Source organism: Bombina bombina, chromosome 1 (genome assembly GCF_027579735.1).
Source record: "Bombina bombina isolate aBomBom1 chromosome 1, aBomBom1.pri, whole genome shotgun sequence".
NCBI lineage: Eukaryota > Metazoa > Chordata > Amphibia > Anura > Bombinatoridae > Bombina > Bombina bombina.
This window is the reverse complement of record NC_069499.1, coordinates 993126390-993198478: the sequence shown is the minus strand read 5'-3', so window position 1 is coordinate 993198478 and position 72089 is coordinate 993126390. Positions and strand designations below refer to the sequence as shown.

The 72089-nt window shown below is 38.3% G+C and overlaps 1 protein-coding gene across 3 annotated transcripts; it reads left to right on the top strand.

The window, feature by feature from the left end:
- The first annotated feature begins 22048 nt into the window (after window positions 1-22048).
- Window positions 22049-49526, top strand: TPD52L2 (TPD52 like 2). Of its 3 annotated transcripts, none has more exons than XM_053711744.1 (8): window positions 22049-22145; window positions 25915-26069; window positions 27674-27822; window positions 30799-30858; window positions 32556-32657; window positions 46560-46601; window positions 46729-46777; window positions 46917-49526. In XM_053711744.1, exons 1-8 carry the CDS (start codon window positions 22127-22129, stop codon window positions 46992-46994), a joined length of 654 nt encoding a protein of 217 aa, XP_053567719.1. In that variant the 5' UTR covers window positions 22049-22126; the 3' UTR covers window positions 46995-49526. The 3 variants fall into 3 exon arrangements, with proteins under 3 accessions (XP_053567719.1, XP_053567776.1, XP_053567820.1); XM_053711801.1 differs by having other exon boundaries at window positions 22056-22145; window positions 25942-26069; XM_053711845.1 differs by lacking the exon at window positions 46560-46601 and having other exon boundaries at window positions 22112-22145.
- The last annotated feature ends 22563 nt before the right edge of the window (window positions 49527-72089 follow it).

Sequence of the window (72089 nt, the reverse complement as noted above, 5' to 3'; positions counted from 1 at the left end):
TCACTGACACTTGTATTGAACAAAGCTTCGCAAAGGTGAGGGAGGCTACACTATCAAATGAAATAAGAGAATCCCATATTAAATTGCTCCACAATGCATATATAACGCCAAAACTATTCCACAAGTGGCAACAAAACACATCAGGTCTATGCCCAAAGTGTTCAAATGCCAACCCAGACATAACACACATGATATGGCAATGCCCAAAACTTGCAAAATTCTGGGGTATGACACAAAGATGGCTGGAGATGAGTACGGGAGAAAAAGTCAGTTTAGCACCTGAAATGGTGATATTCTTACACACACAGGCAAAGATTAGAAAGCACAGAAACTACATACATAATGTAATCCTACACGCTAGGAAACTGATTCTCAAACAATGGTTAGCACTGACACCACCAAGCTTAGCTCAACTCAAGGAAGGATTGAGGAAACAGATGATATGTGAACAAGTAGATACTCAGGGAGACATCACAAAGAGAACAAAAAAGTTTATGAACAAATGGGAACCACTTATCAACACATTAGATATCATACATCAGAGACAGGTCATTTATCCCTTTAAAGATACAGAATACATATTAAATGCACAATTGAGGGGACAATGGAATATTTTCACTTAAGACACAATTAGACAAATGATGCGAGGATCTGCATGGGGGGAGGGAGAGGGGAAGATGCTGAGGGCGGTGACTGGAGGAGAGGCGGCCAAGGCGGCCAAGGAGGTGAGGGCGTGAGAAAGGCGATGGCGAGACTCTGTGGTTAAGGAGAATGGAGGAAAAGAGGGGGGGGGGGAAATAAAGAAAAAGCCCAATGCGACTGAGGTGATGAATCATATGGATATACTGTATTCTACTGAAAATGCATGTAACTGCTTCAATTGATTTTGTATTTATGGTTGAATTTTCACTGTAAGTTGCAATGGAATAAATAAAGTATTGAAAAAAAAAAAAAAAAGACATTCTGCTGGGATTTGCTTTGCTTCAAACTATATAAAGGATGTCGGCATGAGCTATTGACAAGCATGTGAAATAAACGGTTGAAAAGCCCCTACCCTATCATCTACACAGAGGGACTTATGTTTCGCTGCTGAATTGACTAGATGTGTGGGGGAGCCCTGGTAGCTCTTTGTTTGTTTTTTTCTTCCCCATATCATAGGATTGATATTTAATTTTTTTACACCAACAGCTTTCCCTATTCATCTTTGCCTATGGGCCCTTGTATTGTTTAACAGTCTAGTTATTCTTAAAATATATTCAAAATGTTATATTTTAGGCTGTAGAGAAGTGGCATTTGGGGTCATTATATTGTTAAATTGTGATAAGTCATTTTAGAATTTCTACACTGTATTTAATTATAGGTCTAGGTAGACTACGCAGCTCTAGATAAAGTTAAGGCCTGTGATGGTTTCTTTTTGATTGGGGCTAAAATTTGTTATGCTATTTATATGAGAATGATCTACAATCCAACTGTGTGGCATAAACTTATACATTGAAGGGTTTACTATTATTATTATCTCTATATGTCTCCAGATTGATAGTTTAATATATAAGTGTGTGGGTTCTAATTTACCTTTGCTAATTTAATTAAATGGATCATAACAAGCTTAGTATTTAGTGATATATATATATATATATATATATATATATATATATATATATATATATATATATATATATATATATATATATATATATATATATATACACCAGAGGTTAAATATTACTGTGTACTTTTTACGGAGATCGATACTTATATATATAATAAGCATAGAGTAACATTATTAGTCAGGAACCCTATAATTTAGGAAAAAGGGAACGTTTATTTTTCATGTAGTTTTTTTCAAAACCATTGCTAGGCAGTTCTGTTTCCTTCTTAGAGTTATATGATGTATGAACCATACATGACGAGTTAGTTATATTGTTTAAATAATCTTTGTATATAGTCTTATAGGCTCTTTTTTCCTCCCTTTTTTTCACACAGGTTTTTCACATTCACTTATATGAACCACATTTTATTTTTTTCATTTATCTTTAGATATCAACTTAAATTTTTTTTTTCTCTTTCTTTTTTTTTTTACTGTTTGTTTTCGTATCTGGCCACGTATCATTTTTAGTGCACTAGATTGTATGGATAAATTCCTCACACAGGCGAAGCCACATTCGCCCACAATGCCTGCTAAATTGAAAGATAAAAAGCTGAAAGCTAATGACACAAATATTGATACTAGCTTAGACTATTCATCTTCCAGAATGGATATGCAGTCATTGGTTTTGCAAATATCTGAAGTATTTACTCCTTAATTTGATTGTATTAAGAAAGACTTATCTAGTATTTCTACAGATCTAGTTACTCTAACATCTGAGGTTAGACAATTTTCTACAAGAATTGCTGAAGTGTAAAATAGAGTATCCGATCTGGAGGATCTAGCTAATTCTCAAGAAACTCTAAGTCAGAGACAAGAAATAAAAATCAATAATTTACAGTTACGCTTAGATGATATGGAAGACCGAGCAAGACATAATAATATAAGAATAATAGGGCTTCCGGAAAGCCCTGAATTTGAGGACTTATAGAAAATTACTTCTGTGCTACTTCCTCAATCATTAGGGTTCCCTACACAACAGCTTCCTTTAGAGGTCGAAAGAGCTCATAGAGTAGACCCTAAAAGAACATTTACTGGTGGAACAGTGAGAAATAGGATGTGTCTTGTAAAATATCTTAAATTTCAGGATAAAATGGAACTATTAAGGCTCTTTTTTAAAAATGCAACATTTACCCTGGGAAAATATAAGATATTACTCTTTCAAGATTTTTCTAGCGAGACATCCTCCAAGAGAAAGTTAATGGCTCTTTATTGTACGCAATTTATAAATATGGGTCTAAAGCTGCGACTGGTTTATCCAGCTAAAATCTAATTAGAAGATAATGGTAATAAATTTACATTTAATAATGGTAAGGAGGCAAAAGATTATATTGCCACAAAAGGAACTTTGCAGGTTTAATTTTCCTAGCGGAGATTGTATAACCTGTCTAGTTTTATGTACTGTATGATATATTATCTGGGCTGTTCATTGGAAGGGTATACTTTAAATAGATATATGACAGGTTCTGTCAAGGTACGAGATACCTGCCTCGCAGTTATTTTAAATGTGTGGTTAGATTTTTTCTAAAGCTTTTAAAACTTTTTCTAGAATTGGTTTATTTTTAATCTCCAAATCTTTATCAATTCAAAAAATAAGTACAGCTATTAGTGACATTTCAATCTCAGACCATGCTGTTATTTCTCTCGGACTTATGTTTGCTAATAGAGATGAGAATAAAACTGCAAGATTTCCCCCCCCCCCCACGATTTTTGCTTAATAATGTTAAATTTTCTCTTTGGTTAAAACAAAGGTGGAGAGATTTCTGTGGTTTTAATATTAATTATTTCAATAAAATTGAAATTTTCAGGGAGACTGCTAAAGCGGTACTGCATGGTGAAATTAAAGCATATCTGATTACTTTAAATAAGAAAAAACGCGCAGCAGAAATTCAACATATTAACCAGGTTAAAAATGCATATAGAAAATACTTGAATCAGCAATCGGCTAGAAATTGGAAAAGTTACTCTGAAGCTAGAAAGGCACATGATATATTCTTTAAACAAAAGTTTTTAGAACAAGAGTTAAAAACTAATTTACATTTTAGGGGATTTCACGGCTGTTCTGTGAAACATCTTGCTCGTCTTACAAAAAATAGAAAGAAAAGGAATTATATACCTGCTATACAAATAGGCAACTCCAGATTCTTTGAAACAGAGGAGATTAGTAGGGGCTTTTTTGATTTCTATCAATTACTTTATTCTGATACAGTCAGTGAACCTGATAGGATAACTTTTGGCGGCATCTACAGATCCCTAAGATTGCTGAGGAGGACTTTTTCCGCAGCTAATATATTGTTAATTCTTAAGAAAGGAAAAAATCCAGAAGATCCTGCGTCATATAGACCAATCTCTGTGTTAAATACAGATTATAAGCTTCTATCTTCAATAATTGCTAAAAGGCTTGCTTTGTCGCTTGAGAAACGTATTCACTCGGATCAGGTAGGCTTTATGCTATCTAGAAATTCTACTAGACATATTCGAAGTGTGGCGACATTGATTTCTAGACTATTGTTGGAATCTGCATAGAATGGATAAGGTTAAAAATAAACTTACACAGGATATAGAAATTCTCACTCTTGATGCCGAAAAGGCTTTCGACTCTATATCGTGGGATCACCTATTCAATGCGCTTGCTAAATTTGGTTTTAAAAATCAATTTATACATTTTATCCAGAAACTTTATAGCTCTCCAATATCTTTCTTACTGATCAATAATGCTCTATCAGATAAGATTATTTTGAAACGAGGTACGCAACAAGGATGCCCTTTGTCGCCCCTATTATTTAACATTGCACTAGAACCACTAGCTATCAAATTAAGGGATAAGATGAAAGGTATAGTTGTGGGCACACAGACACTCAAATTATTACTCTATGCTGATGATCTACTGCTGTTTCTTAATGATACTAGACAGTCTATTCCCCTGATATTGAGGTGTCTTGAAGAGTTTAGCTTATTTTCAGGATATAGGGTAAATTTCCAAAAAAGTGAACTTCTTTGGATTAAAAAATCCGCTACTAGTCTCCAAGAAATCCCTTTTAGATCTGTGGATTCTATTAAATATTTGGGTATTTTATTCCATATAAACCCTAAAAAGTGGTATAGTTTGAATTTTACACAACTATTCCATCAAATTAAATGAGATCAAGAACTCTGGACGTCTTTTCCACTATCTTTGAAGGCGCGGGTTAACTTAATAAAAACAATTATCTTTCCTAGACTTCTTTATCCTCTGCAAAATTTGCCTGTTTTTATCCTTAATAAAGAGTTGAAGAAATTATACTCTTGTATGTCCAGATTTATTTGGTGTAATAAAAAGACGTGGATAGCCTTATGTTAAAGAAGGAAATGGCAGGATTATCTTTTCCCAATATCAAATGTTATAATTGGGCAGCAATGATCAAGATAGCTATAGATTGGATTACAGAGCCTAGTGTATTTTCTTCTTTTGATATTGAAAGCTTCTATTGTACCCCGTTCTCATTAAAGGCAATTTTACATTGTCCCCCTAAAATATTACCTATTAATATCCACAGTCTCATTTCATTCAAAAATATAGTATTGGCTTGGAAGAAATGTTGTTCTCTCTTTGAGATAGACCCAAATTTCACCCTATTATAGGGAATCCACAATTAACACCAGGAATTTATAACAAGGCCTTCCAAATTTGGAGAGATAAGAATATTAATTTTCTAGCACAGATTTTGTCAGAAAATGGACAGATTGTATCTTTTCGAGATTTAGTTTGTCAATATGGCATTCCTAATAAGACCTTTTATGCTTACTTACAAATACGACATTTTGTGAACACACTGGGTTGTGCTTTCCCCTTGTCATCAGCATGGTCTGAGTTTGAGTTATGCTGCTCAAAATTCAGCTTGGGTGATGCTTCTATTTCTTTCATTTATGACATTATGTTGGCTAAACAAGGTGCTCTTTCTACTGGAAAAATAATTAATAGACGGATATAAAATATTATAAAGAGTGGATTTCAATCTAACCCCTTGTCCAATAATGGATAGACTTTCGGGCAAGAATCTAAAAAGCTATAATAGAAGTGCAAGGCTCTTTTAAAAAATGTGTTACAAACTTAAAAAATAAAAAAATTATTAATAGATGGATATATATTTTTTCGGACATGGATGAAAATCAAATTAGTAGTAGCTTTCTAGCTCTCAACCCTTGTCTTATTCCTATGTCATGGAAAGAGTCCCATTTGAAGATGTTTAATAATTATTATATATCTCCTTATAGAATGTATAAAATGTTTCCTACTACAACTCCAAAATGCCCACGCTGTAGATTTCTGCCATATGGTTTGGTATTGTCCAAAGATTTATCAACTCTGGCAAAAAATAGGGTTCTGGGTCTCTAATCTTTATAATTTTCCGATTCGATTTACTTTAGACAGTATTTTTTTTTTATATAGCCAATTCGAGAACTCTAGTGTATGTCATAATGTTGTCAATACTATTATATTGATAATAAGACATTTGATATTTAAGAACTGGAAAGCACACCTAGCGCCAAAATTTTCTGTTGTGCTTAAGGAAATTCAGTCACAGATTATTTTTGAATCCTTTCAATTACAAACAGTCTCGGAAAAAAAATAAAACTTTTTTTGAATGGCTGGCTACCAATAATTAAGTCTTACCCAATTAATATTCTAAGACAGATATTGTCCCCTTTCTTGAACTCAGATTCTTTTGCTGAGCTAGCTTTGTTAAACTTTTTTTCCATCTGACTGGATATCTCTCTACAGAGAGGTATAAGATATACGCGATGGTGGGGGGGGGAGGTAAACCTTCCTGACTAAAGATAACTAATGGATATAATTAGGAGAATCTAAGATAAGGAAGGGTGTTGTATGCCCCAATGGAGAATTATATCCTATTGGGGATCTACAAACGGAAAAGGATAGGGGACTATCTAACCTAGGTTTATTTGGGGAAACCCTTATTAAGTATAGAATAAGATCAATTATTATTTTAAATTTATTTTTGGAATTAAAAGAGAAGTTATTTTACTGGCAAGATAAAGATTAAGCTTTGTTTGTGAACTAGGACAAGGATTTTATAGAAGAATTGCTATTTGTATTTGTGGTAGTAAAGATGGAGCTGTGTCTCCATATGTAAGTAATAGATTGACTAGAAGCTGTGTCTCCATAATATTTATTTCTATATATGTTTAAAATATATGGGGTTTTTTTTGTTTCTCTCTGGTGTGTTTGTTGGTTTAGTTTAGTTAAAATACTTCAACAGTGAAGCTTGGTTTAAGGAGTAAAGGCTTTAATTATACATATAATTTAAAGTGACCATATTTCTTCTGTTTATCTCAACCAAGAGAGTATTGGCTTGATTGATATTGTAATAGAAAAGAAGGATATGGAATGCGCTAGCAAATCTAATGGGTTAAGCCAACAGAAAAAATGGGCTACTCTCCACACCCAATGTCAGGGACACTGTACCTTTAAGCAGTAACGTTCCTTTCTCTCCACCTATTGGTTGCTTTCCTGTTAAAATCCTGCAACTTCCTGGCAATCACTGCTTAGTAATTTTCGCTTGACCTACAAACTCTTGAAGACCTGAGCTAAACTTGAAATACACCTGAGAAGGGATAAATCCACTGTTTAACTATTTTCAAGTCTCACAAGGACAAATTCAATTTCATCGTCTGTGGCTGAATACACCAATCAATCTGCAACTCAATTCATCAAATCCTCAGAAGAGTTATACTAAATTACATCGAAGTGATAAGGATATCACAACTCTCACCACTGCAGTCTCTGCCTTGTAAATCAGTCAGTTTGTTTCGTTACCGTATCGGCATCTGTACTACAGCCATATACTGAAGCTGAACCCTCCCCCAACACAGGCTTCCGCCATTACACGCTGCAGGGAAACTCCGGGGACAGAACCTGAGCAACCGTTTGCAGTGTAAGTCAGCCTCATTCAGCAAGGAACAAATAAGGTAACATTACCATCGCTTATTTAATAAAAACGCATTGCTGAACTGTTTTGATACCAAGTAATTATTAATCCAGAGAAAAGTAATATCCAACTATATATCCTGCATGATTCAAGGTATTCATTTATACAGCCTTTGATATTCATCACATAACTACAAAAGCCTGAACTTCAGTAAAGGAAACTCTGGGATTAATTTATCTGTGCAACTTCATACTTGTTACAGACTTTATATAATAATACTTGCTTGCTTGCAATAATAATTAAACTAACTGCTACAAAGATACCCTTCATATATATAAGGGGATTCTAAAACCTCAGTGACACAAACAACAACCAGGTTTATTATTTCTGTTTTATAAATAAACTCTGTATTACGTACTGTAACCACTAACTCATAGCAAAAGAAGTAATCTGCAGCTGAGCTTCTTAAAGGGATATTAACCTCCTTACATAATTACTAAGCCAACAATATGGAGCCAGCAGAGCTTCCTCAAGTTGTGTATAATCTCACACAGAAGGTAGATCAATTAGCACAAGCAGTGCATGACTTACAAATTGAAAATCAATCCCTCAGGAACATTATTAGGGATTCCATTTCGACTAGACCCTCACATCATGATTTAACCCCAGAACCACAGATTGCTCTTCCAGAGCCATTCTCTGGGAATCGTAAACTTTACAGACAGTTTAAGAACTCCTGTCAATTGCTATTCAACTTAAAGCCTAGAACATACCCTACTGAGAGGGTTAAAGTTTTGAGTACAATTTCTTTCCTCAGGGGTGAGCCTCGCACCTGGGCAGACAACCTCTGTGAAACAGATGACCCATTATTGGGAAGCTTAGAGGATTTCTTTACTTCCTTGGATGAATTATACCAAGACACTGACGTTCAACTCACAGCAGAATCCTCTATGAGAAATCTAAAACAAGGTAAGAGACCAGTGGAGGACTACATAACTGATTTTAAATTGTATGCTACAGATTCACAATGGAACCAAGTGGCTCTCAGGAATCAATTTAGGCTTGGTCTGGCTGATAATTTAAAGGATGAACTAGCTCGGATTGAACTACCCAAATCTCTGGAAGCACTCATGCGTACAGCCATCTTAATGGACCGCAGGTTACGTGAAAGACGCGCTGAGCGTTATGCAATAGATGCTCGTCCTAGACCTTCTACTTTTCTACCACCTAGGGAGGCTCCCTCTACAACTAAACAGTTAGACCAACCCATGGAAATTGGAATAATAAGAGGCCCTTTAACTCCTGAGGAACGACTCAGAAGAAGGGTTAAATCTCTATGTATGTACTGTGCCAACCCTGCACATACAGTACAAGATTGCCCTACACTACAAAAAAATAAACGAAGTAAGTTAAACCCTATCTATACATCAGTCATTAACGCTAACAAATCTGCTTACTGCATTTTATCTCTTTCCCTACAGTGGGACCAAAGCCAGTTGACACTTGATGGAATTATTGATTCTGGAGCCTATGGAAGTATAATTGATGCAGAAACTGTAAAATCAAATAAAATTCCAATCATTCAAAAAGCAAACCCTATCTGTGTCCGTGTCATTGATGGTTCTACAATTACTACTGGTCCAATAACTCACCACACCGTACCCATAAAGGTTTCTGTTGCTGGTCATAGTGAATTACTTTCTTTTGATGTATTACCTTCTCCTCATTTCCCTGTTGTTCTAGGCATTAAATGGTTGCAGCACCATAACCCCCAAATAACATGGACTCCCCAACAAGTGTCATTCAACTCGCAATATTGTTTACATCATTGCAATCAAGATAAAATCCTGTTAAAAACTGATACCAATACTCCGGCTTTGCCTGTTGAATATTCTGACTACTCCGATGTTTTCAGTAAAACTGAGTCAGAAACTTTACCACCACATCGTCCGTATGATTGCCCGATAGAACTTCAACCTGGAGCAACTATACCCTACGGACACCTATATCCTCTCAGTCAACCTGAGTTGGATCATTTAAAGACCTACTTGGAAGAAAATCTCAGGAAGGGGTTTATCAGGGCTTCAACCTCACCAGCTGGTGCGGGAATCTTCTTTGTCCGAAATAAAGATTCAAGTCTCAGGCCTATCATCGATTACCGGCAACTGAACAAAGTTACGATAAAAAACCGTTATCCACTCCCTCTAATACCTGAGTTAATTGAGCGTCTCTCGGAAGCCACAATATACTCTAAACTTGATTTAAGAGGAGCGTACAACCTGATAAGAATTAAAGAAGGTCATGAATGGCTTACTGCGTTCAGAACCAGGTATGGGTTGTACGAATATTTGGTCATGCCTTTTGGTTTATGTAATGCTCCCGCCACATTCCAGCATTACATAAATGACGTTTTCCGTGACCTTCTCGACATTTGTGTAGTCGTATACTTAGACGACATTTTAATTTATTCTAAATCTTATACAGATCATGTCGCACATGTGAGGAGTGTCCTCTCCAGGTTACGACAACATAAGCTTTACGCAAAACTAGAAAAATGCATGTTCCACACCGACAGAGTGTCATTCCTCGGCTATAACATTTCACCTTATGGCATAGAAATGCAGAAAGAAAAGGTGGATGCTGTGAAGAATTGGCCTACACCAAAGACCAAAAAAGATCTCCAGAGATTTCTTGGGTTTTCCAACTATTACAGGAAATTTATAAAAAACTTCTCAAAACTTGCAAAACCACTTTCCAGACTTACTAGTTCGTCTGTTGTATTCCATTGGACTCCAGATGCTAACTCAGCTTTCCAAACCTTGAAGAACTGTTTCATTTCTGCTCCTATTTTGAGGTTTCCTGACCCAACCTTGTATTATGTTCTAGAAGTAGACTCCTCCGATTACGCCATAGGAGCAATACTATCACAACAGAAGTCACCGGATTGTCCCATTCACCCAATATCTTATTTTTCCAAAGTCATGTCTTCAGCTGAGAGGAACTATCCGATTGGGGACAAAGAGCTGTTAGCAATAAAACTCTCCCTAGAACATTGGAGACACTTACTAGAGGGTACAAAATACCCCATTAAGATTTTTACTGACCACAAAAACCTGCAATACTTACAAAGTAACAAGACTCTTTCTGCGAGACAAGTCAGATGGAGCTTGTACTTCTCTAGATTCTCTTTCAACATCATTTACAGACCAGCTAATAAAAATGGGAAAGCTGATGCTTTGTCACGATTACCAGTAAAACCAGAAAATGAGTACATCAACACTGATGTAATACCAAAAGAAAGATTTATTGGATTAACGTCATCCCTTATGTCACAAATCAAAGAACACACAATCAAAGACAGAAAAGATGTCACATCCGAGCATTCCACTCTTACAACTAAATCCGGGGTTCTATATCATGGTGATAAAATTTATGTACCCCAAGGCATGAGATCGACTATACTGAAGACTTTACATGACTCACCACTCTCTGGTCATCCAGGCTTCCGAAGAACATCAGAACTTATTAAGAGAACTTTCTGGTGGCCCAAGATGGATAAAACTATACACCAGTATGTTAAAACCTGTTTAATTTGCGCTACTTCCAAATCTGAAAGAAAACCTCCATATGGATTGCTCATGTCTCTTCCAGTTCCTACAAAACCATGGCAACATTTATCCATGGATTTTATTGTGGACTTACCAATATCTAAAAGTCAAACTACAATTTTTGTTGTTGTGGATATTTTCACCAAGATGGCACATTTCCTGCCATACCATAAACTCCCAACCTCATCAGAGACAGCTCAACTCTTTTTGCACCATATAGTCAGATTACATGGAATACCACCAACTCTCACAACTGACAGAGGTTCCCAGTTTACCTCTCGTTTTTGGACCAACCTCTGCAAATTAACACACATGGATCACAGGTTTTCTACATCCTTTCATCCGCAGACAAATGGCCAAGCAGAGAGAATTAACCAGTGGTTGGAACAGTACCTAAGATGTTTTTGTGCTTATCATCAAAACGACTGGATGGATTACCTCTCAATGGCAGAGTTTGCTTATAATAATTCTGTCAACTCCTCTACGAAACTTACTCCCTTCTACGCGAACTATGGGTACCATCCAACTTTTACATTATCTACACAAGAATCCATTGATTCACCTTTAGTGGACGATTTGCATAACTCCCTTGTGGATAACTTTAACTATATACATCAAAATATCAAAGATGCTCAGGATGTCCAAAAGAAGTATTATGATCTTCGTAGAAGGGTACCCCCAGCATATTCCATTGGAGACAAAGTTTGGTTGTCCACAAAGAATCTTAGACTACAGATTCCCAGTAAGAAGATGGCAAGTCTTTACATTGGACCATATTCAATAAAACGAATAGTAAATCAAAATGCAGTTACTTTAGAACTTCCTGATAATTTAAAGATCCATCCCACCATACATGTATCTTTATTAAAGCCTTATGGAGATTTACGTGACACCAGCACTTTACTTCCTCCACCTCCAACTGTTCTGGACCCTAATGAGTATGAGGTTCATTCCATATTGGACTCTCGTATGCGCTCTGGCAAATTACAGTATTTGATACGCTGGAAAAACTTCTCATCAGATGAAGACTCTTGGGAACCTGCTTACAACCTCAAAGCTCCCAGATTGATTTCTGCTTTCCATCGGAGACACCCAGATCGTCCTCATCCGGTAGCTGTGGAACAGCTCCCTTAGGGGGGGGATCATGTCAGGGACACTGTACCTTTAAGCAGTAACGTTCCTTTCTCTCCACCTATTGGTTGCTTTCCTGTTAAAATCCTGCAACTTCCTGGCAATCACTGCTTAGTAATTTTCGTTTGACCTACAAACTCTTGAAGACCTGAGCTAAACTTGAAATACACCTGAGAAGGGATAAATCCACTGTTTAACTATTTTCAAGTCTCACAAGGACAAATTCAATTTCATCGTCTGTGGCTGAATACACCAATCAATCTGCAACTCAATTCATCAAATCCTCAGAAGAGTTATACTAAATTACATCGAAGTGATAAGGATATCACAACTCTCACCACTGCAGTCTCTGCCTTGTAAATCAGTCAGTTTGTTTCGTTACCGTATCGGCATCTGTACTACAGCCATATACTGAAGCTGAACCCTCCCCCAACACAGGCTTCCGCCATTACACGCTGCAGGGAAACTCCGGGGACAGAACCTGAGCAACCGTTTGCAGTGTAAGTCAGCCTCATTCAGCAAGGAACAAATAAGGTAACATTACCATCGCTTATTTAATAAAAACGCATTGCTGAACTGTTTTGATACCAAGTAATTATTAATCCAGAGAAAAGTAATATCCAACTATATATCCTGCATGATTCAAGGTATTCATTTATACAGCCTTTGATATTCATCACATAACTACAAAAGCCTGAACTTCAGTAAAGGAAACTCTGGGATTAATTTATCTGTGCAACTTCATACTTGTTACAGACTTTATATAATAATACTTGCTTGCTTGCAATAATAATTAAACTCACTGCTACAAAGATACCCTTCATATATATAAGGGGATTCTAAAACCTCAGTGACACAAACAACAACCAGGTTTATTATTTCTGTTTTATAAATAAACTCTGTATTACGTACTGTAACCACTAACTCATAGCAAAAGAAGTAATCTGCAGCTGAGCTTCTTAAAGGGATATTAACCTCCTTACACCCAAAACAGAAATAACATTGTAAGATAGCCCTGATTCCTAAAAAAGAGAACCTGAACTATCAAGTGTCTGTGGTGCTAGAAAAGCTAAAAACCCAAAATAATATGGCTTATTAAAATCAATTATATAGCTTCAAAATGTAAAATAAATAATGATATAGCAAATATATAATATAGTACAGGCAGGTTTTATTATATTAAAAAAATATAGATGATTTAATCATCAGTTTAAAAAAAGTACTGCAATAAAACACATTCATTCAAACATTAATGCATATAAAAACAGAAGTTCATTCATATAAAAACATAAATAAGAACAGAGATGCAGTAATCACAGTAGTATCAGTGAATACAAAATGCCAAGGAGGAAAATGGAGCTTCAGGGAATGCGTAGTAAATGAATATCTTGAGATGTCGCTCCTTAAAGCAAATCACTCATATAACATTTAAAGGCACATAAGGTTTTCCACAATTAAACAAACAGGATGGATTTCCTAGGGAAAGACAAGAAGAGAACAACTTGTCACCAGCGGAATACAGTCACAACAAAAAGGCGTCCAATTTTACTTACACCGGAGGGTGTGTGTGTTTAGTCCTCAACGGTTGGTTAGGAGCATCACAAGCCCATACGCTCAGCGGATACTTTCTCCTCTCAGTTTTTCGGCAATCGGCGGTTGTGGAAATACAGGTTAGTGTAGCAGCTGTAGTCCACGCTCTAACTACGGATCGCTAGAGCGGTCAGATTCAGGAGCAACGTGTTTCGGCTGTTCAACAGCCTTTTTCAAGCTCTAACTTGCTAGTGATTGTAAGCTCTTAATATAGGGGTTACCAGGGGCAATTCTTAAAGTGATAGTACTTAGCGTAATTGAGTAATATGTAATTTTCACAAAAAACTATTTCAACTTGTACAGAATTTGATATATATTTGCGGATGAAATAAATATATATTAGAAAAGGATTATAAAATGAACCCCATATGAATAGCTTACAGTGAAAGCGCACAATCTTGTAAATTTAATTGATATCTAATAAATAGAAAATAATATATGAATACAGACATATTTCAGTAGATATATACTCCACATAAAAAAGGGGGGATTATATACTCCATATAAAAAAATGGGATAAGAGATATGGAAAAGATTGGGAAAAAATTATTTTTATTTCATGTGGGCATATAAAATCTAAAACATGTAAACTTAAAATATGTAAACTTATCAATTTAAATGCATATAACACAAGCACAATACATTACAAAAATATTAAAAAATGTTAAAAAAGTTAAAAATATTTAATATATATTTCACCTAAAAAACGTAATAATTGGACTATATAAATTTATATATATATAAATTTATATAGTCCAATTACTACGTTTTTTAGGTGAAATATATATAAAAATGCCTCTGTTTCAAGATACAATTACTGCAGTGATGAAATCTAACAGGCATCTTCATCTGATGCACATGCTTAGAATGTTGCCAGCAATGTGTCATATGACATCATAATCATTCAGAGCAAGTGATGGCTGATAAATGCAGTTGCATTCAACCTTCAGCTACAATGACAGTGATAACGTTTATAAACATATGGTCACTGTAGTTTACTGCACAGATACATTTAAGTTATTAGTCCAGAGATTTTTTCGTACTAATCCACTTAGTGTTAAAGATGGGCAAAAATCAAATTACTAATCTGATTTAGTTCCAAAGTATGCTCAGTACCGATATAACAGCAGAAGTTAGTGGGAGTTGAAGTCACAGATTTAGCCAGAATGGAGTTGTAGTCTGGAGGGCGATAAGTATGTCTAGCAGAATCCTATAGCTAGCAACCAAACCATACAAACACATATATGCATTGTTTACACTAATAAATCTTGTATTTCAATAATTAAAGGGAGGGTGTGGGTAAAAGCCGGATCTTGCCGGATCCATGCCTAATTTAGACAAATACACACAAATTGAATTGTTTTCCATACAAACACATCCAGACACTTCTGGATCCAAAAACATTTTACTGCAAAACATTTGGGTCCTTTCAGAACCAGTACTTTTATACAGAAAAACAGTCGGATCCATGACTAATTTAGACAGATACACACAAATGTATTTGTTTTCTACACAAACACATCCAGACACTTCTGTATCCTAACTGCAAAAACATTTTTACTGCAAAACATTTGGGTCCCTTCAGAACCAGCACTTTTTTACAGAAAAAAAGCCGGATCCTACCGGATCCATGCCTAATTTAGACAAATACACACAAATTTAATTGTTTTCCATACAAACACATCCAGACACTTCTGGATCCAACAACATTTTTTTGCAAAACATTTGGGTCCTTTCAGAACCAGCACTTTTTTTACAGAAAAACAGCCCGATCCTGCCGGATCCATGCCTAATTTAGACAGATATACACACATTTAAGTGTTTTCCATACAAACACATCCAGACACTTTTGGATCCAACAACATTTTACTCAAAAACATTTGGGTCCTTTCAGAACCAGCACTTTTTTACAGAAAAACAGCCGGTTCCTGCCGGATCCATGCCTAATTTAGACAAATACACACAAATGTAATTGTTTTCCACACAAACACATCCAGACACTTCTGTATCCAACAACATTTTACTACAAAACATTTGGGTCCTTTCAGAACCAGCACTATTGTACAGAAAAAAAGCTGTGCCTTCTTTAGACAAATACACACAAATTTAATTGTTTTTCACACAAACACATCCAGACACTTCTGTATACAACAACATTTTATTCCAAAACATTTGGGTCGTTTCAGAACCAGCACTTTTTTTTTACAGAAAAACAGCCGGATCCTACCGGATCCATGCCTAATTTAGAGAGATACACACACGTTTAAGTGTTTTCCACACAAATGCATCCAGACACTTCTGTAGCCAACAACATTTTACTCAAAAACATTTGGGTCCTTTCAGAACCAGCACTTTTTTACAGAAAAAAAGCCGGATCCTACCGGATCCATGCCTAGTTTAGACAAATACACACAAATTTAATTGTTTTCCACACAAACACATCCAGGCACTTCTGGATCCAACAACATTTTACTGCAAAACATTTGGGTCCTTTCAGAACCAACACTTTTTAACAGAAAAACAGCCGGATGCTGCAGGATCCATGCCTAATTTAGACAAATACACACTAATTTAATTATTTTCCACACAAACACATCCAGACACTTCTGGATCCAACAACATTTTACTGCAAAACATTTGGGTCCTTTCAGAACCAACACTTTTTAACAGAAAAACAGCCGGATCCATGCCTAATTTAGACAAATACACACTAATGTAATTATTTTCCACACAAACATATCCAGACAATTCTGGATCCAACAACATTTTACTGCAAAACATTTGGGTCCTTTCAGAACCAGCACTTTTTACAGAAAAACAGACGGATGCTGCCAGATCCATGACTAATTTAGACAGATACACACAAATTTAAGTGTTTTCCATACAAACACATCCAGACACTTGTGCATCCAACAACATTTTACTGCAAAACATTTGGGTCCTTTCAGAACCAGCACTTTTTTACAGAAAAAAAAGCCGTGCCTACTTTAGACAAATACACACAAATTTAATTTTTTTACACACAAACACATCCAGACACTTCAGTATCCAACAACATTTTATTGCAAAACATTTGGGTCCTTTCAGAACCAGCACTTTTTTACAGAAAAACAGCCAGATCCTGCCAGATCAATGCCTAATTTAGACAAATACACACAAATTTAATTGTTTTCCACACAAACACATCCAGACACTTCTGTATACAACAACATTTTATTTCAAAACATTTGGGTCCTTTCAGAACCAGCACTTTTTTTACAGAAAAACAGCCAGATCCTGCCGGATCCATGCCTAATTTAGACAGATACACACACATTTAAGTGTTTTCCACACAAACACATCCAGACACTTCTGGATCCAACAACATTTTACTGCAAAACATTTGGGTCCTTTCAGAACCAGCACTTTTTTACAGAAAAAAAGCCGGATCCTACTGGATCCATGCCTAGTTTAGACAAATACACACAAATTTAATTGTTTTCCACACAAACACATCCAGACACTTCTGTATCTAACAACATTTTACTGCAAAACATTTGGGTCCTTTCAGAACCAGCACTTTTTTACAGAAAAACAGCCGGATCCTGCCGGATCCATGCCTAATTTAGACAAATACACACTAATTTAATTGTTTTCCACACAAACACATCCAGACACTTCTGGATCCAACAACATTTTACTGCAAAACATTTGGATCCTTTTAGAACCAGCACTCTTTACAGAAAAACAGCCGGATCCTACAGGATCCATGCCTAATTTTGACAGATATACACACATTTAAGTGTTTTCCATACAAACACATCCAGACAATTCTGGATCCAGCAACATTTTATTGCAAAACATTTGGGTCCTTTCAGAATCAGCACTTTTTTACAGAAAAACAGCCAGATCCTGCCGGATCCATGCCTAATTTAGACAGATACACACAAATTTAAGTGTTTTCCACACAAACACATCCAGACACTACTGGATCCAACAATATTTTACTCAAACACATCTGGGTCCTTTCAGAACCAACACTTTTTTTTACAGAAAAACAGCCGGTTCCTGCCGGATCCATGCCTAATTTAAACAGATACACACAAATTTAAGTGTTTTCCACACAAACACATCCAGACACTTCTGGATCCAACAACATTTTACTCAAAAACATTTGGGTCCTTTCAGAACCAACACTTTTTTACAGAAAAACAGCCGGATCCATGCGTAATTTAGATATATACAGGTGGCCCTCATTTTACAACGGTTCAATTTACACTGTTTCAGAATAACAACCTTTTTTTCCAGTCATGTGACTGCTATTGAAAAGCATTGAGAAGCAGTGTATTTATTAAAAGAGCCAGTAGGTGGAGCTGTCCGCTTGTGTTGAAGCAAAGCCAAGCAAGCTGAAATGAAATAGTTTAACCATACCTGAGCTATCGAGCAGATTTCAAAGGAACAAGATCTTCCTATAAATCAGTCCAGATTGGAATGCATAGAAAGAACTGTTTGCAGAAAAATGCAAGTGAAGTCTGTGTTGTGATTATTTTATTAGGTTTATAATGCTGTTTAGCAAATGTTTTTGTTCATTTAACTTAGTTTAATTATATATTCTGTGTTGTGTGATTATTTTATATGGTTTATAATGCTGTTTTGCATTTAAAGTCTTCATTTCAAAGCTTTAAAAATAATGTATTAGGTGTTACTTATGCCAATTTTGAGAGGGGCCTGGAACCTATCTCCCTCACTTTCCATTGATTTACATTATAAACTGGGTTTCAATTTACAACGGTTTCGATTTACAACCATTCCTTCTGGAACCTAACCCTGGCGTAAACTGAGGGCTACCTGTACACACAAATTTAATTGTTTTCCACACAAACACATCCAGACACTTCTGGAACCATAAATATTTTACACAAAAACGTTTGGGTCCTTTCAGAACCAACACTTCTTTTCAGAAAAACAGACAGATCCTGCTGGATCCATGTCTGATTTAGACAGATATACACAAATGTGTTTTCCACACAAACACATCCAGACACTTCTGTATCCTTCAATATTTTACACCAAAACATCTGTGTCCTTTTAGAACCAAAACTTTTTTTGCTTCAAAACAGCCGGATCCTGCCAGATTCACGTCTAATTTAGACAGATATTCTCAAATTTAAATATTTTCTATACAAATACTTCCAGACACTTCTGGATCCAATAATAATTTGCACAAAAACATCTGCGTCCTTTCAGAACCAACACTTTTTTTTACAGAAAAACTGCCGTATCCTGCCGGAACCATGCCTAATTTAGGCAGATATACACAAATGTGTTTTCCACACAAATACATCCAGAAACTTGTGGATCCAGCAATATTTTACAAAAAAACAACTGGTCCTTTTAAGAACCAACACTTTTTTACACAAAAACAGCCAGATCCTGCCAGATCCATATCTAATTTAGACAGATATACACAAATGTGTTTTCCACACAAATACCTCCAGATACTTCTGATCCATCAATATCTTCTTATTCCTTTTTGCTGCCTTCTGTCTCTATAACAAACTACATTATTCAATTACTCCTTCTCCCTCTCCACCTACACTGTTCATTAGCCCATCTCTCTTAAACTCACCTTACTTTTGTACTCATGAACTTTACCTGCCTAGCCGTGCACATCCATGTATACCGTCCCACAGACTCAAAAAACAAAACTCTGACAACCTTACTCACATTCCTCTTGCATCAAAAGTCACTTCCCCTTTCACTTGTGCACTTTGGAACTCTCGCTCTGTTTGCAACAAACTCACTTCTATACATGACCTCTTTATCTCCCACTCCCTCAACCTTCTGGCCCTAACAGAAACCTGGCTCTCTCCCCTAGACACAGCATCCACTGCTGCTCTGTCACATGGGGGTCTCCACTTCAGCCACACTCCTAGGTCTGGTAATAGACAAGGAGGTGGTGTAGGTATTTTACTTTCCTCTCGTTGCACCTTTCAACAAATACATCCCATTTCTTCCCTCACATTTTCCTCATTCGAAACCAACATGATTAGCTTATTCTCTCCTCTTTCTATACGTGTTGCAGTCATATACCGTCCTCCTGGCTCCTCAACTCAATTTCTAGATCACTTGGCTGCCTGGCTACCTTATTTCCTTTCCTCAGACACCCCTTCCCTCATTCTTGGTGACTTCAACATCCCTCTTGACAATCCAACTGCCTCCTCTGCAAAACAACTTCTGCAACTCACTTCCTCTTTCGGTTTATCACAATGGACTGATTCTACCACTCACAAACATGGTAACTCCCTTGACCTGATCTTTAGCTATTGATGCACTCTCTCAAACTTCACAAGCTCCCCCTTTCCTCTTTCTGACCACCATCTCCTTACTTGCAACATATCATCCAACAGGTTTTTTTTACAGAAAAACAGCAAAACTGTTGGTTCTAAAAGGACCCAAATGTTTTTGCGTAAAATGTTGTTGGATACAGAAGTGTCTGGATGTGTTTGTATGGAAAACACTTACATTTGTGTGTATTTGTCTAAATTAGGCATGGATCCGGTAGGATCCAGCTGTTTTTCTGTAAAAAAAAGTGTTGGCTCTGAAAGGACCCAAATGTTTTTGTGCAAAATATTGATAGATCCAGAAGTGTCTGAATGTGTTTGTGTGGAAAACACATTTGTGTGTATCTGTCGAAATTAGGCATGGATCCGGCAGGAACCGGCTGTTTTTCTGTAAAAAAGTGATGGTTCTGAAAGGACCCAGATGTTTTGGAGTAAAATGTTGTTGGATCCAGTAGTGTCTGGATGAGTTTGTATGGAAAACACTTAAATTTGTGTATATCTGTCTAAATTAGGCATTGATCCGACAGGATCCGGCTGTTTTTCTGTAAAAAAAAGTGCTGGTTCTAAAAGGATCCAAATGTTTTGCAGTAAAATGTTGTTGGATACAGAAGTGTCTGGATGTGTTTGTAAGGAAAAACACTTAAATGTGTGTGTATCTGTCTATATTTGGCATGGATCCGGTAGGATCCGGCTTTTTTTATGAAAAAAAGTGTTGGTTCTGAAAGGACCCAAATGTTTTTGAGTAAAATGCTGTTGGATGCAGAAGTGTCTGGATGTGTTTGTATGGAAAATACTTACATTTGTGTGTATCTGTCGAAATTAAGTCATGGATCCGGCTGTTTTTCTGTAAAAAAGTGTTGGTTCTGAAAGGACCCAGATGTTTTTGAGTAAAATGTTGTTGGATCCAGTAGTGTCTGGATGTGTTTGTGTGGAAAACACTTAAATGTGTGTGTATCTGTCTAAATTAGGCATGGATCCGGCAGGATCTGGCTGTTTTTCTGTAATAAAGTGTTGGTTCTGAAAGGACCCAAATGTTTTGCAGTAAAATGTTGTTAGATACAGAAGTGTCTGGATGTGTTTGTGTGGAAAAAAAAATTGTGTGTATTTGTCTAAATTAGGCATGGATCCTGCAGGATCCGGCTGTTTTTCTGAAAAAAAGTGTTGGTTCTGAAAGGACCCAAATATTTTTGAGTAAAATGTTGTTGGATACAGAAGTGTCTGGATGTGTTTGTATTAGCCACACCCTTAAAGGGACATTATAGTTAGACAATGTCATTTTTGCAGCATTTTCATTAACCCTGTGGATCTATTTATTATTATGTGGGCGGACAGACTTTCGATGAGAGAATGTATATACCTGTGATCGCGGCTTTATGTGTACACTGGGGCAGCATTACGCTGGCTGTATATATCTTGATCATGCACCCCTGCTCTTGCGCAAACAATCATGTGAAAAAAGAGCTGTGAATCATTCTAGCTCAGGGAGATTTTAAACCTGGGAAAAGCAATGGTTTTAAGAAACTGGTTGCGGCAACTTGATCAGGAGCGCAGAGAACTATACTTTCAAATTGTTTGGTAACAAATACTGTAAAAATATTACCCATCTCATAGTCATTGTATTGCATAACAACCCAACAAACCCAAACAACGACACCAGACTCGTACATAAATTAACTAACATAAACACATTCGCATAACAGTACGCAACATAAAGTAGCTTTGAGAGTGACATCATTCAGCATAGGATTTATGACACGCTAAGCGCGTCACGTGACCATCATTGCGCACTTCTCTTCCGACAATAGAACACGCAGAACAGTTGCGACAACATCAACGTCACTTGCCAGCTGAGCTCTGGTACCGCCTACTGATACGCGACAACTTCCGGTCAACGGAGATATGGAACCCAGCGGGCAGGGTGAGGGAGTTGTGACATGCTATAAACTGGGGGTGTTTGCGTTATATTGGAAGTGTTAGTTGTATATAAGCGAGGTCGGTGTGACTCTCATCTCGTTAATGTCGTGCGTCATTGTCAAAAAAGACAGATGTCAATATCACATAGCATGGGTGTATGTGTAAATGTCACATCGGATGTGAGTCACTGTTACAGTATGGATGTCAGTACCACATGCGAGTTTCTATTTAGGAGCCTTGGTGTATTTACATATCAGTGTCACGTAAAGTCATCCCTGAGTGTTATGTCAGATGTGTCCGTTTTCATATTTGTGTAGTACATGAAATGTGACTTTTTACATATGTCAGCTTTCAGTGTCATATCAGTTGGCATAGGTGTGTCATTCTAGGAGAGTGTTAGTATTGCATGATGCTTACATGGTGTTGTTCCATTGGAATGCCTAACCATAATATTGTGAATATCACTGTCACATAAACACATTGAGGCTGCAGTGGGTGTCACGTAGGTGACATTGTATCATCGATGCCTGTAGCACAATGGTCATTGTCCGTAGCACATATGTGTGTTACCTAGAGGGCGTCATTGTGTGTGTTACTGTCACACTGATTTTAGTCTGTCACCGAGTCTTGTCTGCCACACTCAGGCTTTCCTAGTTGTCTTAGTTATTCTCTCATTGTGTGCTGGATATCATGTCACTAGCAGGTTTATCTGGAGCATCTTGGTTATGTGGCTATGTCTGCCCATGGGTGTGGTGATGAATATAAGCCTTATTTTGAGTGATAGTGCAGTTTTCTTGTTTGAGGTATCAGTGGTCATTGTGTGCAGGTCTTAGCAAATCATGTTAGCTACAACTCGTATAATTTTACTTTTGATTAGTTTTTTTATATTGTATTATCTATATGCAAACATCCTTGTCTAGCTCCTAAGGTGTTTGTGGCATAATTAATTTTCTTGTCTGCATTTATTGCAATGTGGATGTGTGCCCTTGTCACAGTACTGAGTGTCTAGTGAGTCCCTTACCTTGGATGTGTTTTTGTGTTTGAGGTCCGTTACCTTGGAGGATATGTCATTATGTTTGATGTCCAGTTAATGGTTTCATTGTCAGATCAGTTGTTAATGTGCTGTATAGGTGGTAATAATGTCCATTTTACAGGTATGTGTTGTTGCTATGCTACTTTTACATTTCTTCATTTTAGTGTGTGTATTAAACTGATTTTCAGTTTTTCTTGTGATATGTTAATGGTTATCTGTCATATTCCCTCTATTATAACTTGGTGTCACATTGCGTGAGGGTTGCCACATTTGTAACACACTGGGGCTGTCTGTGTCTTTTGCACCAAGGTTATTTTAGTTTGTTTGAGATTATCAACATCTGTGTGTTACAGAAGTGTCAGTTGATGTTTATCAAATTAGGGGTTTGTTGGTTTATCTGTCACTTTTTTATTTGATCACAATTTGGTATCTAATTATATTTTGGGGATGTCTGAGTTTGGTCACTTTTGGATGTTTCAAAATGTATTCAATTATACCAACAGCATTATGTCTGGGTCACATTTGTGGTGTGTTAATGTACCTTGGGCATATTTGAGGTCATATGAGTTCCCTGGGCAATGGAAAGCTATGTATTTTATCTGTGTATTTCTTTGGGAAAATTATATGCATCATTTCCGTATTTGGTTTCCTCACATACTATCAGCCTTCTCTGAGGTTAGGAATATTATATTAATTATTAGCGATTAGGGCTGGGCGATATCTGGGGGAGGGGAATCCTTTTTTTTTTTTTTTTTTTTTTTTAAATTTATTTTTAAAATAAGAAAATTGCGATTTAATAGCTATTTTCTTATAAATTACCATAACACCTTAATTTTTCATTAAAACATTTATTTAACACTACAGAATCTTAATGTACATGTTTCTCATTGACCAATACAGGCTGAGAGCATTAAAATACACACAACAAAACTAGTTTAAATAAAATATAACTCCCCAAAAATATAAAATTTTATATATATATATATATATATATATATATATATATATATATATATATATATATATATATATATATATTCAAATTACCTAAATAAAAGTGCATCTAGATAAATAATTTAATATACTTATGACATCCTATATGTGATGGATCACAAAAGTAAATAAGCAATAACAATATTAAAAATAATGGAACTGTCACAAAAATATAAATGAGTGTTAATTTGAAAGCAACCCAGTTCTATGGTGATTCAAAATAAAAATATATCAAGCCTAAATGAAGATACAAGAGTTTAGCAAATTACTCCAGAAGGAGAAACCACTCTAAGTAGGCCTTGCACCTAACTGGGCAAGTACCAACAGTTATATTGTAGATAGACATGACTCTATCTGATCCCACATTTAACGTTCACGGTCCTCTACCATAGTAATAATCCTTACGCCGCCGCAGCCTGTGGCCTCTTCTAGCCTGAAGTAGGGCTGCTAAACCTTATAGGCAAACGTGCTAGCTGGTGGATAAACTCACTACCAGATGTATATAAAACCGTCCCCGACACCTAATACATGTCGCACTGCCTTGCTTACCCTCTGGCTGCTTCCAAGCTTTTGATCAACTTCTTGATCTTCCATATCTCCATGTTCCTATCTGCAGCACTCGGGTCATCCGCCATCTTATCTCCTCCTGCTCTCTACAGCCGCAATGTGCAGACAAACGTTTAGTCAGGCGATACCAGCTGCAACTTGACTATTAGATGTAGATTCCCTCCGAGCAAGCAGCGGCCTTTACCTGTGCCCTAACGCCGGCTTCTCTATCGCTCCCTTTGTGTCGGATCTCCATGGAGGCGGCTCAGGCTCCCAGCTGTGACGTAGAAACCGGCTTCTCTTCAGTTGCTGCTGGATGTGTTGTGTTGCAATCCAAAGCCTGTTCACATGGGGCGAGTGATGTCACTTCTGGACGGGGCTAAAAAATTGCATACTCTTGCGATTTTTAAATCGCAACGGTTAATTGTGCAGCCCTATTAGTGATACAATTGTAAATAGTGTAATAAGTAACCTGAATGATACATGGTTTGTGGGGGTATAAATACTGGATGAGGGTTGCTTTAAGAACCCATTTAGGAGAAATGGGCCATGCCTTACTAGAGTTTAAAAGTACATACATTGGTGGGGAAAGAAATAAACTTTGAGTTACATATATGGAGGAAAGCTGTTAGTGTGGCAGTAGTACTTTATAGCAGTAGGGTTTCCCATAACTTACTAATTTAAAAATTTCCATGTTTGCTTCATGCATTGGTAGTGAACTTTGTTGTTATGAGAAAAAGGAACTTTCACAGAACATTTTTTTAAAATTTAGTTTATTGATTTTTATTTCCTATCACCGCTTCCCTGCTTCTCTTCATTTGTGTGCACTTTTCTTACACTTCCGTACTCTGCCACCCTTAAATCCTCTTCTTTGCACCCCCTTGTGCTCTTTGTGCACTCTTTCCATTCTTTTTGGTTACACTCTTCCCTCTGTATCCACCTATCAATGTTCCAACCTCTTACCCTCCATCAACCCTCATTTACCTCTCCCTACTGCAAACTTTTCTCTTTTTTCCCTTCTCCCAGTCTCCCACTAGTTATTCCTCTGAGATTTAATTTTGTCTTGTTTTAACGTTTCCTTTACACACGTGAACGCATCTCTTGCTCATTTCAGTGCTTCATAATACCCTTGTACACCCTAACCAGGTCCCTAATCGCTTGCTTCCTCCCCTCTGACTCTCCTCACCCTCCTATTTGACAGATATCAACCTTAACTCTCCCAACAAAGGTTTGATGACCGATACAATGACAGACGTCCCAGTGGGTGTGCGAGTACCGGCTGATGCTGCTGGAGCAGAACTCCCTGAGGGTTTAACAGAGGCTGAGGCAGAAGAATTGCGGCTTGAGCTTATCAAGGTAATGGTTTTCTTTCATATGTGTAGATTTTGAACCAAGAGTGAACAGCAGTTAAAGGGATATGAAACACCATTTTTTTCTTTCAGGATTCAGATACATGCAATTTTAAGCAACTTTATTTTTACCTTGTGTGCTAAAAAAAAAAATTCTCAGAGGAAATGTGTCCCTGTGTTTTTATCTTAGAATGCCAAAGCCCCATCATAAATATCTGTAAGGCTCCTAGAGAAACTTTATTGCTTAAGATCAGTTTATTGCCCCAACTTAACACAGAGTGATTTCTTTTTTTTTTAATTCAGAGATGTTCATGATAAAAATCATTCCCCTTTACCCAGAGAGAGAGCTGAGGTCAGTTAAAGGGACATTAAACACTAAATACATGCTAGATAGAATGATGCATTCAAAGAAAAGATTAGTCCATGACTAACATGTAGATGTATTTTTTAAAGTTTCATTAGTTGTTTAAAAAGTGACAAAATAAGTGTAAAGTTTTAGTGTCTATAAAACACTGGGAGCTCCCATGTTGTAACTTGTGTTACCTTCTCTGCTGTGGCCAATTAGGGACAGTTATAAATAGGTCACTAGAATGTGCAGCCAATGGTTGTGCTGGATTTAACAGTGTTCTACACTTCCATTTCTAACAGTAACTGAAAAGCTCACAATTTCAGGATGGAATTACAGGCAAAGAGTACAAAATAAATAATGAAAGTATATTGCAGAGTTGTTTTATATATACAATTTATCATTTTATATTACCATCTCAAAGTGTTTAATGTCCCTTTAAGGGTTATTGTTGGATCAAATTAGAATAAGATTTTATGAATATTAGGTCTTTCAGACATCTCTTCTGCTGGACATGTCATTTTTGGTATCAAAATAATTCTCATGACATCAGAGGAATTGACTATCTGTGTATATGAACTAGATATACAATGCATAAGTTATAAGGTGTGCTATAATTTCAGCCAAGGATTCAGAGCTTTATGACATGTCATAAAAGAGAGGGGTGGTATTTCCCTGGCCCCTCTGGAAGGAGGTTTGGTTCAGAAATCTGATATCATAGAAAATTTTATATAACTTTGATTCTAACAATATAAGTTTGTCATTCTACATGGGGCCCCCGCGTAACAGTGTGAGAGACTATCTTTTCTTGCCAATTTCCCTGGTGCAGACATATATGCTAGCACAATATTAGGTTCTGTATTTCTCGTTTTTATTTTAAAAACGGTTTGCTACTGTGAATTGTTTAAAGGGACAGTGTACACCAATTTTAATCTAAATGCATGTAATAGACCCTACTATATAGAAGAATATGCACAGATGCTGATCTAAATTTCCAGTATAAAACCTTTTAAAAACTTACTTAGAAGCTCCCAGTTTAGCACTTTTGATGAGGCTGGCTGGGACACCCAGTGAAGTGGCTGGGAAGACAGACACAGAGCAGAGTTTGTAGTTTGTGTACAGCTAAAATAGCTGTAATGGATTTTCTTGTTTTCTTTACTACCCAAAATGCAAAGGTAATCAATGATTCAGGAAGCATCATTAAATAGCTGTAACAAATTTGGCAGTAGCTCTGATCTCACCTTTTTTTTTTTTTTTTTTTGCAGCTGGAGGATGAGATTCTCACTTTACGGCAAGTCCTTGCTGCCAAGGAGAGGCGTGCCACTGAGCTGAAGAGGAATTTGGGACAGACCCCTCTTAATCAGCTGAAGTTAAACCTCTCCAGGAGTCTGCAGGAGGTCCAGATGTCCACAGCGTGAGTGTTTACACTCTAATTTTTTTTTTAATTTATTTTTTTTGTAAGAGGATAGAATGTGAAGTAAGTTAGTGGAAAGTTACTGTTCTGTGCCTCCCCCTAAATAAGGATAGCGGACATAAACATCTGTATTTAGTTGAGGCAGTAGCGGAATTACAGCCCTCTGCATTCTCATTTTGTAAATAGTGTGGGGTTAAAATGGGGAGAGAGTAAGCGCTAAAAAGCTTAAAAGGCTAGTAAAAGGTACATTTTAATACATATAAAAATTTACAAATGGCAATCAGACGCATGGATCCATGTCTGACTTAACAAAAAAAAAAATATATATATATATATAATAAACAAATCTAAAAATATCCAATGGAGTATAGCATGTGACGCTGACTTAGTGAGCCAGTGATGAGGAGTTAGAAGGACATGTACATTCAATAATATAAACAACCTAAGTGAGTGATTGAGTGCACACAATAGCTTTCAACAAAGAAAAATAGCATTCACAAAAAAGAAAAATAGCATTCACAAAAAATAGTGTTCACAAAAATTGGCGTACATAAAAAATGTTCAAATGTTCAACCGGTTATATGTAAGTGAATCCAGTAGTGTTTCCTCCAAAGTGACGTGTAGAAATATAACGTGAAGTCAATAATAGTAGAATGTAAACGTTGAGTGGGTCAAATTATTGTGGTTCAGCTGCTAAATTAAAAAATTGTAAATCCGTGAGGTGTATAAAAATAACTTGTGGAAAACTTGAATTCAAATGATAAACAAAGGTCAAAAATCAAAAGACAAAAATAGAAAATCAGTGATAATATTAAAAAGCACTAAAGATCTAGTGAAAACAAATCCTTAATTCAGACGTTAAAAATCCTTGGTAAGATCCATAACAAACAAATACATCGATAAAATACCTAAAAGGGAACAAAAGAGAAACAAATAGTGCAACACTGTATATGATATATAATATAGGTAATTAAAACCAAGCTCACCAGTATGCCAACGCGTTTCGGCCTAGACTAGGCCTTTCTCAAGACTATACTGTATCAGAAAATCTGGGAGCTTTAAGTAGGGTCAGTGTTGAAATGATTGGTGCTGTTTTGGCGCCATTTTTTCTGATACAGTATAGTCTTGAGAAAGGCCTAGTCTAGGCCGAAACGCGTTGGCATACTGGTGAGCTTGGTTTTAATTACCTATATTCTATATCATATACAGTGTTGCACTATTTGTTTCTCTTTTGTTCCCTTTTAGGTATTTTATCGATGTATTTGTTTGTTATGGATCTTACAAAGGATTTTTAACGTCTGAATTAAGGATTTGTTTTCACTAGATCTTTAGTGCTTTTTAATATTATCACTGATTTTCTATTTTTGTCTTTTGATTTTTGACCTTTGTTTATCATTTGAATTCAAGTTTTCCACGTGGATTTTTTCACAAGTTATTTTTATTTTTATACACCTCACGGATTTACAATTTTTTAATTTAGCAGCTGAACCACAATAATTTGACCCACTCAACGTTTACATTCTTCTATTATTGACTTCACGTTATATTTCTACACGTCACTTTGGAGGAAACACTACTGGATTCACTTACATATAACCGGTTGAACCTTTGAACATTTTTTATGTACGCCAATTTTTGTGAACACTATTTTTTGTGAATGCTATTTTTCTTTTTTGTGAATGCTATTTTTCTTTGTTGAAAGCTATTGTGTGCACTCAATCACTCACTTAGGTTGTTTATATTATTGAATGTACATGTCCTTCTAACTCCTCATCACTGGCTCACTAAGTCAGTGTTACATGCTATACTCCATTGGATATTTTTAGATATTTTTAGATTTGTTTATTATATATATATATATATTTTTTTGTTAAGTCAGACATGGATCCATGCGTCTGATTGCCATTTGTAAATTTTTATATGTATTAAAATGTACCTTTTACTAGCCTTTTAAGCTTTTTAGCGCTTACTCTCTCCCCATTTTAACTTTTGTATTGTTAGCCTACTAGGAGGCTATATAGTTAGTAAGCTTAAGGCCCTGGGTGTAGCGCTCGGTCCACTTCTCGTGTTCAAATAGTGTGGGGTTGCAGCTCCCCCTATGTTATAGGAGAAAAATACAAGAGCAGGAGGTGTGAATAGATTTTAGGCAGTAATTCTGCCAAGCATTCCTCTGTTGATCAGTATTGAGTGCTTTTTCGCATTTCAGCAGTCACAACATTGAGCATTGAGTTTTGATTCAAGGACTCTGTTTTATATAATGAATGCATGATAGTTGTCTGTCGGTTCACCAACTATTGTTGGGAAGTCCGTTTTTACTATGTTTGTTATCTTTTAGGGTATTTTTGCCTGGATTTTTACCATGTTTGTTATATTGCCATTTAAATGCATTTAACTATTAGTCGACAAGGAGTTCTTTGATTTGATTGAAATTGATCACCTTTATTTGCCTTTGTTCCCCATATCTTGTTAGGTGACATCTGAATAGTATCTTGTAACTTTTGCAGTCTGTAATCGCATCTTTAAATGTAATTATTGTAGATAATGAGGATGATAACCATATTCTGTGATAACATAAATAAGTCTTAGCTTTCGCTAACCAGATTTAGTTTCATAGTAGCAAATGTTGTGGGGGGGGGCGCAGTTTATATGTTACAATGCTCTGATTCCCTATATTGTACAATAGAGTTTGAGGAACCTTAGTAATGTGTTCTCTTAGACTGTAGAATGAAGGAAGCAAAGGGGATGGATTTTATGAGGGTTAACATTGCCCTGATCACATATATTATAACAGAGGCGGAGAAAAGAAAGCTGGAATTCTGTGATCTCCTTGGTTATAGGATGTGTAAGCATTACAGTGCTTCTGAGGTACAGTACACCCCCTTACCAAATGATAAAACAGAAGAAAGCAAGGGGACTTAAATACTGTTAATTCCTCTAAAACTAGAATGCAGTAAACCTTTATTTGTTTTATTCCAGTTATGTTAAAACTTCAGAGAAGCTTGGAGAGTGGAACGACAAAGTGACCCAGTCAGATGTGTGAGTCTTTGCCTTCCTGTTCCAACTAATCAGGGAGCGTGTGACCTGTGTGCCACAGAAGCTTGATGTGAGCTTTGTGTATGCCAGAAATATTATTATGTGAGCTCTGCTTACATGTGAGATGAGTGACACCTGTGTGGTGTCACTGTTATTTTTTGTGTGTGAGATGTGATTTTTTTATTTTTAATACCTCTAAAGCAAGAGAAAGCTAAATAACTCGTTTTTTATTGCCCAAACGATGTCTGGAGGGTTATGTGACTTATCCTTTGAAAGAAGAATTGCAAGTTTCTGTTGTGTGTGTGTGTGTGTTTTTGTGTGTGTTTTTTTAGGGAGCATTAAACTGTTTGTTTGTGTATTTTAATTAGAGAACATAGCCTGATTTCCAAAACACTCTGTTTTATTTCTCTAACCTTGATACTGTGTGTGTGTGTGTGTATTCATTATTTTTATTGAGCATGTGAAATCTAGAAAACCAAGTTCTCTCTCATTTTGAAATAGGAGACTCTCCTCTTTGAAATGTGGTGTCTTATGGATCTATGGATTTTTTTTTGTGTGTGAAAGAGAAAGGTGAAACCTTCTGCACCTTTTATTCCTTTAAAGGGAGATCAAACACTTATTTTCTTTCATTTTTCACATACAATTTTAAACACCTTTTGCAATTTACTTCAGGAGAGTGCACGTGTCTGCAGCATTATATGGCAGCAGTTTTGCAAGAATGTTATACATTAGAAGAAGCACTAGATGGCAGCACGTTTCCTGCTATGTACTGCTGCAGATGTGAACTTTACCTATCTGGATATCTCTTCAACGAAGCAAATGTGATATAAGAAGTAAATAGAAATATCTCTCTCCTTTTTTTTTTTTAAATTTTGTATCATCTATCTGAATCATGAGAGAAAAACCTTTAATTTACCCATCCACTTTATATTGTCAGGCCATCTTGTAGTTGCAGCATGTGTGTAGGTTCTAAGTATATTGAGTTATACAAGCAGTATGTAATACATTGATATCCTCTGGTTTTTCATCCTACCCAAAATAAATCTTGAACTTCCTTGTCTCACTGCTGCAATTACAATCCATGTGACAAGCTACCCCAACCTTCTGTCTATGCACCATCAACCTGTGGACTGTAAGCTCTCCGGAGCAGGACCTTTCTCCTTCTGTACTAGATTTGATTAGTCTTATGTTTTTGTATCTTATCACAAATGTTTGTCAAACTCCCCTATCTCTGTACCTAGTGCTACAGAATTTTGTGGCTCTATACATATAAATTATGATAATGTCCACAGAGTTGTGCTCCCCTATAAATGAAGGGTTCCATAGGTGTATTTTTAAGAGAGAGAAGCACTGCTGCAGAGCTCCTCTACACTTAATTAAACCAGAATCCATTGAGTTAGGAAATTTATTTTTAAACGGACCACATGACATCCATTTTGTTTCTTTATTTTCAAATGAGGAGTCTGATCCATTTTTAGATTTCATTTGGGCTGTGTTATGCGTTCCTTTACTGACTATTCTCAGGAATCAAAGTTTAGAAGTGTAAATGCTGGCAGGGTTGAGGCATTTGCCTACTCTTATGATTGCACCCATACTAATTACATCTTAATATGTGTACTTATATGTACACACCACATTGTCATTTCTTTTTTGTGTTATTTTATACATTCCATATGCTTTCTGCTGTCTATATCTCACAGATACAAGAAGACACAAGAGACACTTTCCCAGGCCGGCCAAAAAACCTCTGCGGCTCTGTCCAATGTTGGCACTGCTATTTCTCGGAAGCTTGGTGACATGAGGTAAGACGGCTTTCACACCTGGGATTTTACTTGTTACAATTTTTTTCTCTACAGTGTTTGGATCGACATCTGACTAGTGTTCCTGAAACATCACTGATACCATGGGGAGGAAGAGTTAATTTACCCATGTCACTAAATTATTTTCTCTTGTCTAGTCCTGTGCGTACCCTCGCCAAACACTCTGTAACTTTTATATCCCTATGCGCTATAAAACATTTACCAAATGAGCTTAGCTTTACCCACAGTCTGATATGCAAGATCATACATCCACACTCAAAGTTTAAATAGCTGCTGTCTCATTCTTTTTCTTTCTGTCATCTGGACAGGGTGTTAAATGGGCTCTCTCGTTATTTATGAATTATTTTTTGCTTGGTCTTGTAGAGATTACCTACATCAGTTTTCCATTGCCCTGTTAGAAAATGAATCAGTACTTTTTTTCTAATTTAAACTATATCTTATATGTTTGACATTCCTGTTTTACGGTAGTATTGTTTCATGTATGAAGTCATATAGGCAACGTAGATGCCAAAGAAGAGGCGACAAATCTCAATATAGTGAGTCTCGTTTGGGTGTTACATTTCCATGGCACTTTGCTGGGGAAATTTACTAATGAAATTGTGAACTAATAGGGAGGGTGATGCTTCCCTTTTGTATTAGGAAGCACAGAGAACGTTTTCTTTGCTTTTGTTTCTTAAACTGTTTTACTGATATGTTGTAAGGTATATATGAGTGTTCACTGAAGCATCATATTATTGTTATTATTATTCTTTATTTATAAAGCGCCAACAGATTCTGCAGCGCTATCTATGGGTAACAAAGATAAAAGGACAGTACAACATGAGACACCAGACAAAATTTAACAAATACAAGGGGAATTGGGAGCCCTGTTCCCGTGGGAACTTACAATCTAAAAGGATAGGAGGGTGAGAAACAGGAGGTGGGGACTGCAAAGGTGGGAATGATGTTAGTGTGGAGTTAGATGAGGGCAACTATTAGGCAAGTGGAATTAATTAGTTACTGATTTGGTGATAGGCTTCCCTGAACAAGAAGGTCTTTAGGGAGTGTTTAAAGGAGGAGCGTTTGGGAGAAAGTCTGACAGCTCGAGGAAGTGCGTTTCAGAGGGTTGGTGCTGCATGAGAGAAGTCCTGTAGTCTAGCATAGGAGGAGGTGATGGTAGAAGATGCAAGGAGTAGATCGTTGTTGGATCTTAGAGGACAGGCTGGAGTATATTTGTTGATGAGGACAGGTAGGGGGGGCTGCATTGGTAAGGGCTTTGTAGGTCAGAGTGTGAATTTTGAATTTAATTCTGCTGTGAATGGGGAGACAGTGAAGGGACTCACAGAGGGGTACAGTGGATACAGAGCGTCAGGAGAGGTGGATTAGCCTAGCAGAGGCATTTAGGATGGATTGAAGGGGGGGAGAGGCGGGAGGTAGACCAGTTAGTAGGTTGTTACAGTAGTCAAGCCGGAAAATTACTAGGGAATGGATTAGCTGTTTAGTAGTTTCAGTACTCAGAAAAGGATGAATTTTGGAGATATTGCGCAGGTGGTTGCGACAGGATGAAGAGAGCAATTGGATGTGGGGTATGAAAGTCAGATTGGAGTCAAGTGTAACTCCTCGGCAGTGGACTTGGGGTGATGGGAGATAGTGGTGTCACCAACAGTGATAGCAAAGTTAGAAACTGGAGTAGAATTAGATGGGGGGGGGGATTAGAAGAAGCTCAGTCTTGGACATGTGGATTTTTAGGTGGTGAGAGGCCATCCAGGAAGAAATGCCAGATAAGCAGTCGCTGATGTGGGAAAGGACATAAGGAGAGAGTGCAGGGGTGGGTAGGTAGCTCTAAGTATCATCAGCATAGAGGTGATAGTTGAAGCCATAGATACTGATAAGTTTACCCAGTGAGAAAGTATAAATAGAGAAGAGTAGAGGGCCTAGAACAGAGCCTTGAGGCACTCCAACAGACAGAGGCAATGGCGAGGAGGAGTTGCCAGCAAATGAGACAGAAAAGGACCTATTAGAGAGATAAGAGTGGATCCAGCAGAGGGCAATGTCACAGAGACCAAGGGAGCTAAGAGTCCATAGGAGGAGGGGATGGTCAACAGCGTCAAAGGCAGCAGACAGGTCAAGTAAGATAAGTATAGAATGCCATGTTTTTTGCCTTCCATAGTTACCCAAGATTGATGTTAATATTCCTCTTAAAATTGAAAACTTTTAGAACAAGATGAACTGTAAAAGCCCTGGCAAGTCAAGAGGAGTTGCTTCCTTTTTTTTTTTTTTTTTTTTTTTTTTTTATTTATTTATTTAATCTGCCCTCCCTTTATTTTCATTCCGTTCTTAAAGAGACAGTAAAAACATGTTTTTGCAGTGTAGCAAACGTTTTAATATGAATAATAAAAGTATCAATTAGCTTCTATTTTTTCTCTCCAATATTTATTACAAAATTAAAATGAATGTTTTTTTTTTTTTTTTATTGAGGTTTTTAATAAGTACAACAATAACAAGCATACAACATAAATGATGCATGGTTAATCATGTATTATTGCATTGTACATCAATGCCGAAACGCGTCCTGCATCCCTCCTTTGTTGTCATTTGCTACACTTCTTTTATGTGCATCCAAGATTTGGGAATAAAGCTGTCTTTTTTTGATTACCGGTGCTCCTGTACTTTGTTTGTTTTGCATTGTTACATTGTTCACAGATATGGCTTTTCCAACTTTATGTCACAATAAATCTAATGTTCTAGATAATGTAAAATGCAATGCAAACATTAACTAAACAGCAATGAAACTTCTTTTTTTATTATTATACAAGTTCCTTCAAAGTTTTCTAGAGCCACTCGTAGACCCTAACGAATGAATTTGACTCTGGGGAGGAAAGCTAGTGATACAAAAGATCACTTTTGGACCTTTGAAATATTAGTATGGTTTAATTAGTAACCCAAAATAGCCATTATTGTAGGGAGCTGACTAATATTGAGACCAGTATGAAGATATGGTGTGCATAATGCATATTTACAGTTAGCTATGCTATGTGGAATTAGCAGTTGATGATTTGGTAGACCTGCTTAGTGTCATAAATTTAAAAGATAAAATATATACATATCTGGCATTACTTAAAGGAATGGGTCTCTATTTCCAACTTATGATCCCTAGTGTAGCTGTTAGTGACCATGAACTTACTGAGATAGGCATTATACTAATTTAAAATCATCAGAGGTGCTCATATGTTCCTCACCACACATTCATAAAATAGATAGAGCCAGACCTGCTGCTTCGGCCGCTAACAGCATGGACAGGCTTTGTGTGCATACTGGACAGTGAGGAGTTTTGCCCACTAATATTACGTTTACCTGCAGTAGGTTAGAAGCGCAGTATAAAGATTTATGTTGCTGTTACTGATATATTGGTCTAGGAAGTTGTAAGGGCGTATGAAATATGGAGATACCCACAGATAGAAAACATAAAGTAAAACCATCTGTTGCAGTACTTAAGAGATATATATTACAATTCTATTATGTTAAAATAGGTGTTGGTGGTAAGAAGCCAAATGTATAAACTCTAATATGAGGTAGGGGGAATTTAAGATACAAGGCTATGAACTTTCCATTGCATCGCTAAAACCTAATAGGAGGTGTTTAAACTTATAGCTATAGTTTATAAAACTTGTGTTAAAGAGGTTGATTAGCATACATAATCCGATTTAATGACTCATTATCTATTGATTATGAAAAATCTGTGCTATATAAATCTGTTAGTATTTGAATACATGTCTTAAAAGTACTAAAGATAGAATATGACATTTCAATCTCGGATTATGAGTATAACACAGGCTGCAAATAAGCTAGCGTGCTCAACATTAAACTATAAACTGTTACCCATACCCACCACCTTGAGTTTGCTAAGTGGATCTCCAAATTTAGACTTTATTCTGTCAACGGTTAGCCTCCAGTTCTTTACGCGAGGACCGCTTTAGGATAATGTCCCCCGGGTCCCATAGTGACCTCCGTTGATCAAGCCGTCAAAAAATTAGTGTTTAATGATTAACAAGTCCTATGTGATATTCATTATATAGATCCTATCACGGACGGCTACCTGGGTGATTTTGCCGTAAACATGCAGGGGTCCTTGCGCATGAGCAGTGCGTTAAACACTTAAGTCAGTTATACTGGAACATGTGTGTTTAACATTGGCGTCAATACCATTGTCTATGTATACATATATACTATATGCTGCTTTTAGCAATAAAAACTGTGTAATGGTAGTTAGGGTGATGAATGTGGGATGATGAGCAGAACAATCTTATCTATCATGGAATTGTTTTTTTTGTTTTGTTTTTTTATATTGTATTCCATATCTTTAAAGGGACATTGTACACTAAATTTTTCTTTGCATAAATGTTTTGTAGGTGATCCATTTACATATCCCATCTAGGGGTGTTTTTTGTAAAAATGTATAGTTTTGATTATTTTTAAATAACATTGTGCTGATTTTTAGACTCAACCAAGCCCCAAAGTTTTAGATGGATACTGATGTCTACAGACTCCTGGTTGTGTAATGGGTCTTTTCATATGAGGGGAATGGGGGAGTGGAGGAGTGTCGGCCTGTTACTGTTTTTCCAGCCCTTTTCACTGGGTGCCCCAGCCTAACCTCGTGAACAGTACTAAACTGGAAGCTTTTCAAAGGTTTTATACTGGATTTTTATATCGGTATCTGTGCATATTCTTCTTTATAGTAGTGTCTATTACATACATGCAGTTAAATTAAAATTGGTGTATACTGTCCCTTTTAATATAGGTGCCCTCTTTTTGAGCTTGCTGGTGCTGTTTGTTGTACATTTTGTGATTCCAGCTATAGTTCTGGGTTCCGGCACAGAGGTATCTTACTGATGAGATTGACAGAAGGAGGATTGTACAGCGTAGCCTTACAATTGGATCGATGAGAGAAGAGGAGGGTTTTAGAGCCTGTCATGGTTGCTCACTCTCCTGTGGTCCTAGCGTCTGTTGTGGGGATGGATCAGCAGTTATTTACAGTCTGATCTTGCCACTACTTACAATCAAATGGAACTTTATATGGAAGTAGATGTGTTACTTTACTTATGCTGGTGATATAAGTATTATTCAGTAGTTGTACGAATTAGAGGATACTTTAAAGTGCTATACATTTTGTGTTTAGGCTATCTATACTGTCAGGTTGCAGGGAAATGGCTCTGCTTGCCCCCCAATTAACTGCAAATGCTTTGATTTGAGGTGTGAGGTCACATTGTGCTTCTTTTGGAATGCAGTTTGTGATGGGGAAAATGTCCTATCCAGGCTTGGATAAACAACGTATATGCTGCCTGCAGTGAAACACTGAGCACTAAGGTAGTTACAGTGCACTCATTGTGGGATTGCACCTTTATTTTACTAGCCCGATTGTGTCCGGGAGCGAGCATGCATAAAAATAAATATGCAAAGGCTCATTATCATGAATGCTTTTATTAGAGTAGTACACTGAAAGATTCACCCCTTTTTTTAGGAAGCTGTCTTGATCAAATGTCACAACAAGATTTCTTGCAAGCTTGTGATTATTATATATGTTAAGTAAAATGTTTGTTTGTTTTTAAATAAATTGAATGAGATGATGTATATTTATATAAAACTTATCTAATTTAACAATTCGCTGTGAGTGAAAATTCAGTTTACTGTTCCTTTAAATATTGATTACTGATTTCTTATTTATGTCATATTATTTAGTGTATGTCCACTCCATTGATGTAGTTCTGGCTATTTTATTAGGCACCCTTTTGTTTCTCCACTGGTCCAGATAATGTATGTAGGAATTAAGTTTTTAATTTGCAACAGATTTGATTTTAACCACTCTTACTGCAACTTTGATTGTTTTGGAACCAATTCCATAGTTGTCGGAAATGGAAATCAGATGTCACATAGGATAGGAAGTTTTTCTTCCTTTTTATTTTTTGCTTGTTTGATTTCTGGAAAAGTACAACTTCTTCATGCACTAAAAGTTGTAATCAATCTAAAGATAGAAAGTACTTGGATTGTATCTCTGGAAAATGTAAGGAGCGATGATTCTTGCTGGGATATTGACATGGTGATTTATGTAAGATGGAGCAACCGGACTTTGTTGGATGCGTTATGGCAGAAAATGAAAATGGATCAATTTTAGACTTTAAAGGGAAAGGAAAACCCAACATTTTCTTTCATGATTTGGCTAGAGCATACAATTTGAAACAATTTTCCAATTTTACTTCTATTATAAAATTTACTTAATTTTCTTGTTATCCTTTGTTGATGAACAGGATTGCACTACTGTCAGCTAGCTGAACACAGCTTGTTAGCCAATCACAAGAGACAAATGTGTGCAAAGAAAGGAATACCAAGCACATTTTAAAATAGAAGTGAATTTAAGTGTCTTAAAATGACATGCTCTATCTGAATCATGCAAGTTTATTTTTGACTTTCCTATCCCTTTATGTAGGCAGCCTGTTTACAGCCCTCCTTTATGTGCTCTTTGGTTGTTAAGTCCTTTAGCAGAAACATTTTAGTGAAGATTGCCCTGTAGTAAACAATGTTTTGTGTGTGTGAGTTTAGTTCCAGTTATTTCATACCTATCTGAGTGGTTTTGATACCGGTCTGATGTACCTCTTTTGATAATTTGTCATGTGTAACAAGTAAAGGAGGAAATACATATCCTTTTATTTTCTTCTACCACAAATGTTACTTTTTTATGTGATTGTTTGTTTTTGCTGTTACAAACTAACGGCTATATTACGAGTCTTGTGTTAGCCTTAAAAAGCAACGTTGAGAGGTCCCAACGCTGCTTTTTACGCCCGCTGGTATTACGAGTCTGGCAGGTACAGGTGTACCGCTCACTTTCACGTTTTTTTTTTTTTTTCTGCGACTCGAGCATACCGCAAATCCCCTTACGTCAATTGCGTATCCTATCTTTTCAATGGGATTTGCCTAACGCCGGTATTACGAGTCTTGGAAGAAGTGAGCGGTAGACCCTCTCCTGTCAAGACTCGTACCGCATTTAAAAGTCAGTAGTTAAGAGTTTTATGGGCTAACGCCGTAACATAAAACTCTTAACTAAAGTGCTACAAAGTACACGAACACCCATAAACTACCTAATAACCCCTAAACCGAGGCCCCCCCACATCGCAAACACTATAATAACATTTTTAACACCTAATCTGCCGAACCGGAGATCGCCGCCACTATAATAAATGTATTAACCCCTAAACCACCGTACTGCCGTCTCGCAAACACTAGTTAAATTTTATTAACCCCTAATCTGCTGTCCCTAACATCGCTGACACCTACCTACATTTATTAACCCCTAATCTGCCGCCCACAACGTCGCCGCCACTATATTAAAGTTATTAACCCCTAAACCTAAGTCTAACCCTAAATCTTACCCCCCCTAACTTAAATATAATTTAAAATAAATCTAACTAAAATTACTATTATTAAATAAATTATTCCTATTTAAAACTAAATACTTAGCTATAAAATAAACCCTAAGCTAGCTACAATATAACTAATAGTTACATTGTAGCTATCTCAGGGTTTATTTTTATTTTACAGGCAAGTTTGTATTTATTTTAACTAGGTACAATAGTTATTAATTAGTTATTAACTATTTAATTACTACCTAGTTAAAATAAAGACAAATTTACCTGTAAAATAAACCCTAACCTAAGTTACAATTACACCTAACACTACACTATCATTAAATTAATTACCTAAACTAACTACAATTAAATACAATTAAATTAAATAAACTAAAGTACGAAAAAAAACTCCACTAAATTACTAAAAATAATAAAATAATTACAAATTTTTTAAACTAATTACACCTAATCTAATCCCCCTAATAAAATAAAAAAGCCCCCCAAAATAATAAAAATCCCCAAAGTATTTGCCTCTTTACCTGTGTAAAAAAAAAAAAAAAATACAATACCCCCCCCAACATTACAACCCACCCAATCCCCCCTTAATAAAACCTAACACTAACCCCCTGAAGATCACCCTACCTTGAGACGTCTTCACCCAACCGGGCAGAAGTGGTCCTCCAGAGGGGCAGAAGTCTTCATCCGATCCGGGCAGAAGAGGACCTCCAGACGGGCAGAAGTGTTCATCCAGGCGGCATCTTCTATCTTCATCCATCCATCCATCCGGAGCGGGTCCATCTTCAAGCCAGCCGACGAGGAGCATCATCTTCCAAGACATCCAAATGAAGAATGAAGGTTCCTTTAAATGACGTCATCCAAGATGGCGTCCCTTGAATTCCGATTGGCTGATAGGATTCTATCAGCCAATCGGAATTAAGGTAGGAAAAATCTTATTGGCTGATGCAATCAACCAATAGGATTGAGCTTGCATTCTATTAGCTGATTAGCTCAATCCTATTGGGTGATTGCATCAGCCAATAGGATTTTTCCTACCTTAATTCAGATTGGCTGGTAGAATCCTATCAGCCAATCGGAATTCAAGGGACGCCATCTTGGGTGACGTCATTTAAAGGAATCTTCATTCTTCATTTGGATGTTGTTGGAAGAGGATGCTCCGCGTCGGCTGGCTTGAAGATGGACCCGCTCCGGATGGATGAAGATAGAAGATGCCGCCTGGATGAAGACTTCTGCTCCTCTGGAGGACCACTTCTGCCCAGTTGGGTGAAGACGTCTCAAGGTAGGGTGATCTTCAGGGGGTTAGTGTTAGGTTTTATTAAGGGGGGATTGGGTGGGTTTAAGAGTAGGGTTGGGTGGTGGGTTTTAATGTTGGGGGGTATTGTATTTTTTTTTTCTACAGGTAAAAGAGCTGATTGCTTTGGGGCAATGCCCCGCAAAAGGCCTTTTAAGGGCTATTTGTAATTTAGTATAGGGCAGGGATTTTTATTATTTTGGGGGGCTTTTTTATTTTATTAGGGGGATTAGATTAGGTGTAATTAGTTTAAAAAAATTGTAATTATTTTATTATTTTTTGTAATTTAGTGTTTGTTTTTCGTACTTTAGTTTATTTAATTTAATTGTAGTTAGTTTAGGTAATTCATTTAATGATAGTGTAGTGTTAGGTGTAATTGTAACTTAGGTTAGGGTTTATTTTACAGGTAAATTTGTCTTTATTTTAACTAGGTAGTAATTAAATAGTTAATAACTATTTAATAACTATTGTACCTAGTTAAAATAAATACAAATGTGCCTGTAAAATAAACCCTGAGATAGCTACAATATGATTATTATTATGATATGATTAATTTATTTAATTGTATTAATTTTATTTAGATTTATTTTAAATTATATTTAAGTTAGGGGGGTGTTAAGGTTAGACTTAGGTTTAGGGGTTAATATATTTATTATAGTGGCGGCAACGTTGGGGGAGGCAGATTAGGGGTTAATAAGTGTAGGTAGGTGGTGATGCCGGGTTTAAAAAAAAACCCGTAATACCAGCGTTGTTTGTAGGTGAGCATAAACTGCTCGTTAGCACCGCACCCCTGTTGCCGCAAAACTCGTAATCTAGGTGTAAAGAATTACACACTAGAGCCAGTCAGATGTATCTTTTCAAAATGTGGGTGGATGTTGCATGTTTATGCACTTTAGACGGAAGGCAGAGCTGCACTCATTTGGTAATTGCTTCTATCGTATAAGGAAGGAAAGATAATTTGCTGAATATGCGCAAGAAGATTTACATTTTTATCAATTGCCTTAAAAATGTAATATATATTTAGGGAAAGTGTGTGCAGACGAAAAACTACAAAACTTAGGCCCTGACAATATTTGTTGAGGAGTAAAATGTGACAGATTAACTTGGAGAAACATGAAATGTTAAACATAAACAGACACACACATCTGTATGCACGATAAGACATGTTATGCTCTTACTGCATGGTTAAATACATTGTATTAGCAAACACACAGCAACAGTTTGCTATTGAGTGCCAACCACTTTGTTAATGTTTAAGCTGTGAGGAACCATTTAACAAAATTGACTTAATACAGTTGGCAGTCTAATATTGATAACTGATTGGTATTATCCAACTAATTTTTGTTAGTATTAAAAAACTGCAGATTCTTCTAGCTTTCCAAAAGATATTCAAAAGTATGGTCAATATACTGTAAATTTATGTCTGCTGCTTGGTTTAACCAGATTAATCTTATGTGCATTGTAAATAATACTTTCTCAGATATGTTTTGAGCATTTTACTGATCTAAACCATATATTTCCCCCAAAATAAAACCTGATATTCCAGTCATGCTAAAATAAATTGAATATTGTCCATACTGCAACTCTGCCATACTGCTGCTACTACTCTGCTTTTGAGTGGGGTAAGAATCTCAGCAACTACTGCCCTTCCATCTCATGCCTGTTTTGTTTCTATAGAAACACAAACTTTAGTTCCTGCCTTTTTGTGTTTTTATATTTTATTCCTCGGCATTGGTACTGTCATATTTTCTTTCCAGAGCAACAGTTCATTTTTAAACCTAGATGTAGAATGTAGTTTGATTTTGGTATCACTGAAGCTGGTTGCATCTGAAGATAAGTACAGTTTATATTAACATGTCTGAGCCACATGTAGAGGTAAAGGCGAGTACTGCATGGTGTTCTGATTCCCGTTTCCTCCCTCCTCTCCGCATCCCTTACAGGGCTCTCCCTTTTTCTCAATCTTTTAGGTAAGAGCCCCACTTTCCATGTGTGTCTGATTCCTTACAGAGCATACATTCTCATGCTGTGAGACGCAATGAGTATAAAAAGCTAGGCTCAAAGCACTGTCCACATTATACGTATACCCAAAATAGTACTGGACTCAGTAGCTGTAGCACATTCCACACAGACTGCAGATGCTCTGCACATTACTCATAAAAGTAGCATTTTATTCCTTGTCATGCTTGTTACTTTTACAAACCTTATTAGCAAAACACAACAAACAGCATTCAGTACTGTATGTTACACAGCTCTGCACCACTTCCCCTGCACCCAGACGCAATATACAGTATACACATTTTCCCTCACGCATTATACAAAAAGCAGTAGATGTACAGTGCTCTGCATGTATCATATTAATGTTCCATATAAGCATAATGCACCTCTATAGTATCACTCCACACTTACACCCAAATAGTATGTTCCATATAAACAGTGCAGTTTTCTAGTGTCACTTATTTCCAAATAACATGTTACATAGACAAACACTGTTACATGTAGCACTGTGCACATTAAACACACAGGGTTTTTCTCTCTCATAATTCTCCATATGTTCCTTGCAGTTCTTGGTGCAGCTATCTGTTTGTTGCACAATAATGTTTTGTTTCAGTAAACTAGTTTAGCATTCAGGTTCCCTGTTGTCTGGCCCTGTAACTCTGCCTCTTTATACGTCTGCTTCTGTTTTAGATATATTGTGTGTCTATTGTGCTAATGTTGCTTAGCTGTGAAATGGGATTTGAGCAGTTGGTTCTATAGAGTTAACCAGCTCAGTTGTCCTTACATAGGTCAGAGACGGCCTCGCACTATACACTTGTTAAATTTAAGTTGCAATTTCCTAGACCTCACAGCAAAGTCTACCATCCACCATTACCTACACATGGATTATTTAAAACAAACCATTACCAAATAATAAAACTCTTTCACTCCTATAAAACTGAGCTGCTGCTGACTCAGTGGTCCTGCTTTCTCTGTGTGTAGTGTTGTTGTGTTACTTCTGTACCCTTCTTGCTCACTTCCTGTTTGTATCCCTGAACTTCTCTGTTATGCCCTTCATGTTCCCTATCCCATAGAATTTACCTGCATGTTTCCTTTTCTATTAGTCTTTACCTGTGCTATCCATACTCAAGCACCCCCTCTCCTACTAATTTGCTAAACTGTTCATTTCTGTCCCAACAGCTTTTCTGAGCTTAAAGGGACAGTCTAGTTAAAATGAAACTTTCTTGATTCAGATTCCCTTGGCGTTTTTTTAAAAAAAAGCTAAACGTAGGTATGCCCAAACTGATTTCTAAACCGTTGAAAACCGCCTTTTAGCTCAGAGCATTTTGAAAGTTTTTCACAGTTAGACAGTACTAGTTCATGTGTGTCACATAGATAACATTGTGCTCACTCCCGTGGAGTTTAGGAGTCTGCACTGATTGGCTAAACTGCATGTCTGTCAAAAGCACTGAGATAAGTGGCAGTTTGCAGAGACTTAGATTCAAGGTAATCACAGAGGTAAAAAATATATTTATATAACAGCTGGTTATGAAAAACTGGGGAATAGGTAATTAAGGGATTATCTGTCTAAATTCTGGTGTAGACTGTCCCTTTAATGGTGCTTGATTCTTGGCAGTTCCTTTCTTGCCTTCTCTGTCGTTCCTCATTACTTCTCTCTCCTGCCTTCTCATTTCCTTCCTTCTCATTTCCTCTGCCAGTGCTCATTCTCATTTGCTTCCTTCTCATTTCCTCTGCCAGTGCTCCTTCTCTCTCCTGCCTGCTCATTTCCTCTGTCAGCGCTCCTTCTCTCTCCTGCCTGCTCATTTCCTCTGCCAGTGCTCCTCTCTCTTCTGCCTGCTCATTTCCTCTGCCAGCATTTCTTCTTTCTCCTGCCTGCTCATTTCCTCTGCCAGCATTTCTTCTTTCTCCTGCCTGCTCATTTCCTTTGCCAGCGCCCCTTCTCTTTCCTGCCTGCTCATTTCCTCTGCCAGTGCTCCTTCTCTCTCTCTCCTGCCTGTTCATTTCCTCTGCCAGTGTTTCTTCTCTCTTCTGCCTGCTCATTTCTTCTGCCAGTGTTTCTTCTCTCTTCTGCCTGCTCATTTCCTCTGCCAGTGTTTCTTCTCTCTTCTGCCTGCTCATTTCCTCTGCCAGTGTTTCTTCTCTCTCCTGTCTGCTCATTTCCTCTGCCAGTGCTCCTTTTCTCTCCTGTCTGCTCATTTCCTCTGCCAGTGTTTCTTCTCTCTTCTGCCAGTGCTTCTTTTCTCTCTTCTGCCTGCTCGTTTCCTCTGCCAGTGTTTCTTCTCTCTTCTGCCTGCTCATTTCCTCTGCCAGTGTTTCTTCTCTCTTCTGCCTGCTCGTTTCCTCTGCCAGTGTTTCTTCTCTCTTCTGCCTGCTCGTTTCCTCTGCCAGTGTTTCTTCTCTCTCCTGTCTGCTCATTTCCTCTGCCAGTGCTCCTTCTCTCTCCTGTCTGCTCATTTCCTCTGCCAGTGTTTCTTCTCTCTTCTGCCTGCTCATTTCCTCTGCCAGTGTTTCTTCTCTCTCCTGCCTGCTCGTTTCCTCTGCCAGTGTTTCTTCTCTCTTCTGCCTGCTCGTTTCCTCTGCCAGTGTTTCTTCTCTCTTCTGCCTGCTCGTTTCCTCTGCCAGTGTTTCTTCTCTCTCCTGTCTGCTCATTTCCTCTGCCAGTGCTCCTTCTCTCTCCTGTCTGCTCATTTCCTCTGCCAGTGTTTCTTCTCTCTCCTGTCTGCTCATTTCCTCTGCCAGTGCTCCTTCTCTCTCCTGTCTGCTCATTTCCTCTGCCAGTGTTTCTTCTCTCTTCTGCCTGCTCATTTCCTCTGCCAGTGCTCCTTCTCTCTGTCCTGCCTGCTCATTTCCTCTGCCAGTGCTCCTTCTCTCTGTCCTGCCTGCTCATTTCCTCTGCCAGTGCTCCTTCTCTCTGTCCTGCCTGCTCATTTCCTCTGCCAGTGCTCCTTCTCTCTCTCCTGCCTGCTCATTTCCTCTGCCAGTGCTCCTTCTCTCTCTCCTGCCTGCTCATTTTCCTTCCCTTTCATTTTCTTCTGCCGGGGCTCACTTTTCTCTCTACTATTCTCTAATCAGGACACACTACCTCCTTCACACAGCTTGCTGTGGCAACACCTCCCCTTTCCTGTCATGTTACATGTTGCTTTTGTTGTGCAATGCTCTGTGTTTGCTAATTCTGGTTTTCTGCTTCACACGCTACCCGAGCAGTGGATACTCCATACGCCACTCCATAAGCATGCCAGCTATGAGGTAATGTATAGCCGGGTTTGCTCACTATGTCAGGGGTGTAGGAAGGATCCAGTCCTTGTTTGTGTCTTTGTAGGAGACAGGCTCTACTCCTGTGGTGCACATCCTTACTTTGCCCTTCTTTCCCTAGGAACTCGCCCACCTTTAAATCGTTTGAGGACCGTGTTGGGTCAATAAAGGTAAGAGCAAATAATGGTTAGGCCTAAAGAACTTTTGTTTCTCATCATGTGCAGTTTAAAGTGGCAATATTTTTTTTTTTTTTACTTACATGAGTTTTTATATCTGTGCATTGAGCCATTCCATTTTCTTTTTTTCCAGATCAGAGGTGGTGATGAAAATGGCAGCAAGAATTTGCAGTCTCCTGACAGCAACTCACAGGATACTGCTCCCTTCTAGAGTGACCTGTATATCCAAAGTTTACCCCTTTCTCTCCTGTTGTGTCCTCACCCCACAACTCTGCAAGCAGCCAGAAATTAACACTAACTAACCCCTCTAGCAATATGTACATTCCGTTGAGCTACCTCCCCCACCACTCATAAGAGAGAACTACACTCATAATTTTATGCTTTACTTTCCTAAAGGTCTTGTTAGTGAGTCCTTTACATGCAGAAATTCTCAGGTGCAGCAAATGTCTGAGATTGGTAGTTAGACAAGTTTTCAGACTTAGCCACCTGTCTTGCTGGTTGTTGTAGTGGAACAGTATGATCAGCAACTGCAGAGAGGATTCAGGATGTCTGTATTCCCTAAACTTTAGTCTGCTTTTGCTTCAGTTTGCTCATTTGGTGCAGGAATTGTGTGACATCCCCACAGTGCTGCAATGCCTAGCTAGCTGCTGTGGCAAATAAGTGGTTAACGCCACAGTGCCTGATTTATGTGCACATATATATATATTTTTTTTCTGTGATGCATAGTGCACATCTGCTTTGCATTTGGATTTTTTCATGTATGCAGCTAATAAACCAGATGAAATATCTAGGAATAAACATTGAATGCTATAAGGAATGTTATCAGACAAAAACATCTATTAATATTATTATTATTATTATTATTATTATTTTTTTCTGGAAAAGAAAGAAAGCCTTTTACTTAGCCATCCAGTATATGTCAGTGATGTCTCCAAAAGTGGGCACTTCATAGTATAATCCTGAATAGCTAATGTAAGTCATTTTGGATTTTAGTAGTTGTCTAATAAAGTTTTGTTTTTATACTGAACTATGGGGTGTCGCTATTGGAGATCTCCCTTTCTACATAACTCATTTTACTAACCAGATCTGTGCTTTTTTTCCATAGCCACATCATTTCCTTTGTTGCAAATCACGCCATGGTTTACTGTTTTCATATACAATCTGTTTTGGGTTTTTTTCACTGCTATATCACTTTAGGGGCTAAGAAATCTATTTAGAGTTTAGACCATACTAATGTGCTTTTTATGGTTGCAGCTAATACCTTTGGTGCAAAGGAATCCTCATCCAGTTTCTGAGATTAGAGCAGAAACGCAGTGGGACATTTACTAATGGCTTGTTAGAGTCTTGCTCAAATGCTGCAAATATACAGCAGACTCTTTGGGCATAGCATTTACATGTGCATTTGTTTTCCCTTTAAACTTTACAGTTCCTTTTATGTATGCACTACCTGTGTCCTTGCAGGGTGGCATTTGTTCCCTGCTGACCTAGAGAATGTTTCATGGTGTCTTTGCAGGAAAACAAAGCTGGCGCAGTCACCCTGTACTTTCTGTCTTCTCTTTGTGTAAACTAAATTGCTGCATCTTTTCTCCTTTTGGCTGTGCCTGTAGCCAGCATTAAAACACAGAGAGACACATATGTATAAATTGTGTGTGTGTGTGTGGCGCAGTCACCCTGTACTTTCTGTCTTCTCTTTGTGTAAACTAAATTGCTGCATCTTTTCTCCTTTTGGCTGTGCCTGTAGCCAGCATTAAATCACAAAGAGAGAGAGAGACACATATGTATAAATTGTGTGTTTGTGTGTGTGTATTTACCTATACAGTTGTGTAAGCATTTTCTGCAGGCTGGTTTTGCTTGTAACATTTGTATTGTCCTAAATGGTTACATGCTGCTGAGATACATCTGTGACATGAGACAGCACACTTGTAATCAGGCTGGTGTATTATCATCTAAAGTATGAGTGAACAGATTGTAATTTCTTTCTACTAGAGGGAGCGGTCCTTCCTTCCAAAAAAGTCCAGTCTTTACCAGCACACCAATCCTGTCTCCCATATAAGGGGTGTGTTTTTCCTTACTAACATAAAGGGTAGTTTTTTGTTTTCTTTTTCTTCCAGTCTATGTGGTCTGTCTCTCCATAGAGAGGCTTCTTCTCCCACCTCACACAGTCCTCTTTCCTCTGTTTGCCACACAGATTGTTTCATGTGCTCACTTTCCACAGAGATTCATTTACTTCCTCAGTTTACACTACAACAGCCTGTCTTCCCTCTCTTTTCACTATGGTAGGGGTGTCCTCTCTGTAATGTCATAGGCTTTTCATTTTTTTACCAAAAGTTTCCCCCTTACTTTATAAGCCTGTCTTCTCAGGTAGCAAAGATTGTTGACAAAAGTGTAACTTAATCATGACCTAGAACCTGTTGTGCTGCTCTTCCATCTCTGTGTCATTTTTGCTTGCTGTTATACATATTGTGAGACGTTGATCACTGTGCATCATATAACCAAACTATATATGGCTAGAGGTGCTGGGATCTCCCTGTGTCCCATCAGGTCTTATAGGGACTGCATTAGGTCATTCATGAAGACTAATTCTCTATTGTTACTCGTCCTGCCAAGGTGCCTGCTCTCCAAAATATTGGCTAAGGGTAGTGTTTTTGCACTCGTATGTCCCTGATGTGGGATACGAGTGAACATGGGACACACAGTGCCTCTCACCTTGTGCAAGTTGGATTCAATAAAGCATTTAATATAATTTATGTGTCTTGTTCTGCATTAGAGATGTGTGCAGTTAACATTTTTTTAAATTATTCTAAGTAATTTTAAAAACAGTGTGGAATGAATATTGTATGTATGTTGTGTACATGTTGTGAATAGAGCTATATTTTATCAAATCAAGTAGAAAACAAACACGTCATGTGACCTGATCATGTGCAGATAGCCCATGCTCCCATGCAAAAAAAATATATTCTCAAGAGGTCATAGCTATTGAATTAGGGAAGAACAAATCCTTAAAGGGACAGTCAAGTCCAAAAAAAAACCTTTCATGATTCAGATAGAGTATGTAATTTTAAACCACTTTCCAATTTACTTTTATCACCAATTTTGCTTTGTTCTCTTGGTATTCTTAGTGGAAAGCTAAACCTAGGAGGTTCATATGCTAATTTCTTAGACCTTGAAGGCCACCCTCTAAGCTGAATGCATTGTGACCACTAGAGGGCGTTAGTTCATGTGTTTCATATAGATAACATTGAGCTCATGCACGTGAATTTACAGAGGAGTGAGCACTGATTGGCTAAAATGCAAGTCTGTCAAAATAAAACTGTGTTGGTTATGCAAAACAGGTGAATGGGTTATTAAGGGATTATCTATCTTTTAAAACAACAAAAATTCTGGTGGTGACTGTCCCTTTAAGCACTGGAATATTTTTAATTTTTTTTAATTTTTCCAATGCAAGGAATGGGGTGCTAACTCATGTTGTTATTTCAAATGTTTTGGAATGGCTAGATTATCTGTAAAACCTTCAAAATTCCCCACAAAGAAATTCGCATAGAAATCCTGTTTGATTGGAATGGTAGCCAGTCAAAGTTTAACACTTGGCCAGTCAAAAAAGCACCCCTTAGAGCAGGGTGGATTTGATTTAAATTAAATTGATTTAAATCACTAGTCAGTAAGACGGATTTAAAATATGGTTTTCATTTTTAGAATAATTTAATTGGTTGATCATCTTTTCACCTTTTTACTTTATTGGAAGGAGAAAAATATTGATTACATTAATAACTATTGAAATAGTTTTGTTTAACTAAAACAATAACATTATTTTTCATTTGTACTGCTTGCCCCTCCCTCCTCACACTTAGGTCCTTGTGCAGATCTATTCCACTCCAAACAATCTTCTTTTCAGTGAGCTTTTTGAATCTTAGTATGGGTTGATTCTGTGTACATAGATTTGCAAGGGAATGGCATTAAAAGAACAGTAAAGTCAAAATTTGAACTTTCATGATTTAGAAAGAACATGCCATTTTTAACAATTTTCCCGTTGACTTCTCATCTAATTTGTTTAGTTCTTTTGGTGTCCGTTTTCATTAAAAAAAGCCTGCTTAGAAAGGCTCACAAGCAATGCACTACTTTGAGATAAATGCTTGTCACTGTCTCACCCAATGTATTCAGCTAGGCCCAAGTAGAGCATTGCTCTCCTTCAACAAATTATTCCAAGAGAATGAAGCAAATCTGACAATTGAAGTAAATTTGAAAATTGTATGCTCTATCTGAAACCCAAAAGTTGTCTTTCATGATTATGTCCCTTTAAGATCTATATCAACTCTGTATGTTTATTTTATAAAACTTTGCTGTGAAGAAGGGGCATCTTATTTCTGCAGACACAAATTCACAGTTTTGAGAACTACAAAACCAATAATATGTGAAAATATCTTCAAGATAGAAAATTGTTGAAAATAATCTGACAGAAACTTCTGGGAGAGTATGACATTGTGAATGGATTAATTGAATTCATTTACAAAAAAAATGATGGCATGAATATACAGCATCTTGCTATATAATTAAAAACTAATCTATATTTCAGGATGAATAACTTTAAGATTGTAATGTATGTTAAATTGAAACTATCTTTAGATAGGAATTTTTTAAATAAAATGCCTTTTTTTCCAGGAAAAATCTATTTAAATTAAAAAACAATCTGATTTTAAATTTAAATAAAAAATATACACGTTTTACCTCTGTAATTAACTTGTATCTAAGCCTCTGCAAACTGCCCTCTTATTTCAGTTCTTTTGACAGACTTGCATTTTAGCCAATCAGAGCTCACTCCTCGGTAAATTCACGTGCATGAGCAATGTTATCTATATTGAACACATGAACTATTGTTCTCTAGTGGTGAAAAACTGTCAAAATGCATTTAGATTAGAGGTGGCCTTCAAAGTCTAAGAAATTAGCATATGAACCTCCTAGGTTTAGCTTTCAACTAAGAATACCAAGAGAACAAAGCAAAATTGGTGATAAAAGTAAATTGGAAAGTTGTTTAAAATGGCATGCCCTGTTTAACTTAGTTTTTTTTTCTGGACTTGACTGTCCCTTTAAATCTGAATACAGTCATGTTTGTGTTCAAAGTAGTTGCAAATATGTTTTTTTTTTTAATTATTTTTTTTAATTTTTTTTTTATTTGCTCAGTAAGAAAACTAGTTTCTCATATATGTTTAGCTATGCCTCATAGATATAAACACAATGCACCTAAGCACCAGGCTAAAAGTCCTGTCTCAGTTTTGCTCCCTCATTCTTTTTATCCATGTCCTGTGCCTTTCTCCTCCTTTCTTTCCATCTCTTTCTTGTTAGTAAGTGGTGGTCTGAATTGCATTAGGGGAAGTACACATAGATGGGAGGATTGAATTGACTATTGATCAATTGCTCCTATCCTTTTTTTTAAATTGTATTTATTATTTTTACTTCTAGATTGCTACATACCTACAGATTGTGTATACTATGTAAGGATATTTGCCTATTTATTCCCTCCCTGCCAGGGCTACATGAAGGATCCAATTTAGAAGACTGCAGCAATGAAAATCTGGTTTAACTCTATTAGTAACTTCTTTATTTGGACTGAATATTGCAATAGAGTATAATTGAAAATATAGATTTTAACTTTTTTTTTTTAAAGCTTAATTTGTGCAGGGTCCCTTACTTCCTATCATAGCCCTACAAGGGGGCTGGTGTCCATAATCAAAGGCGTATATAGCTTGGTGTCATAAATCTTTTAGAGTAACACAAGCTTGTTAACTATTCATAAATACTAGATAAACCTAGTTTTGCCCATGCACAGAAAAGGCAGAATACTGCTCAATACAATATAATTGAATAATTAATATGTGCATAATAAAAAGACAATGTAATAACACCAACTCTGAATTTTAAATAAGCAGTAGATTTATTTCTGGCAAATTTATTTTCTTCCATTTTCCGACCCCCTGTATCATGTGACAGAAATCAGCCAATCAAAGACTAGTATACCATGAGTGCTTGTGCACATGTTCCGTAGGATCTTGTTCCAGAGACAGTGTGGATATAAAAAGACTGTGCAATATTTGATAATGGAAGAAAATTGTAAAGTGTCTTAAAACTGCATGTTCTATCTGAATCATAAAAGTTTATTTTGACTTGAGTGTCCCTTTATGTTATCAACATGTCAGTTATCTTATCAAATAAGCACACATGAACTAGCGCTGTCTAGCTGTAAAAAACTGTCAAAATACACTGAGATAAGAGGTGGCCTTTAAGGGCTTAGAAATTAGCATATGAGCCTACCTACATTTAGCTTTCAACAACGAATACCAAGAGAACAAATCAAATTTAATTATGAAAGTAAATTGGAATGTTTTTTAAAATTGCATGCCCCATCTGAATCATGAACGTTTAATTTGGACTAGACTGTCCCCTTAATGGGATGTTTAACCATAAATACATGCAATAAAGTATTAAAAGCAAACATTTGCCTCAAAATATTTGGTAGAGGATAGTATACATCATTTTTCATTCAACTTCACGTAGTAGACACTACTATAAAGAAGAAAATGCACAGATACTGATCTAAAAATTCAGTATAAAACCTAGTCAAAGAGGTAAGGCTGGGACACCCACTGAAAGGGGCTGAGAAAGCAGGAAGAGCAGACACTCCACCCTCCCCTGCATATCAAAAGATCCATTACACAAGCAGGACCCTGTAGACTTGGGTCTACATCTGATACTTTGGGGTTTAGTTAGAAGTCTGGAAATCAGCACAATGTTATAAAAATAAGCAAAACAATACATTGTTACAAAATCACTCCCAGATGGGCTATATAAATGGCTAATCTACAAAACATTTATGTTAAGGGGGAAAAAAAGCTAGTGTACAGTGTCCCAGTAATTGAAAATATAAGTGTAAAGTACTTTTTTTTTTCTTCTAAAAAGAAATGGGTGCTGTCATATTTTAACTAGTTTCCTTTTTATCTGCTTGTACAAACACGGCTATTTGGAAGCCTGTTATATAATCCTATGTTCCACACAGCCTTGTTTGGACAGTCTTGTATTACCTTTTTATATCTGTCCCTAATTGTCCTCAGCAGATAGATAAAGGGACAGTAAAGTCAAAATTTAACTTACTTGGCTTAGATAGAGCATGATATTTTAAAACAACTTTCCAATTTACTTCTATCAATTTTGATTCATTTCCATTCATTAATCCTGCTGCTATAGACTGTTATTGACCTATGTTCCCTCTAATTTTTTTTGAACACTGCACAAAAAAGTTCAACTGCAATTTTTGGTTAAATGATTAAAATCAAGTCAAACTTGAAAATGTTGTAAAGATAACAAACATACATAAACACACACATTAACATACACAATTCTCACACTCACAAACTGGGTGGTGGTGGAAGAGAGAACAGAGGGGGGAGTCGATAAGGGAAGCGGGAAGAGAATAGAGGGGGAAGACATAATGGAGGAGGGGAATAAAGAACAGTGGGCAGATAGAGCAGTGGGGGAGGGAGGGGAGAGAACGGGCGGAGAGAGAACAAAGGGGGGAGGGAAAGAGAAAATTGGAGGGGGGGAGAACAGTAGAGGGAGAACAGGGAATAGAGAACAGTGGGGAGGGAGAGAACAAGTAGATTAGAGAGCAGTGGAGGAAGAGAACAGCATGGGGAGAGAAAGCAGCAGAGGTGAAGAGAACGGGGGAAAGAGAACAAAATGTGGGAGGAAAACGGGGTGAAGGGAGAACAGAAGTGGGGAGAGAGAGAACAGGTAGATTAGAGAACAGTGGAGGGAGAACGGGGAATAGAGAAGAGTGGGGGAGAGAAAGCATAGAGAGAGAGAACAGAGGGGGGAGAGAGAACAAAATGCGGGAGGGAAACGGGGTGAAGAAAGAACAGAAGTGGGGAGAGAGAACAGGTAGATTAGAGAACAGTGGGGGAGAGAAAGCGTAGGGAGTGAAAACGGGGCGAGAGAACAAAATGCGGGAGGGAAACGGGGTGAAGAGAGAACAAGTGGGGAGAGAGAACAGAAAACGGGAGAGGGAACAGAAGTGGGGATAGAGAATGGGTGAAGAGAGAACTGTGGGCTAGAACAGAAGGGGGAGAGAGAACATTGGGATAGAACAGAATGGGGGAGAGAGAACAGTGGGATAGAACAGAAAGGGGGAGAGAGAGAATGGGGAAGAGAAAAAAGTGGGGTAGAACAGAAGTGGGGAGAGAGAACAGTGGAGGTGGAACAGAGGGGGAGAGAACTGGTATGCACAATATCGAGCAGCCGCTCCAAACCTGCCATCCAGCACACAACCAATGGCTCAAGGTGATGACCTCAGACGCCAACCAAAGTATCCCGCAGCAATACCATTGATACCAGGGTGCAACGCCGCAATGCAGTGAACCAACTGCAGATAAATGTATTGAAGAAAGGTCCGGCAACACTTAGCAGTGAAATTAAAAAGAAGTTTATTCCAACATGCAGGTAAAGATACAAACATGGACAGGTTGTGTGACGCGTTTTGTGCCGCCTAGTGGCTTTTCCTCATAGACTGAGGATAAAACACATATGACCCTCCTTTATACTGGTCACAGATGTTAACATATTAACTCTTTAATGCCTAAATCTTATCAAAACTTAAAACATTAAAATAATATAGTATGTCACGGTTACTATCCAGATAATGATATACAGAGAAATCCTTCTAGGAAATATCACTATTACACATTCATTTGTTGAAATTGATGAGATAAGCACCATTAATTGATTACTAAGCAACCTTAGGACGAGAATTGTATATGACAAATGATTGCATATTAATGGTAAGTATCTTCCATTACATCCTGAATAACACATTATTATTCTAAACAACATATTATTCTAAACAGTGTTACGCTAGTCAACTGTCTTAGACATATTGACATAAATCAATGTTAGTAAATAACCAACTAGTTCAATACTCAGTCTGCATAATAATTTAACGGTAATATAAATAATTTCACAAATTTGCAGCCTTTATGAATATACATATACATGGGTAAGAGCTGTGATCAACAGATGGTACAACATTTTGTTACATAAATACTCCATTGTTGCAACATTACTTCCAAAACATTCCATACATTCAAAAAAGATTGACAAATATTGATGATATTATATTCTCCAGCGTATACACACTTAATAATTATGGAAGCAAATTTACAAAATCTGAAATCTAGACACACAGGAAGATTTTAGAAAATATTTATACAAAATAACTAATATCCCACTCAAGATTTAAACCATCAGGAATTCTAGTCTTTAATTTGTATATCCAATACAATTCCTTTTTATCAAGTATTTTATATTTATTACCACCCCTAGGAGGGTTTTTTGCCACATCAATAATTTTTACTGTGAAATCGCCAATACTGGTAAAGTGAACAAGATTAAAGTGTCTAGCCACTGTTGAATCCTTACAATAATTCTTGACATCATTCACATGTTCCCTTACTCTCACATTGACCTCCCTTGTCGTCTTACCTACATATTGAACATGGCAAATGTTACACTCTAATAAATATACTGCAAAAGCAGTCTTACATTTGGCATAAAATCTAATATCATGTTGGCGGAGCTAACTGCCTAACTGAACAGTCGCAACTGAGAGAGGCTCTGAAAGAAATATCCCCTATAACGTTAATTAACCTCATCAGAGCACTTTAATTTTGACCTTTTACACCTACTTGTATCCCCCTGGACTGTGGGTCCATTCAGCGGTCGTTATCTGTGTGTCTCTCACTGAGCGTGGAATTTCAAGCCTGAGTCCTACCACGGCGGCTGTGAGACTACCCGGCAAGGCAGACGCTGCAAAAACACTGCGCAGCTCCACAACCAGACTCGCACTAACAGCTGCTTGCATTCAGCTCCGGAGGGTCGGGGCTCCACTCCGGAGCTGTGGGAGTGACAACCACTTCATCCTCCTAACAGCCAAGACCGGAGAACTACCGCAGATCGGCCCAACATCATTTGTGCCCCTACAGTCGTCAGAGGTGACTTACCCTGCAGCTGCTGCTCTCAAGACCGCTGTTCCGGCTGCTAGAGGGAGAGGGGCCAAGTCGGTAAGTGAATCTGCACCTAACAGCAGTACAGATTGAGGCATGAGTGTGGCGCAAAAATCCGCCATCTTCCCTTCCCTTCAGCTTCACAGAGACAGATCTGAATCATTCACACAGGCCCCACCGGAGCTTAGACACATCAGGATAGAGGGGGACATTCAGTTAAACAGATTGGATTAAGATTTTCTATACTGGCCCCACTTTTGGCTTCCTCTACAGCAATACTGAGCATAGGCCTCAGAGGTGGGCTCATCAGTGACGGAACTATCTTTAACTGCATGGTATAAGCAGCAGCAGACAACGGGGGCTAAATTGCACTCTGGAAATAACATATTTAAAAGCCTGATCTCTGCACCTTTGCCTCAGGATATTCTGCTGCAGAGAATACTTAAGTAATTAATAAAGGGGTAGTTAAACTACTGTATCTTCCATATCACACTTGGAATAACTTTCTCTGCATAGTGGGAAAAGACTTGTACTACACTATTACTGTTGGACGCTTGATCTGGTTAATATAGGTGCTCTCACATAAAATTCCATACCTCAACTGCAGCAAGCTATTTTATAAGACTTTATAATTGCAGGAAGCACAAAGCTCTCTACAAACTCCTCTCTCTCCCTTCCCCTACTACAACTGAATGTGTCATTTTGTGCTTCTCAATTTCAGACCACCCTGGCTGTAAAAGACAGATCTCTAGTGGGACTGTAAGTCTTACTGTGCACATCTACTCCCTTTCATCTAAAGGGCCTAGAGATCTCCATTTTGTCTGAATTCTGAGAGACCTCTCCCTGGTGAGACGCTGGTCCTGAGTTACTTATTGCTGGTTATCTTGCAGCAAACACAAGCCTCTCTCCTACCATTTCCCTCTGAGGTTCTCTCAGTGGGTCATATCCCACTTCCCTGTCACGGCATCGTCATTAGTTGACAAATTACCCCAGGAGAGAGGCTATCTAAAGTTGCTTCAGTTGCTTTCTCAGTGAATATGCTGGGTTACAAGATGCCCTTGAGGAGTGGAGGGGGGTCGGGAGGAGGCGAGAGCTGTAAAAGTACAAACTCCAATAACGTGCATGATTAAGTAAAGTGCATCTCTCAATTCAACAGCAAATACAGTAGCTTTGTCTGCATCATGTCGCAATCCCATAAGAAAAATCCTAAACAGTTAGGTCAGCCCAGGAGAACAGTGGTTGACCACTTTCGATCTACCCCTAGAGAGGACAGAAGTTCCTCCCCTGAAGACACCTATTCACCTGAAGAGCGAGACACAGAATCTATATCTCAAGCCCATCACAGCCAGACCCTGCCTCTTGATAATGTGGCAGCTGCCATAGTTGATACTCTTTCAAAACGTATGAATAATTTGCAGGATACCCTTACGAAGGCTATCAAAGGCTCAACGGCTGAACTCCGAAGAGATATGGCGATGATAGGTGAAAGAACTGAGGCCTTAGAGCGAAAACACGAAGACCTAGCGCTCGACCATGAAAATTTGTTGTCATACTCTCAAAGTCTTGCAATCCAAATATCTGACCTGGAACTTAAACTATCGGATCTTGAAGACACGTCTAGAAGAAATAATCTGAGATTTAGAGGAGTTCCAGAGGAGGTCGCAGCTGGGGACCTTGAAAACTTCATCAAAGAATTCTTTATCCTGTTCCTAGCTGGCTTGGATAATTCAAACTTCCTTATAGATAGGGTCCATCGCACCCCAAGACCCCGAAATGTTTCAGCGGATAAACCTAGAGACGTTTTGGCCAGAATCCACTACTTCACCCACAAAGAAAAGATATTAAGAGAACTGGCAAACAAACCCACATTACCCGAAAAATTTCAATCCATACTTGTGTTTCCAGACCTGTCACAGTTCACACTCCAGAGACGAAGATCCTTCACTCCTTTTACACAGGTCCTTAGACAGCATAATGTGAAGTATCGCTGGGGTTACCCGACTAAACTCATCGTCACCAGAAATGGTACTACCCATACAGTTTCCTCTGTAAATGATGGGATGGACCTACTTAAAAATTGGGACCTTCAGAGACTTCCAACTAACCCTAATAAGTCAAACCCCTCATCCTCACTCCCTCTTCAAGTCACGGCACCTGAATGGGCTTCTTTACCCCAAAGACCTTCCCTAGGCCCGAAATTTGGGGGGTCAGCCTCTGCTCCTAGAATTCAGCCCACTTAGGAAACCACCTGATCGACATGATGTAGCTCCTAACCAAAAGTCATCCACATTGACACAGTGCCAGCATTGGGGTAACTATATGTATCCCTTTGGAGTGATGGGACTTTCACATAGGAAGTACCAAATAAAGAGTAGTTTCTTTATATTGTAAGTTGTTTAAATGTTTAAATGTTACATTTTGCCTCCTAGAGTTCAAATAGGATAATTTCATCTGTCTGAGTAAACCATACATTGGGAATCTCCTCTAGATAAGATAAAAATTTCTACAACCGACATTTAACTACTATTGCGTCCAGATAAGACCATGCACGACTCCCCTAATTTAGCTAGTGACAAGACTGCAAAGATAGAGTAGTGACAAAAAAAAAAAAAAAAAGATTCCCGCTTTGCTTTACTAATTCATGCCTTATCTAGATTGGGTGTAAACAAACTAATTGCCCTGAGGCCCTAATTCCTGTATATACTTAGTGATGTATACCTGACTAGGTCATATTAGTGCTACTTGGTCTAAGGCTAATAGAAACTCACTACTAAAGACAGATTTGATCCTTAGCAATCTGCACAAATAACGAGTACCATCACACATAGACACCCCTCTAGGAGGCAAAAGAGTTACTTGATATAACCACTTCAGAGTAAATTTTCAGATACTAACTGGTTTTGTTAATGTATTCATGTTTTCTACTGTAATTTCTTGTTGTTTGTCAATTTGTTCTTGTATTCATATAAGTTGTACTTTGATGAGGATACCCTATAGGTTTTAGGTGCCATAGGCACATCTAGTTAGCTTTATAGCTTGAGAAGGGTTAAATCCTAATCATATTAAGGTAGAGTCTTTCTGACTCAAGAGTTATTCTCGCCAAACTCCTCCCGTTATCCCCCTAGCTCCTCCTTAGTAGCTAAGAACCTGATACCCAGACAAAGGATTTAAAACTAGATCCTTATTCTCCCCCCCCCCCAAAAAAAGATTATTTATCATTTTGATAAGATCAAGGAATTTACTCACACCGTTAATCCTTTTGTGAATTCCTTGCTAGGCGGTGAATAGTGCCGCCACATATATTTCAGTATAGTTTATAACTAGGTTATAACCTAGAGTAATAGCTCATACTAGAGTTTTCAACTCATACTCCACTTCATTTGTGGCAACTCCTACCTAGATCAGAAACAGTCATATAAATTGCCTGACGTCTGTTTTGTTTTTCTGCCTAACTTCCTGTTTATCACCATACAGCGGATCTCAGTCTCTACAACGGACACGATATGAGAATAAACATACTCCAACTTCCATATTTAAGAACTGGTGTGCAGGTAGGTGGAGCAGAATCCATTCTCCTTCTTTTCTTTAACTTTCTATCTCTCCTGATACTACTGCTCTATTCTCTTTCTTGCCTACTTCCCACACCCTCTGAAATGAGGAACTCCACGCCTGCCCTCACCTTTGCTTCCCTGAACTGTAAGGGCCTCAATTCCTCCACTAAGCGTAGTCTTATGGTCAACTATATGAAAACCATTAAAGTACAGGTGGTGTTTCTTCAGGAAACACATTGGTTGCATAACCTTCCCTCTACATTTAAGTTCCAACACTTTACTAACTTGGTTTCGGCTACTCACTCAGAGAAGACTAGAGGGGTAGCAATCCTCATCCATAGACTGACCAGCTATGAGCAAATCTATCTTGAAATTGACCCAGAGGGGAGATACCTCATTCTGATATGTAAGATTGAGGGCCAAGTCTACACATTGGTGAATCTTTACGCGCCTAATTTAAATCAACCTAGGTTCCTCAAAATTATCCTTCAAACTGTGTGTAGAATAAAGACTAATCCTTGGAGGGGATTTCAACATGATTTGGGACCCCTCCTTTGATAAAAAGGTTGGTCAGGGTAAGAGGATTGACCTATACTCAATATCCACGGCCAAGAAATTCAGGGACCTTATTTCGGAGTATAATCTATATAATGTGTGGAGGGCTTGCCATCCAACTGCTAGAGATTATACATACTATTCCAGGCACCATCACTCGTACTCTAGGTTAGATAATTTTTTCACAGATACCTTAATATAATTAAAAGTGCTTCTATTAAGCTTTGTTCCTGGTCGGACCACGATGCCCTTATAGTGTCTCTAGATTCTGGCATGGGTTCATCGGCAAGACCGCATTGGAAATTTCCGGCCGCCTTGTGGGCAGACCCGGGTTTCCAACCGTTGATCAGAAGTTCCATACAGGAATTTTTGTCTCAACAGCAACTCCACTCCCTCTCATCAGACGGTATGGGCATCCCTTAAAGCTTATATACAGGGAGTTTGTATCCACAAACAGGCCTCTGTTAAAAAGCAAAGGGGGGCCCCCTTGGGTCTCCTAGTAGCTAACCTCCGGTCCAAAGAAAGACTCAGTAAGGATAATCCTAACCCAGGGTTGGCGGAGGAAATACTAACCCTCCGGGCCCAAATTAAAGATATAGAGATATCCAGAGTATACAAGGCGGTGCACAGATTTAAACAGCTGTTATACTACCAGGGAAACAAAGCATCTACTATTCTGGCCAGAAAACTGAGGGGGAGGGTTGCCTCATCTCGCATCCTATCCATAAATCATGGAAACAACAGAGTCACCTCCCCAAAAGATATAGGAGAAGCCTTTGCGGCATTCTATTCTAACCTGTATAATCTCCAACAGGAGGAGCTTAATCCCTCGTCGCATGTTGAGATCCAGGCCTTTCTGAAAGACCTCCATCTGTCTGTGTTGTCCAAGACAGCTGTCGAGGGACTTATGACCCCTTTTTCAGCTTCTGAGCTGAAAACTGTGATTACCCAACTTCAAAACGGGAAGTCTCCGGGACCTGATGGGTTCCCGGCTTTATTTTATAAGACCTTTCGCCCAGAAATTTCACCACTTTTGCTTCAGACTATTGCCGAAGCCAGGGAGAAAGGCTACTTTAGGAGCGAGCTTCTGGAGGCAACGATCCTCACTATACCAAAACTTAACAAAGACACAACACATTGTGGGAGTTATCGCCCCAACTCCCTGATCAATATAGACGTCAAGCTCTATTCCAAACTATGGGCAAATCGACTACGTCTTATTGTCCCAAGCCTCTTGCACCCTGACCAGGTGGGGTTCACTTGGGGAATGGAGGGCCCCAACAACACTAGACGCATTTTAAACATCTTTTCGGAGGCGGATAGAAGGAAAATACCCATGCTGGCCCTGTCACTGGACGCGGAAAAAGCGTTTGACAGGGTCAGATGGGAGTACCTTTGGGAGACCCTTCTGTCCTTTGGATTTCCTAGAGAAATAGTGTTAGCCATTCAAGCTCTCTATAGCTCTCCGAGCGCTAGAGTTACGGGTCTGGGTTTTTGCTCTCAAAGCTTCCCAGTAACTAATGGAACGAGACAGGGGTGCCCTCTTTCACCCATTATCTTTGCCCTGGCTATTGAGCCATTGGCACAGGCGATTATGAACTCCCCTAAGATCTGGGGGGGTCTCTTTGAGTTCACGCGGGGATGAGAGAGGAGGAGGGGGGGAAAAGATCGCTCTCTTTGCTGATGATGTTACCCTCTTCCTTTCCAGCCCTATAGGTTCTCTCCCGGCACTCTTTGAGATTATATCCTTATTCGGTTCCCATAGTTTCTATAGACTTAATCTGGCCAAAACGGAAGCGCTCCCGATACATGTACCACGCTTCGAATTGGAAATCCTCAAAGAGTCCTACCAATTTCAATGGGCTTCCGACACCATTACACACTTGGGCGTCCAATTGGGTCCTAAGGTGGGTCCTAAAGCTCTTGTCTGAAACTAGAGTACTACTCAGTACATGGTCCTTTAAAGAGGTATCTTGGCTGGGACATATAGCCTCGGTCAAAATGACCGTCCTACCGAAGATACTTTATTATTTTCAGTGCCTCCCAATTAACCTTCCTCAAGCCCTCTTGGACAAATTCAATGCTCTAATTACCAGATACATCTGGCAGGGGAAAAAGCCAAGAATTGCTAGGAAAACCCTGCAAAGACCGTATCACCTAGGTGGAGTTTCGCTTCCTAATATTACCACCTATTATGAGGCTGCGAGACTGTCCCACATATCTGGTTGGGGGATGACGGATATGCTTGCAGGCTGGAAGAGAGTTGAACAATTCTCTCTTCCCACGGGGATCAATCTTAGAGACCTGCCCTGGATTCCAAATTATCTAATTGAAGATGTGGGCATCCAGAATTCCATAGTTAAACAGACCCTTAGTTTCTGGAAGTCTATCAAACACTATGTTGATATAGCCCCACACCCACCCCCAGTCCATTCAATCGCAGGCCTGCTTAGGGGTCTACCTGACTCACATCACTCTCAGTGGAGCCAGTTGGATTTGATGAGAGTCTCTGACCTTTATCAGCAAAATACCCTAAAGTTGGTGGAACCAGTGCAAAGGGGAGACGGCTCAAGTTTGCCCCAGTGGTTCATGTTTGAAAGACTACGACTCCATACACTTTTAGTGAGTTGGGGTTTCCCATCAACAGACCTCAGAACCCTGACCACTTGGGAACAAAAATGGAAATCTGGTTCGTCACTGACAAGGTCACTATCTATGCATTACATGCTAATCATGAAGGATGAGAACTCCAGTACAGTGTGGCAATTAAAGGCCTGGGAAAAAGATCTGAGAATTCAGATCTCGGAAAAGACCTGGGCACAAGCATTCTTACTTACTAAAAAGACACTTCACGCGCCAATTCAGTGGAACTCTTTGTGAAAGTATGTCTTAGATGGCATTATACCCCATTAAGACTAGCACAGATCGCTCCGTCTCATTCGTCCCTTTGCTGGAGAAACTGTGGAAGAGTAGGTACAGACCTCCATATATGGTGGGCATGTCTGGCCCTGAGAAAATTATGGAATGATGTTTTTGGGTTATGTAGATCAGTGGGAATGTCCCTCTTAGAAGAACCTAGGGTGGCCATACTGAACATGTTCCCAAGGCAAACACCAAAGCCTTACCGCCAGCTAGCTATTTTCATATTTGCAGCAGCCAAGATTTCCATCGCTAGGAAATGGAAAACGCCGGACCCACCTTCCTTGACTGACATTAAACAGACTCTAGAAACGTATGCCCAGATGGAGAGAGGGTTCAATCAACATCTCAATAAAATTGAGTCATACTGGAAAATATGGGATCTTTGGGTCCACAGAAACCAGGCCCTGGGTGACTCATAGAGTATACCAGAATCGGTGATCTCTTCTCATAGGAGTATTGTATACTTGAGGCTCCTCGGTTCTGGGAAGCCTACGCCTTTGCACTTCTTATTCCTTTCTTTCTTATATTTTTCTTCTCTTCTCCTTGTCTCACCCTTGCATATTTCCTTTTTTCTTCTGCTCCACCTGCCTAGCTGATCGGGTACCTAGTTGAGATATTTCTTGGGCGATCCTAAGGTCACTTCCTCTGGCTTAAGAAGGTGGTCTCTCCCATATAGCGATTTTCCTACAGCCAGTCGTGTCCCTTGGGGGGGAGTGGTGACCCCAGCTTGCGGGGTTGTCAAGCCTCACATGGGAGTGGTTGGGGAACCTTTACAGAACGTGAGGCATGGAAGATTGACACATATACAATTGTGGGGTGTTTAGACACACCTGTCCAGCTATTATTTAGTGATGTTAGAGGTTTTTCCAGCTGGGAGCTAAAGAGTGGAGTATGAATTCACACCTGGGAAGGTTATATAAAGTAGCCCAGATAAAGAGGTAAACTGTTCTTACCCAGGGTTGAGCTGAAGATAGACGATGTTGTGGTATATACCCCAGCCTGCTTTGTTAATTGTATTCTGTGTTTTGTCACATACTTCCATATTCTCAGATGTTCTTGATATGAGTTGTAACAAAAAGAGATATGATTGTTTCTCTTTCATTGTCTTAATATGTTTGTACTCAACTTAATTTACCTCAATAAAAAGAAAATATCTTAAAAAATAAATCTAATATCATAGGTCACCTCGTCCACAGAAGATCTAAATACATTTGTCTCGTCCATCATACTACATGTCAGTATTTATTATAAGAATCTAAGTAGTGCTCTCCAAATAATATATCAGCTTATGGCAGGGTTATAACACAATACAAATAATAATTATCCTTAAAAATAGAAACCCTTAACTAACATGCATCTACTAGAAACCATACAATTAATATAAATACCTTAATTATTTTATTTAGTTAATATCCATGAACATTTTGAAATATATTTGTAATACCAGAATATGAAACACTATTATACACGTTAAAAACAACTATTAAGATATGCTATCCTTCTTACAAAACCCAGAAAAATTTACCTTTAAAACCAGCCTTTCATTCAGAGCTGCATTTAAAATATTACAATGAGACTTAAAATAGCAGCTACAAACATTCAGCAATATACTCAGTTAACCACAATTTATTCTAACACAATTCTAATTTAAAACATCAGAAATTATGTATATTATTTATGCAAAAACCCAACTCTGAGTTATAGTTATATATTTGCACAGATAACCAATTTAAAATTTAGGATTAGTTTAACAACACATAGGCTATGAAATGGTAGCTTAAAATCCAAACTGCTCTCTTTAAATCTTTCAACTGTACTTTAAACTGCAGTGACTTATAATTTAACTATAGCCTTACCAATAACCTTGAATTCGTTACCAGGGTAAAGAGCAATCGATATCCAATATTCCTTAATAGGAATTATTTTACCTCAGATCACCAATAAGTGTATATCGCAATCAATGAGAAAGGTAGATCAGCTTTGCTTGAGTAAAGTGGTATCTCGCGCCCAACAAACCAGTTACAAGTTTTAGCTCAGCAGAAATCTGTCCCTTTCTCCATCTTGCATTCACTTTATATCAGTTTTCCATCATGGGTAAATTTGGAAACGCCCAACGGAAGCCTTGTCTCGGATTGGCTCTTTGCAACTGAACATGGATTGGTTCATCTGGGAATGTATGTTGTCAAGGAAATGCATCCTTGCAACATCCAATCATCTCATGGCTGCAATTCTCGCAACATAACACTGGGTGGCAGCAGACAGCACAACACAACAAATTCACCTTTAACATTTCTAAACATTTTTAACAAGTTAATTATTCTCATAAAATGATTATTTAATCAGATCATAACTCTCTGAATCAATCCCATACAAACCCCAACTATAGATGTGTAGCACCAGATCATTTTTCTGATTATTCTGATACCAAATATGTTATATTATTAACATTGTATTATATTAAAGCAATTTAATATTGCTAATTATTTTGAAATTTATGGCATTTATATATCTAATATGTTTTCACATAATATAGTATGCTCTATGTCTCCCACAATTCTTGCATGCAGGAATTTTGCCCATGGTCCACCATATTTCACGTTTCTAATAAATTCTGGATATATGAATCCTTTTCATGCAGATCTGAAATTATATGTCTGAAAAATACAAACAATACATAGGTTATTAAACATTTTAGACTGACTAAATAGTTACCTATCAAGCTTAGCAAATACCCATGTAATAATAAAGAATTAGATAATTCCCCAAATTTCTATATTTAATACATTCTGAGGCATGCATTCAAAGATGATTATTTGCTGTATGTTCAGTAAATTTCAGTCACATCTTAACATGTGTTTTTGAGATTCCAGCAATCTAATTTCCATCTCATCAAGCTTCAAAGAGGGCCCTGTCTCCATTTTGTATATTCAAGTGTTAGCAGTTACATCTTAACATGTTTTTTTTTGTTCAGCTAGCACAGATGTGTATCTGATTTTCAGGGGTAATTTAACACCTCTATGTTAATCACTTGTGTATCCAGAATTTTACCTGTGTTAATTTTCAGCTCCTTGTGGTTATACAATTGCATAATTTAGCATATTGAGTGTGGGAGATCTCTTGGAAACAATCCTTTGATCTACAAACAATCCATTTGATATGAGGGAGGGGGTTGTTTCTTTTTAGTGTCCATTTTCAGCTTTTAGAAGGTAAATTAATTATTTGATGTACACATCCACAGACTTATTAAATAAAGACAAACATACTTGTATATATTATTTAATAGTATTTCAAATACCTTGACATACATGTCAAACAAGTTCTTGCTCCACATCTGAAGCATCCTTTCCCCTGGTGGTCACTACATTCAAAACCCTACTAGGGGCCAATCTGGATGCCAAGGTTACTGGTTTCTTTGGAACAAATTTACATTTAGACCGCTGCTATCCTAGCTCTTTATGGTTTTAACTGATTATTATTTTAACAATACGTGTGGCAATAAAAGCTAAGTCTTAACTTCTTAACCTGTGGCCCCGATTCGCTTTTTTCTTCTTTTTTGTGGCTGCATGCAATTTTGCAGACTTACAGAGGTCTGCTGGCGGTTTGCGGGGAGCACCGATTGCGGCTGCAGTATTGGTAAGCTGGCTTCATTGGTCACACTTAGCTGTGACGAAGGTAACTAGGGGAGGAGAATTTCAGAAGAGGAAACAACCGAGACCAGGAGTTTTGCTTTCGCTATGGATTGCTGCAACGACCGGATTGAATAAGGTACTATTTTCCTGACTTGAACACTGTCTCTGCTAAGTTGCCCCCTGAGCTGATCGGCTTGTGTGAAATTACGGCAAGCACTGTTGGAGCGCTGTAATAGGATATTTCTATTTGTTTTCAAGTCGCCTAAAAGTATTGGTAAATTTCTCTTAAGGATTTTTACTATCTGTGGGAATTGGTTAGTGTATTCTGTAGTGAATACAATAGTCTCGCTAAAAGAGCTACCAACACTTCTTTCTACCTTATTCTGTACTGTCACTGTGCTGATTTCTAATTTAGTTTTCTTTCATGTAATTGGCAAGAGTCCATGAGCTAGTGACTGTAGCGTAGAGGCAGTAGGATCCGCAATATCTTTTAGTTAGGCAGAGACATCCTCATCTTAAAAATGTCGTCTAAAATAATTCAGTCCAAGTTTAAAGGGACATTAAACACTAAATACATGCTAGATAGAATGATGCATTCAAAGAAAAGATTAGTCCATGATTAACATGTAGATGTATTTTTTTAAAGTTACATTAGTTGTTTAAAAAGTGACAAAATAAGTGTAAAGTTTTAGTGTCTATAAAACACTGGGAGCTGCCATGTTGTAACTTGTGTTACCTTCTCTGCTGTGGCCAATTAGAGACAGTTATAAATAGGTCACTAGAGTGTGCAGCCAATGGTTGTGCTGGATTTAACAGTGTTCTGCACTTCCATTTCTAACAGGAACTGAAAAGCTCACAATTTCAGAATGGAATTACAGGCAAAGAGGACAAAATATATACAATTTATCATTTTATATTACCATCTCAAAGTGTTTAATGTCCCTTTAAGTCTAAATCAGCTTTTTATTTTGCTTCTAACCACTGTTTAAAACTGGAGCAACAACAACTGCTAACAACAACTGTCTTAGACAATACAGTTACTCAAAACTAACAGTTACTCAAAACTGAAGTTAACCCCTCCAGTACTGTTGGATTTGCACCCTGTACCTATAATGGGCACAGAGTGACTTAACATAATGCCTGAATCCATAATCCGTAGGGAGGTTGACAGAGGGGTCTGTCACATGGCCCCCTCCTTGTGGGACACTCCGGCAGACCCGGCTTTACCCTTAGGCGGGTCAATTTGGGGATGACCGGACTAGGAGGTGGTAGGAATGTCAGTTTGCCAGGACAATCCATCTGCATTCCCGTTATGAGGGAGAATTCCTGTCCGTATAAATAAGGGTTCAACTTCTTCAGTGCCCAGACCAGGGCTAAACATTCCTTCAAGTTTTTGTTTTCAGAGACGCTTCTTTCCAGTTAGAGACAAATCTCATCGGCTTCTTTACGAGTTTTTTGTACCTGCTCTTTATAGGTATCCACAAGTCCTTCATACTGACGTAGGGTGCCCTTGAGTTGCTGCACCTCACTATGAGCCAGCGTCAGCTTCTCCTCCAGTGTCGCTAAGTTTGTCTTTTCCTCTGTGCTCCTCTTTTCTCCCGCTAGCATCGTTACGTGATTGTTTAACATGACCATTTCATCCTCATGACTCTTCTCCTTCATCAGCGCATTGTAACGGGACTTCCACGTATCAATAGTGGACAGAAATTTACTGAGCTCAGCGTCCTGGGGCTCAGCAGCAGGTGGGTCAGTCTCTGCGGCATGGATCTGGGCACGGGTAGTCACAGGGTTAACATTGGCAGGACCCATGGGAGCGTAGGCAGAAACAAGGGGGGCCAAGTCATTTCCAAGAATAACATCAGCTGGTAAGTCCTTCATGACCCCCACATTCACATGTCTAGAGCCCACTCCCCAATCCAAATGTACCCGGGCAACAGGTAGGCGGAACACAGCGCCCCCTGCTACCCTCACAGCCACAGTTTCTCCGGTGTGCTGGTTCTTTGACACCAAGTTCTTTTGGAGCAAGGTCATGGTAGCACCAGTATCCCGTAGACCATTGACCTCCTTCCCATTCACTTTAACCAGTTGCCGGTGCTGTTGCCGGTTATCCCGGTGGGCAGCTTGCACGGGGTCTGCTTCATGTAGGATGCCCCAGCACTCTTCCTCCTTTATGCAGTGGGCAGCAGGCCGAGGGTTACGTGGGTTTCCGCCGTAGGGTCTCCTCCAGGACTGTGCTTGGTTCGCTGTGTTTAGGGGACACTCTGGTCTTTTGTGCCCTAGTTGCTTACATCCAAAGCACCGAATAGGCTGTGAGTAATCCCGTGAGTTGAACCGGACTGTCTGAGGATAGTTCGTGGCTGAAGGCGGTGTGGTAGAGTGGTGCACCAGGGGTTGGTAACTGGTAGCTGCTGGGGTGACTGTGGGTCTGTACTCCACTCTGGCAGGGATCTTAGTGGTAGCAGTGTCCAGTTTTCGGGCATCCGTATACTCATCTGCCAGGCGAGCAGCTTCATGCAGGGTGGAGGGTTTACGGTCCCGAACCCACTCTCTAACTCCTGCGGATAACTTATCGAAGCAATGTTCCAACAGGAATAGCTGCAGCACCTCTTCCCCAGAGACGGCTTGGCACCCCGCTATCCAGTGAGCTGCTGTGCGGTGCACCTTATATGCCCACTCTACGTAGGAATCTCCAGCTAGTTTAACAGTGTCTCTTAACCGCCTCCTGTATGCCTCCGGTGTAATCGCATACCTGGAGAGCAGAGCCTCTTTTACAGCATTATAATCCCCGACTTCCTCATCTGGAATGGCCCGAAAAGTCTCGCTGGCCCGGCCGGATAATTTTCCGGATAATATCGTGACCCAGTCCTCTGCGGGTACCTTGTGTAGGGCACATTGCCTCTCAAAATCCGCAAGGTACCATCAATCTCTCCTTCTGTTTCAATTAAGTTTTTAAAAGCTGCAAAATGTACTTTTCTCTTTTCCACTGGGGTTGCTGTGACTTGGGCTGCTGCAGCACTGCTTTGGCGAAGTAGGTTGGCATCCACAGCTGCTATGACCTGGTCGATAATTTCGGCAGTCGGGTTGGGGCCATAATGTGCCAGTCTTATTTTAACCGCCCGGTCAATGCTTGCTTCTTTGGGGGTTCTGTCTTATATGCTGGGCTCATTGGTTCCTTCGGGCCCTGTTACTCCGTCCATCTCGGTCAGTATTGTAATAATCTCCCTCTTCAAGAAGTCACTTTTTTAAGTCCCGTAACAAGCAAACTGTGTTCTCTGTCTGTCTGCTCAGTCTGATTATTGCTGTGTGTGCAGTAACTCACAATTATTCCTTGAAGCAACACTTTCCCTTCTGCTTTACTTTTCCCAGACTTAACAGTATAACAACTCACTGTACAGTTTTTCTAGCAGGTCTTTAAGGGTGGCTCTTTTCAGCCTTTCATACTGTATTCCCATTAGGTCCGGATGTGTAGTTGCTCTTCTGGGCTATGAGGACTAACCCGTCTCTTGCCACCAATTGTAGCGGAGAGGCAGTAGGATCCACATCTTTTAGTTAGACAGAGACATCCTCATCTTAAAAATGTCGTCTAAATAATTCAGTCCAAGTTTAAGTCTAAATCAGCTATTTATTTTGCTTCTAGCCACTGCTTAAAACTGGTGCAACAACAACTGCTAACAACTGTCTTAGACAATACAGTTACTCAAAACGAACAGTTACTCAATACTGAAGTTAACTCCTCCAGTACTGTTGGATTTGCACCCTGTACCTATAATGGGCACAGGGTGACTTAACATAATGCCTGAATCCATAATCCATAGGGAGGTTGACAGAGGGGTCTGTCACAGTGACGTATGGGATATACATTCCTACCAGGAGGGGAAAAGTTTCCCAAACCTCAAAATGCCTATAAATACACCCCTCACCACACCCACAATTCAGTTTACAACTGGAGGTGGTGAAGTAAGTTGTGCTAAGATTTCTACGTTGACATGCGCTTCTCAGCATTTTGAAGCCCGATTCCTCTGAGTACAGCGAATGTCAGAGGGATGTGAAGGGAGTATCACCTATTGAATGCAATGGTTTTCCTCAAAGGAGATCTATTTCATAGGTTCTCTGTTATCGGTCGTAGAGATTCATCTCCTACCTCCCTTTTCAGATTGACGATATACTCTCATATACCATTACCTCTACTGATAACTGTTTCAGTTCTGGTTTGGCTATCTGCTATATGTGGATGGATGTCTTTCGGTAAGTATGTTTTTATTACTTAAGCCACCTCAGCTATGGTTTGGCACTTTATGCATTAATATAAAGTTCTAAATATATGTTTTGTACTTATATATGCCATGAGTCAGGTTCATGTATTTCCTTTTTTTTGCAGACTGTCAGTTTCAAATTTGGGGAAAATAAACATATTAAGAAATATTTTCTTACCTGGGGTTTAGTCTTTTTTTCAAATTGACAACATTTTTCTTTGCAAATTGCGGGTAGAATTAGGCCCGCGGGTGCGCCAAATGTTAGAATTTATTGCGTCATTCTTGGCGCAATAATTTTTTGCCGCAAAAGTACGTCCATTGACGCAAGTTCGTCATTTCCGGCATCGTAGTTG

What these genes read in the sequence shown, in the direction of transcription:
- TPD52L2 (XM_053711744.1), top strand. An exon ending in TGCGGCTTGAGCTTATCAAG is followed by an intron (nt 26,070 to 27,673) that starts GTAATGGTTTTC and finishes TTTTTTTTGCAG; the next exon opens with CTGGAGGATGAGATTCTCAC. An exon ending in CGGAAGCTTGGTGACATGAG is followed by an intron (nt 32,658 to 46,559) that starts GTAAGACGGCTT and finishes CTACCCGAGCAG; the next exon opens with TGGATACTCCATACGCCACT.